Raw genomic sequence first — 72,089 nt, forward strand, 5'->3', positions numbered from 1 at the left:
TAGGATGAGCACTGGATTTGATTAAAAGCGGGTTTTCTCACACATAACCCTACTGGTTCCCTAGCCAGCCAAAGTGCAGATGAGCGCCACGCATGCGGGACGAACGTCGTTGGGAAGGGTGCGCGAGGCTTTGTCCAACCATCCTCTGCTGGGTGAGTGATGCCGTGGCGTGTGCATTTGCGCATGCGCACGTTAACAGATAAGCAGAGTGTGAGGCAGAGGCAGAGAAGGGCCAGTTTCAGTTCCTATCATGGTTTTACGACCTCAGAGTTAATTTCCTCCTCCAGAAAGTCAGGGGAACAGCTGTCACAAGCCATGCACAGCCCCATGGCCTCGGTGTGATGGCTACTAAAGGCCGCTCGGTGAGCACAGATGCAAGGCTTGGATTTCTCAAGCTCGAGAAGGAACCAGTTGCCAGGAGGGGAAAAGGCGTGGCTGAGGGCCCAGAGGGTCTGCCCCTCCTGAAATCCGGCCACCCCTCTACCCGCCTCCTTGGAATTGCAAAATGCGTCCTCCTTGGTTAGGTCTTCTTTGGGCTCCTTGGTCCCCCTGGGTTTTCCACAACGCAGCTTGGTTCAGCTGCATGGGCTCCAGAAAGAACCCTGGGATGATTTGACACCAGAATTCGGGGAAACCAGTGACCTGGTGATTGAGAAAAGTAGTCGAAGGAGCCCCATGGCACCAGCTCTGTGCTGATCAGAGTACACCCTCCCAGGTCGGGCTCTGGGAACCCGGCTTTGTGCAGTGTCCCCACGCTGGGCTGAGGCTGGGAGTCAGAGGTAGCGGGCCGCCCGGCCTCCCTCCCCTCTGACAGCGGTGGAGGACTCTTCGCTCTGCCCACCAGTCTCAGGCCTCATTCGGGCAGGTTCTCAACAACCAGGCAGCAGCGTGCTATGACGGCGGACACCCCAAGGCAAATAAGGATAATGGTCCCTGCGCTGCTTGGGTTCCCCTTGGGATTAATGTCACATGAATAAACAGTCCACACAGCCTATATTCATAGAAACGCTTAGGGCATAGAACTGAAGGCAGATTGGTGCCTGTGGACAGCCTGGGACAGGGGGACACGGAGGATTGGGTGGGGCTCGAGAGGGGCAGAAAGCAGGGGCCTGCCTGCCCAGGGACTGGGAATGGCCTGAGTGGCGCGTAGCCTTGGTAGGCAGGACGTGAGACCAAGCAGGGAGCTCATGTCACAACATCAGTCCCAAGAGCTGAGCCTGGACTAGACGACTAGCCGCTCACTGCCCAGAGACCAGGAAAAATAAACAATACTCATTAACCGAGCTGTCCTGCGGGAATGTGCTGGGCTTCATTTCATGTTGTATTTGTTCCAGTACTCGTGGCCCTGAAAAATCCCTTCAGGGAACTGCCTTGTGCTAGGTTGAGTGATTGTATTTTTTTTTTATTTTTTTATTTTTTTATTTTTTTAAAGTCTGAAGCAAATATGGCAACATGAGTACCTGGGGGCTCAGCTGTATTATTTCTATACTTTTCTGTGTATTCTGATTATTTTGTGATCAAGAAAGCATATATTTAAAAGGAAGGAACTGGGCATTCTTGCTTTTATCCAGCAGACACTGTTCTGAGATATGACAGACTCTCTCCCTTCTCACCTCTTTTGTGAGGATTCCAGGGGACGCCTGGCTGGCTCAGTCAGCTAAGAGTCTGCCTTCGGCTCTGGTCATGATCCCTGGGTCCTGGGATGGAGCCGTGTGGGGCTCCTTGCTCTTGCTCAGCTGGGAGTCTGCTTCTCCCTCTCCCTCTGCCCCTCCCCTCACTCATGCACACACACACTCTCTCTCTCTCTCTCTCCAAAAAAAAAAAAAAAAAAAAAAAAAGATTCCAGGCAGGACCAGGTGTTCTGAACTCACAGGCAGTTGTGTTTTATACCCTGCTCCCCTGCAACTCCCTCCCATCCCCACCTGAGCAGGGCAGGGTCACCGTCCTGGGGCTGGCACACCAGGAAATCCTGGTCCTGGTATCACCACATCCTTTGAGCTCAGCTGATCCCAAGCCATGTGCTGAAGGGAGGCACCATACCGGCTCCATTGGGCTCTGTGGCTGGCTGGAAACACCTATGATGATTTATCGGGAGTCAGTAGTAATCTCCTCTGTTTCGCAAAAAGGGGGGGAATGGCAGCACCCCAGGGTGACCTGTCTGAAGCCACAGAGGGAAGATAAATAACCGGGAGGACAAACTGCAGCTGAAAAGCTCTGGCTGAGATTTAAGGCCTGAGGCTCATGAGTTGTTCTGGGAAGGGCTTGGCTCTCGGAGTGAAGGGCCTGTGTGATGCGACCATGGGTCTCAGTGGAGTCTTGACCATTCAGTGGCTTCTCCGGGCCGTGGCTTCTACCTCTGTCCGGGCATGCAGAGTTGCCCTCTGGCACAGATCCTTGCCAGTTCCCTGCAGGCCAGCTCCTAGGAGAGGGGCCCACAGTCCAGACAGTTAAAGAAGGTGGCTGGCAGCTCAGAAACTGGTAAGACTGGTTTCCCGTGCTGACAGCCACTAGGCAATGCCAGGAGGACAGGGGGAGGAGAAGCACTTGGGGTGGGCAGAGCTGCTGCTAGCAATTTAGAGGAGACTAGAAAAGCTTCTGGAATTTCCAACTCTACTGGCCATCGCCCCTGGGCGTTCTATCCCTAGGACATGATACTGTAATATGCTGACCTCTTTGTTAAACCATCGGGGAATAAATTGTGTTGGAAGTAAATTCCAAGGGCCTGGCCTCCCCTTAGAGAATTACCCGGGGTCTGATTTTACCCTAAACCACTTGCTTTCATCTCAGAAAAAGTTAAGACCACAAAGTATTTTTAAACAGAGAGTGTGGCTTGGATTAAAAGCCTTCCTTTTACAGTGCCCGGCTGACTCAGTTGGTGGAGCATGCGACTCCTGATCTCCGGGTGGCGAGTTCAAGCCCCAGATCAGGCATAGAGCTTACTTACAAAAAAAAAAAAAAAAAAAAAGGGAAGAAAAAAAAAGTTCCTTTTATAGAGGAATTTTGTTTTTGTTTTCGAGTTATTTACTTTTTAAGTCAAGACTTGAAGTGTAGTTAGTCTAGCATCTTACATAAAATGTTTTCTTTGAGTATGCTTGTTTCCGGCCCTTGGAAACCAGTGTCATCACTGAGGGCGTCACGACTGGAACGGTCTCCCGTTCTCTGAGGGTGTTTAAGGAGTTAGCTGTTTGCTACTCCAGAATGACAGGCCTCCCATATTTTTTAGGAGAGGCAAAGCTTCATTAGTCTGGACTATTTATCGGTGGTTTTTAAAGACAGGGACATGTTTATTTTATGAGAACATTTGTCCCACCTTAATTTGCAAGGGATTAAAAAAAAAAAGTCACTGCCACGAAACATAATAGGAAATTATTTGGTTCTTGTGAAACCCATTCGTGTTTGTGATAGAATTCCTTCTACATAAAAACACCCTGGAAATCATCTTCCTATTGTCCCACCTTCCATGTTGTCTTGGCATCGGGGTTTCTCAAGGCCGTCAGAGGGGCGATGTTGCAGGTGTGGAGGGATCCCACAGTCCCCTTCCCTTGCCTCGCGGAGCTCGAACGATCTGCTGCCTCATTGCGTTGTTCTCGGCTTCCTTGCCCAGAGGAAAGTCCCAATGGCCCATTTTCTGGACAGTGCTTTTCCACTCTTTCATAATCTATTATTGTGACCTTGAGATGCAAAGAGGAGGCTTTGGCAGGGTGTGCCTCATGTGGGGCCAGCTCTGCTGGCAGCCAGACCCCGGTCGCCCCAGTCCCACACGCTCGTGGCTGTGGCTGCCTTGTGCTCCCCAGAGGACATGCCTCTGTCTGTCATCCTGTGTCCTGGCACCCCAGTCAGGGCTGCAGGATTCTGGAGGCCAAAAGGACTCATCATGTTCCCTGAGAAGTACTGTGCTCTTGGGGGGCTGGGTCAGCAAAGAACATGGGAGAAGGGGTTTGTGTGTGTGTGTGTGTGTGTGTGTTCAAGAAAGACACACACACACACAGACAGACAAAACAGAGACAGAGAGACAGAACTAAGAGAGAACTCAAAAATCTACTTCAAAGGTAGATTACAAGTTATTTTTTTCCCCTAGGATTGTCCCTGATGGATTTGATTCTTATCTAAATCAGTCATAGCTATAAGTATAAGCAATAGCTTATAAAAGCTATACACTCTATGCAAGATAGTGCATTCTTCATGAAGACACGAGCCTCAGAGAAGAATGCCAGGCAACAGGAGGAAGGCTGGGCATGCTGGAGCCCAGGAAGCAGGACAAGGAGGCACAGTGCAGAGGAAAGTGCTGGAAACCCCAGCTGCCCACAGCGCTGGGCTCCACACTGGGTCCCCCGCTCTCTGCCCACGGCTCCGAGCCTCGTCCTTCTCTTCTCCCTCTTCACCCTGGTCCGAGCTGGCAGATGCTCCTGCCAAATCTGACTTCATCAGATGAAATGAAGGGGAAATCTGATTTGCCACTAATTGGACTTACTGTAGGCAATTAAGGTTAAGCTGACATGAAGGAACTATCAGACAGTGGGATTTTCAGTGTTTTTCTTCATATTCCTGGGAACTTTTTCCAGAATCTAAGTGACTATAAACTGAGATACTGAATTCAGTATCAGGATTTTAAATCCCTTTAAATCCTGGAAATAGCCAGTGTGTGCATCACCATTCTATAAATTAACATTTACTGTGTGTGCATAGGGCTCACATAAAGTATATGGTGTGTGTGTGTGTGTGTGTGTGTGTGTGTGTAGTATGTGATAAATACACGCAGTGTATGTATAAAACATGGGGTATATCTATGTGTAGTAGGGGAGACAGATTGCTCCCCCTCTCTAGGTAAACAAGAGCATTTAATAATAAATGCACAGGCTGCTTCCCTTTTATTTTCTAAAATAACCTAGTCTTTAATTCCTGTCGTGATCAATCATTCACAAAAAAGAGGGCCAGGACACCGTTCCCGGGCATTCCAATTCCTTCCTTCAGATGAATTTACCATTGGCATTAACCTTCCAAATGTTTTCAACCATTACCTCCCTGAACACTTCCAGTGAAATTTTGGCCACACCACTTGTCTAGTCTTAGACCTTGTTCTCAAAAGCGGGTGCATTTGTCCCACTGACTGATCCACTCAGTGATTTAATCCTTCATTAAATGAATTAAATCCTTACTCAACAAACACTGACTGGTGGCCCTCTCTGGGCTGCTCACGAGGTGACACACAGACACACACACACATTCCACTTAAGTGCTGATTTCGACTCCGCAGTTCTTGGGCTACGTAAGTAATTCCTTAGACCATGTCCCCCCAGGTCAGCGCCAGCGACCTCCTCTCATTACACCACCTGCCATTTGTGTTTCCATTTCTGATGCCCAGGGACCCCACAGAGCTGCGAGGAGAAGGGGATGTGGACACCTCGTCCTTGTCGGCTGGCTGAACTCTGCCAGATTGCAGAGAGGGGCGTCTCCAAGGGAGGTGGCAGTGATGGGGGACCGGGAAGCTGCAGGACACACATACTCTCTACCCACCCCCAACACACAAGGTTTCTCCTAAGAGAGGCTGTCTCCTCTGCTCTCTGTGATCCCTTCTGGACACTTCTAGGGGAACGCATATCTTGTAGGGCAAAGCACTGTCTGCATGAGCCTGGTCCCGCACTGGCTGGGGTCTGCGACCCGTCATTCTGCACACGGCAGGTTGGAGTGGGGGGCTGCACCTTATTTTTGGAGCTGCGGTCAGAACTTTGCTCCCGTCATCACTCCCAGGCTGCTATGCAAGACCTTTGAAAGTGGTTCAGGTGTGATCAAGGCATCATGGGGAACATGTGGGATAGAGAGTGTCTGGGACTGAGAGGCTTGGGAACCGCTCATGACCACTTCAGCTCTCTGGGTCCCAGTTTATTCCTCTGACTCAAAGGTTTTGATTAGTGCAGCCCTGGGCCTCCAGCCTTGACCTGTATGGCTCAGCAGAGCACAGTGGCCTTCCTTCTACTCAGTGAAGATGAGGCCTTCCTCTGGGCCCCGGGCAAGCCCGTGGGTTGGTCTGGGGTGGTCCAACCTGGACAGAGGCCTTGTTGGCCCAGATAATCTGTGCAGGAATGTCCTCAGTTTATAACTGCTGAGGAGGACTGTAAGGAAGAAATGGCCTTCACTGAAAAACCAGAAATACTCCCTGAGCCTCTACCAGGAGCAGTGCACGTTGTGGGGGACACAGGGGAGGGCAGGCTTGGCCCTCCAGGGCTTCCAGCCTAATGGAGCAGCTCCTTGTCCAGCCCTTCCTTCCTTGCTCTCTTCCAAGGAGGTGGATCAGCAGAATTTGTCTACACTCATGTTTCTGGCACCAAGAGAAGCATGGAGGCAGACAGGGGCTTTTCAGCCATTAGCTTTGCTGTGCTACACCTCTCGTACCCTGTCCTGTGACAGCCCACCTGCCGCTGTGTGCCAATGGCATCCTTCCTTTCCTTCCCACGGCTCCTGAATTCGGGTCTTCCAGACTCACCATCCAAGTGGCCTCTCTCAGTCTTTCTGTTTTCAACCTACATGACAGCTCTGCCTACACCTTGCTTTTGATAAGACCTAACTTTCTGCTGCCTGTCTCCCGTCTGGGGTCATTCACCCACCACGCCCAAGTTTAGGGTGTTGAGTCATATCACTGCTCATTTTTACCAGATTCTGAATACCATTGGTATGTTTCTTTATTACCCAGTGGTAGCCAATCCAACCAGGGGTAGGAAACAGAATTTAAACCCATGTAAGGAAAGGGATTACAGATTCCAAGCCTTCATATTTAAAATCAGTGTTTTATCATAACTTGTTAGGATTGCCTCCCTTCCTTCCTGCCACCTTGCCTTTCTTTCTTCCTTCCTTCCTTCCTTCCTTTCTTCCTTCCTTCCTCCCTCCTTCCTTAGCACACCAATTAATGGAGCTCCTGATGGTCTTTTAGATTTGCTGGAATATTGCATGTGGGAGCCTGGAGAGATCCTGAACCAGTACTAATGGTTTTAATAACTCCCTTCTCAGAAATGTAGAGGATACAGACATCCTATTAAAAAACAAACAAACTAAAGGCTTCTCTGCTCTCAGTTCAGGAATCTTCCAGGTTCTGTCTTCTACTCTCCACCAAACTTACCTGACTGTTTTGGTAGCTGTAGCTTCTGTCCTTCTGCCTCTTCCCTTGGTGTGTGTTTCCTGCCTGGGTTTCCACTTATCTGTGTGAGGTCTGTTTGTCCATCTGAATGCTGATGTTATCACTAGCCTCTGTCCTCTGCTGGCTCTCGGCTCTGTGCTCTGCACCCTGCAGTCACTCATGCCCCTAGGTGGCCAGATGGGTCTCCCAGACCCTGGTCCATCAGGAACCGAGGCTGCTTCTGGCTGGGGTGGGGAGTTCTGAAGGAGAGCTCAGACTGTGCTTTTTACTTTTCTATCCTCAGAGCTTTACACAGTTATTGGCACATAGTAAGTGCTCAATAAACATTTATACACTAAATCCACAAAATAAGGCATTCATTGTTTTGATCTACATGTGACCTATAGGTGCAGAAAAAATAAGGCATTCATTGTTTTGATCTACATGTGACCTATAGGTGCAGAATGTCTACTTCTTACACACTTTTCCCTTTTTCCCCTGATAAGGAGCGGCTCTCACACAGAGTCACTCCCAGCATGGCTGAGGCATCTGCGCTCAAGATGTCACTTAGAGGGGGTGGTTTTGTCTTTTTTCTGCCCCTTTGTCTGGGATGGGGGACGGTTAGCTTTGTTGTGGTGGGTGAGAATGGGAATCTGTATCTTATCTGTCTGCATAGCCTCGTACCTTGCCTAGCCCTGAAATTTCTAGTTTACCTGGGGCAGGTCCAAGTTGAGGCTGGACCTGGGACCAGATAAGGCTTCAGGGGCCTCTGCCTTCCAGCTCAGACTAGATGAAGGCTGTTTGCATCTTCAGGTGCGTGGGATTCCGTCCTGGTGCCTTACAGGGGTCATGTCTGGCTTTGACCTAACTCTTTGGTGAAGGTGTGGCTGTTCAGCTGATTACCTCGCCCACCAAGGGCAGCCATCCATCTATTAGAGTGACCGAGCTTCCTTATGAATCTTTCCGACCACTCTGGAGGGCAAAGGAACATTAAAGAGGCGAGAAACTCTCCCCAAACCCCCAGCTCAGTCCCGTGCGAAGAAGCAGGCCAGGCCATGGAACATACTTCTATTGTGAACTGGTTTCTTCATGGTGCTTAGGGAGTCTTCTTCACAAATACCCACCTTGTCCAGATTTTGGTGTACTATTTCAGGTTTCTTTCAGAGAACGGGTCTGTTGGTGGATGTTCATTTTCTCTACTCAGAGTTCATAACGGGAGGTCAGGTCGCAACCCCCCTGAGATGGGCACGATGGGGAGGCATTTGGCAATGGTGTGCTGCGTGGATTCCTGTGAGCTGATTTGTAATGATTCAGAAGGGTCGCTAGCTGGTCACCCAGGGTAGAAGCATTTTCACCAGAGGAATGGGCAAATGCTACCCCAGGGCTCTCTCCTCCTTCCCTCGTGGAATCAGTTAACTCATGCTGACTCCGATGAACGGAGCATCCTGTCTTGTGTTAAGTGTTATGGCAGATTATCTCACTTTCTTATTTTGTTTGCTTGTTTGTTTTTTAGCTGTGACTCATCAAGGGACAGGTATTCCTAGTGCAACGAGGGGAGTGGCATATGATGAATGTAGAAAACAGTCCACAGTGAGGGGAAGCCTTGAGCTGTGAAAAGTGTACCAGCCTCATGATGGGAGACCGGTACCCAGGCCCTGCAGGAGGTGGTCTTGGGGCATCCATTGAAATTCTCCCTCCAACTGCACCCATTCCCTGCTGCTGTGAGCCATGAGCTAAGAACTTTCTCCTACAACCTTCTCCAGAGATTTGCCCTTGACTGAAGTGGGCCTGCTGGCAGCCCCTCCTCCTGTTCCTAAGTGGGGCATGAAAGTCTACCTGCTTCCCCCAGGTGAGGTAGCCACATAAGAGTTATTAGCTCCCAGTGTTGAAGACATTAACGTCTTCCAGTTTTTCTTCATTAGAGACAATCAAGAAAAAGCTCGAGGATAAGAGAAGCCATCTAGTTTTCTAGTGAAACCAGACAGTTTGGATGTTTTTCCTTCTGTGTCTTCTGTGGAGCGAACCCAGGAGCACTCATTTCAGGAAGGGAGCTGAAAGCAAAGAAGAGGCATCTCCCCACCTCTTCTGCCAATGCCCAGCAGATAGATCTTGGTATGAGGAAGGGAGAGTTCTTCACACTTTCTTAGCTATTATGATGAGGAGTTATTTAGCTGATGCGAATTCCATGCTCAAGCCAGACTTGCACCGAATGAGGGCTCCCCTGGAAAAGTGATGCAGGGAGTGGGACCTTGGGGAGATGACAATGACTTAGGAAGAAGGTTCCTTAGCTCACAGGAAGCATGGAAGGAAGGCCCAGTGACAGCCCCTGGTGATGGGATGAGGGCCTCTGGGGGACTACCAGAGGAGGCTGGAGACATCTAGGCCCCCACCCCCAGCTCTGTGGACTCTTGCCCCCCAGGGTGAGAAGTTTAGGGTGGTTTTTTAAAAAAGATTTTATTTATTTATTTGACAGATATAGATCACAAGCAGGCAGAGAGAGAGAGGAAGGGAAGCAGGCTCCCCGCTGAGCAGAGAGCCCAATTTGGGGCTCGATCCCAGGACCCTGGGATCACGACCCAAGCCGAAGGCAGAGGCCCAACCCACTGAGCCACCCAGGCACCCCAGGGTGGTTTTAAAAAAAATATTTGAGAAAGAGAGAGAGTGAGCGGAGAGGGAGAGGGAGAAGCAGGCTCCCCGCTGGGCAAGGAACCTGGCATGGGACTCGATCCCAGGAACCTGAGATCACAACCTGAGCCAAAGGCAGATACTTAAGTACCTGGGCCACCCAGGCGCCCCTAGGTTCTTCTTAACTATAAAAACCCTCAGGTCCTTTACCTTGATGAGGCAACCACCAATCTAAGTGATGTTCTGGAGGACCTCCGGGCATCCTGACTCACAAATATTTTTCTTCATGTGAGTGACTAAAACTGGTATTTCCTAACACATATGAGAAATGGATCACTCAGATGAACAGTATGAAATGCCACCTGCATGTTACCTTCCCTTGCACCTGCTCACACATCCAAAAGAGCTCAGGGTATATGCAATTGCAACATTCCAGCAAATCACTGTGGTTGAAGTAAATGTGGCAGGACTCCCTCTCTCAGACCCACCCATCCTTGCATCTCTTAGGCACATCCCTGAAACTGACCCTGAACCTGAAATCTCAGTGTTCCAAGTTCACCATCAGTTCAAAATGGCGCCCAGGTATCAGGTCCATCTGAGGGGAAGCCTAGGGTGGCAGGGACACAGCAAGGAGCAAGGAGCATCACCCTGTCAAGCGGGGTTATTCTCCCCAGCTGGCCAAAGGGAAGATGCAAAACAGAGTTTGTCTTCGAGGCTCCCAGCTTCTGGAAATGGGAGTCTCCCCCAAAAGGTTGGTTTGATCTAGATGAGTTGATTGAGAATGTCTGATGGAATTGTACTCTTCGATTCACTCAGTGGTTGCTGTTGAAGTCAGACAATTTTTGGTAATTTTTTCTATTCATTTTATCCTCTCTTCCATCAAAATTGCTTATCAAATGCCCCCCACACATGCAGTACCATTCCGTGCTGGGGAGATATCGCAAAAGATAAACTTTTCTAGGTCAGAGCCAGTAATGGACTGGTGAGAGTTTATTAGCATGTTGATAAAGGGTCGTACAACTCTCAGGAGTATTACCTAACACTTCAAGGATTATTTCTGGCATAGGGGCCTCCGATATGAAATCACTCTGGCCTGCCGGAGGAGAGAGTCCTTATGTGAGCTCTTGAGAACTGAGGCCAAGAGGCCAGCCCCTAAAGAATCTTGGACACTGTTTTCATGAGATTCACTGTTAGTCTGGAGGTTTTTGAGACCCAGAGAAGAATTTTAAGTCAAAGAATGACATAACACACATTTTGTAAAATATGGCTCTGGCTGTGACTGGGGGAAGTGGGATGAGGGGTTTAGTTATCATTGCTGTACTATGAATTACTTCAAAATATAGTGGCTTAGGACAACAGTACATTTTCTTTTGGGCCAGGATTTCTGGAGGTGCTAAGCTGAGACCTTCTGGCTCAGGGTCTTCCGTGAGTTGCCTTTACGATGCTGGCTGAGGCTATAGGTACTGGACGCCAAGCTGGCTGACTGTCATGGCTGCCAAGTTGGTGCTTGGCATTGGCAGACTGTTGTTTCCTCTCCACGTCAACCTTGCCACAGGCCCTGTCAGTGTCCTTATGACATGGCTGTGGGCTTACCCCAGAACCAGTGATCCAGGGGAGCGAGGCCGATATGGGGTCATGAACTGCCTACTTGTGTTTCCCTCAAGTTTACATGTTGTGACCCAACTCCCCATGTTTTGTTGCCTGGAGATGGGGATTGGAAGGTAATTGAAGTTAAGTGAAGTCATGAGCATGGGACCCTCATCTGACAGGACTGGTGCCTTTATAAGAGGAAGGGACCAGAGCCCTTTCTCTCTCTGCCATGTGAGGACACAGGGAGAAGGCAGCCATCATACAAGCCAGGAAGAGAGCCTTCACTAATAACCGAGTCTACTGGCACCTTGGTCTTGGACTTCCCGGCCTCCAGAACTGTGAGAAATAAAATTTTATTATTTAAGCCACCTGGTCTATGGTATTTTGTGATAGCAGCCTGAGCCGACTAAGCAGTGGCAATGTCTTCCATGACCTGACCTCAAACTATCACTTCAGGCACATTCTATTTTCTGGGAGCAAGCCACTCAGTCTAGCCCACATTCAAGAGTAAAGGAGTTAGACCCTGCCTTTTAAAGGAAGGTATGTTAAAGAACATGGGGACATACTTTTGCTATCCCTTTGTGGAGGTTTTACAATAAGAGGTTATTTTGTGACCCAGATGAGAAAGGACAGTGGATTGTAGTCTAGCTCTAAAGCAGGGAGAACAAGGCGTAGACTCAGAGATGGTACATTAGTAGGACTAACAGAATTTGGAAATGTACTGTAACGAGACTGAGCTAGTACAATGAAGGGACATGATGTGGAGGAGGAAGAGCGGAGTCAGGACATGCTAAATGTGAGATGCTTGGGGGATGGTGAGATGGATGTTTCAAACAGGCAGTTGTGCTTGTGGGTCTGGGGCATTAATCTGGGGATTGTAAGCATGAAGCCTGTGGATATAGATGAGATCACCTAGGCAAAGGGCATAAAATCAAGGAGGCACAGGGCCCAGGGCAGAGCTCAGGGAACTCCTACATGTGGGGTTCTTCTGGCCAAGGGGATGGAGAATGGGGAGATCAGAGAGTGGGGAGAAAATCCAGAAACCATGGCCTCAGGGAGCCAAGAGGAGACAGTGGGTTCCTGCATCAAACACAGCTAAGAGGCCTGGTGGGTGGCTGGAATCAGTGATATGGGGACTGTCAGTGACCTTGGCCTAAATGTCTTAGTGAAGTAAGAGCAGTCAAGTTGGACTGGGTTGGAGAATGAATATTCGGAAGGTGAGAAAGTAGACCAACGGTGCTGATATCTTTCAAGAAGGTTGGCTTAATAGAAGAGGACAGTACGCTACATGGCATTTACACAAAATGTGTGTGTGAACACCTCTGGGAGGGCTGCATTGGAGACAGAGGGGTCAGTGAGGTCCTTGAGAAGTTACCTGCCTTTGATCTTTGGTGGAATACTTTCTTCTTCCTCATAGGAAGATGGGACTGGGTGCCCATGACAGGTACTTATAAAGTTGGGGTTTCCCTTGGATAAGGTACCCAATTAATATTGTTTGTCTGATGACATATAATTCTAGGTTAGGGGTACTCAACTTTGGTCATGCATTAGAATCACCTGGGGGAGCTATTAAGTCTCCTTTATGTGCAGGCTCACCTCTCAGACCTGTGACCTCAGAACCTCTGGTTTGGAGAGTGGCATCAGTAGTTTTTCAAGTTCCCCATGTGAGACCAGAGTGCAGCTCTGGGGGTGCAGGGTCACTGCTGAAGGTGAACTTGGGGGAAATAGGGATGGTGGTGAGTGGTCACAAGATTAAACTGTGGGAGCAGACTATGGGAGGCAACGCCCCAGTCCTGCCAGGCAACATGAGGCCCTTTTGAGGTAGGAGACTGTGCATCTTCATGGTGACTGTCCACCTGGCTATGTGGTTACCTCTAGCATGACTATCTCTAGCATGACTACCTGCTTGGTTTCAGGTTTGCTGACAGGAGGAGGTAGCAGACTTTAACTTTTGTACCTCTGTTTCCTCATCAGAGAAACGGACATAGTAGTACCCACCTTCTAGGATTGATGTAGGATGAAGAGAGATAAGGAGAACTCATAGCATATAGTAAGTGCTCAACAAAAGGCCGCTATTAGCATTAGCAAATAACACTCTTGATTCGAATTTTGCCTGGGAGTGGGAGAGTAGCAAGAGCTATAAAAAGCAAATTTGTAGAGAAGAGTTTGTTTCATAGGCCCTGAGGACTTCACAGGAGCTCTGAGCTGGGGTGGCTTATCGTGTGCTTTGGGAATCTTGGAGATGGTGGATTGGAGACCTGTGAGCAGAACTGGCTGCTTTGGTGATCCTTACGAGGCGACAGTGCTGTGTTCAGCTTAGACTTTGTTTTGCTTGCTTTCTGTCCTGCCCCATTTGGGCCAGCGCCTAGTTTGAGATGATGATTACTGCTCCCATCAATGGATCTGAACAAGCAGAGCCATATGTACCGATTAGAGAGTGGGAGACCCACTGGCTCTGTTCACTGCAGGGGGCCTTTCTTCAAGGGGACCTCTTTCTGGTTGCTCTGATCATCCTCCTGGCATATTACCTTGACTGCTATGGATTGCTCAGGCAAGGAGGGGTGCATTTTTCTTTCTTCTTTTTTTTTTTTTTTTAGGAATTTATTTATTTATTTGACAGACAGAGATCACAAGTAGGCAGAGAGGCAGGCAGACAGAGAGAGGGGGAAGCAGGCTCCCCGCTGAGCAGAGAGCCCAATGTGGGGCTCCATCCCAGGACTTTGGGATCATGACCTGAGCTGAAGGCAGAGGCTTTAACCCACTGAGCCATCCAGGCACCCCAGGGCGGTGCATTTTTCTAAACTGGCTCCAGGATGGCATTCTCCATCAGATGAAAGGAAAGTCCATTGTCATGAGGCAGGGTGCTGCTGGAGTCAGGTTGGACATGAGATAAGCAATGCCCAGAAAGATGCATGCAGCAAATCAGAGTGGCTCCTTATCTTTGGCTTGCATTCTCCCAGTGTGACCTTTGAGCTACCATGGTAATCATTATTTTGGTAGGTCCTTTCCCAGATTATGGTGATAAGTGGTGAAAAGGAGCTTTGTAACCTGTGCCATGACCTGCAGACTACAAGTCCCAGCATGCATTGCACACGAGTCCTGGCTATAGCCCCCTTTCACAGGGAGGCCCCAGAGGCTCTCCCTTGCTTCTCCCAGAAATGTCCCTCCTCATCTTCCTGCTAGCTGGCAGGTTGCCACCGGAGTCTTGATTCCAGCAAATGCTTTCTTTCAATGCAGCGGTGGTGATCTTTTCATTTCTGGTAGTTTCTTTACACCATGATGAGACAGGAAAAGCAAGATGTCTAGCCGAATGCCACCTCACTGCTCATTCATTCAGCCAGCGACCAGAACCCTGGCAAGATCCAGGGTTTTGTCAGATGGGAGCTGTGGTAGTGAATAAAAAAAGTGAAACCAGATGTTCTTTCCCTCCAGTTGCTTCATATCCATGCAGGGGCTTGGAGGAGGAGGCTGTAAAAATGTCACAGTCCTTGATTCCTGGGGCCCAGATTTATGCACCGTGTAACCTTGCACCATAAATCCACCGCCCTTGCTGGAGCATCAGCTTCCGAAGGGGCAGAGCCCAGCTGTGGCGTTGACCAGAGGCAGCCAATGGTGCAGGAGGGACACGGGTGGGGAGCACCGGGCCAGGGAGCCTGGCTGTGGACCAGCCATTGCTTTTCAAGAATTTTAAAGAAGTCAAAAGATTTTTACAAGATTGGCTTGGAGTTTGGCCTTCTTAGGAGATAAGCCAAACCCTCTTTTGCATTTTAGTCTGAAAGGGAATGTGATTTCTCTTTGTAATGTGTTTGCAGATGCAGGAGAATTCAGTAGGAATAAAACACACATAGGCAGAGAGTCCTCTCTGTTTGGCTGAAGGGCTGACAGGAGAGAGGAGAGGAAGGCAGGGCCCCGACCCCACCTGCCCGAGAAGGCCATCTTCCAGAAGCCAGAATGTACCCTGAGTGCTGTAGGAAGCCATACCACTTTGGCTTTAAAATGGTGACTCTGTCTGATGTGTGAAGAATCAGTTAGGGGCTCAGGGCCAAGAATGGAAGCAAGGAGACAACCTAGGAGGCTTTTCTAGAAATCCAGGTGAGAGATGATGGTGGCTTGGAAGCAGTAGAACCATAAACATGGAGAACAACAAATGGGTTCGGGGGTCTAGTAGTGACATAGTGGGAGGAATCAAGGATGCTTGCTAGAGTTTGGTGTGAGAAGCTGAGTGGACTATGGTGGTGCCACTGAAACAGGGAGGGTGGAGGGGGGTCAAGTCTAATTAGGAGATTCAGAGCTCGGTTTTTGATGCATTTGATTGGAAATGCTTGTAGACATCTACGAGGCTGTTTTAAAGAGACAGTTGAATATATGGGGGTGGAGATACAAAGAGAGGCCAGGCCTGGGATAGCCATATGTCATATTATAGACAATAATTAGCTGCCCGTGTTATTAACACTAACTAACATGTGATCGTTTTCTGACCTGTGTGTGGATGCCCACTAGTGCCAGGAGAACTTGGGTCATGGATGCATTGTCCCTTTGTCTGCACCCTGCGTCTGCCATCTGTCTGTCATCCTTCCATCTGAGCCCAGAGCGGCTCCACAGTTTCCCTCAGGCTCCCCTGGTAGCTGCCTGTAGTTGACAGGAGTTCACACATGCTACAAAACCCGCTTACCATCTTGACTCTAGACCAGCAGCAGTCTTCCCAACTTCTCCATTTCCGTCTTTTTCATCATCTGGCTCAAAATTTCTGCTCTCAGAGAACGTTTTCCCGGCTTGTTGACATTTTTACAGTAGGTAGAACCTTATTATCTTATTATTAGTCACTAAACCGGAATGATTTGTTTTTCTATTCGGGGCCCCGTTGCCTCAAGTGTTACATTAGTTTCTAGTACATTCTAAATGATGAAGTTCTGAGAGCTGACTTTACACAATGCTTCTAGGTACATGTCTAGCCAGCGGACGGTCTGGTTGTCACTCAGTGATGCTCGTTTACAAGGATGCAGGTTGCAGAAGACCGTTTTGTTCATGCTTATGGTGTTTCATGAAGTTTCTATTCTACACAGCAACCGTGGTTTTTATTTGTTCTAATTAAAGAGTGACAATGTGCAGTTCAGCGGATGCTTCATATAAAATGCCTCAAATAGTCTCCCCCTTTCCCTGTCCCCAAATAAGCTGAAAACAGATGCATGTTTGCACTGTAGAGTTTAAAACTGTGCTTGGGCGACTGAAGCCAGAACATATGTGCAGAACAGCTGGGGGGGTTTATTATGGTCTGATGTGGAGCCCGTGGGCCAAGCAAGGAAGGCCTGCGGCAACTCGATTTACCATCTGGGAAAGCCCAAAACTAGAACTACGTGGAGCCCAGGATGAACCGTCCTCTGTCCACACCTGTGAGGTCCAAACCCCACTGATTCTGTGAGGCTCACAGAAGTCTCCTGAAGGAAACCAAGGGGGCCCACAGCTCCAGGCCCTGTGCCAGCAGAACTATCCAAAACCCTTCTTATTCCTCCTATTTGGCCTTTGCTGGTACCTAGATCACTCCCTGGACTGGAGCCTCAGATTTCATCCCCTTTTGGGAAACTTGTTGCAGATAACTGGGACAAAATACAGCCTGGGGAGCCATGAGGGTATGTGGGGAATATGAAAGTGTGTTGAAGGTCAGTGTTCACAAGAGTGTGTACAGTGAGACATAGAGACAACCAACAAGGAGCCCTGGGGACAATCCAACAGATAAGACGGTAAATGAGCTCTTGAAGCCGACTGAGAAGGCAAGGTCATTGTTGGGGGGTGGGGAGACAAGAGCCAGGGGTGAGGGGTTATGGAAGTCAGGAGAAGCAAATTCCAAGAAGGAAGAGTGATGAGTCAACACAGAACAGATGGTTATTAAGATGAGAAGAAAAGTGCCCATTGGATTTGGAAATCCAGCACTAACTGGTGACTTTGATTGGAGCTGGATGAGGGAGAGGGGGCAGAAGCCAGCCCACAGGGGCTAGAAAGGGAACAACAGAGACACTAAGTGAAGCTGGTCTGAGAATTTGGCAAAGACAGAGACAGTGGGCGGAAGGAGAGGGAGCCCACGGGGTGGAGGAGGAGTTTGGTCAGCTTTTATCTGTTTGCTTGGTTTTGCTGGAGGTTGGAATGCGGAATTGTCACGGGATTTGCTTTAAGGAGATGACTTGTTTCTCTAGAGGTGTGTCAGGAGGAAGGTCAGGAGTGCCAGGAACAGACCAGGGAGTAACACACCAAAGAGGGCGGACTCTTCAAATCCAGCCTCACCCCTGTGCCCGCATGACTCACCCCCATTGCTCAGTGAAAGTCATCTTGGTGTCATGGCCCCACCTGGGGGACTATTCGTGTGATTCCTACTGTGGCCAGGAGAACATGTTGTTTGTGTTGATTGCCATTTTGGTTTTAATTAGGAAGAATCTAGATGATGAGACCTAGGGAGAAGGAGAGAAAGAATATGAGAAAACAGGGAGGGGGTTCTCTAGGAGGAAGGGCAGGTATGTAGGTATGCAGGTGAGCCCACAGCAGGGCAGGAGAGGTAGGACTCATCCTTTGAGCCTGGGGAGAAGACAAGGGTGGGCGAGCCAACATCCTGGGAATTCATGCCTGGCGAGCCCTACTTTTGCACTTAAATAGGCAGCAAGGCCACCACCTGTTGTAGGGGATGACCAGGGAGGGCTTGATGATAGTATCTGGTCAGCTGTTGGGACTGAGGGAGATGAGCTTGCTGGGCCCAGGTGGATGGTGGACTGAGGTGTTTCTGGCACAGTTGGTCCAGAGTTGTCTTCATTGGTGCCCTCTGGGTGTAGGAAACAGGGATGTGTATGGGGATTCGAAGAGGGGTCAAGATCCTAAAGCATCTGTTCCACCGATGCATTTCTTCATTCTTTTGCCAATACTACACTCTCTTGATTATAGTGCTATTTTTGATTTATCAATTATAGTCCAGGCCTATTGACTTCCTCTTAGGATCAATGAGAAGTCAGTCCTCTTACTCTTTGCAATTCATCTCTTCCCATTCTCCTCATATAGCCATATCACTGTTTTTAATTAAATCAGCCGTCACTGTTTAAACAAACGGAGCTGTTGCTATTGTTCATAGCAAATCTGAGTGGTGTTATAGTTATATTTTTCTGTGGCCTTTTGTCTTCCTTTTAGTTACCTATTTGTCTCATTCATGGTTTACGTGCTCTTTTTATAGACATGTCTGTGGCAGTTTAAAAATACGTCCAAATACCTTTGACCCTCCTCCCTTCAATATGGAGACCACTTGCGGTGTGTGTGGGCTGTACTTAGTGAACTGCTTCTAACTAATGGAATAAGTTGGAAGTGATAGTGTAAAACTTCTCAGACCAGGTCATAAAAAGCATTACAGCCTCCTCCTTGGTCTTTCCCATGGATTGCTCGCTCCAGGGAAAACTAGGAGCCATGTTGTCAGGTCACATGATCAACCTTATGGACAGGTCCATGTGGAAAGAGACTGAAGCCTATTGCCCACAGCCGGAAAGAACTGAGGCCTCCTCCGACAGCTGTGTGAGTGAGCCGTGCTAGAAGCTGAGCCCATAGTCCCAGCCATGCTTGCAGACGGGAGCCCCAGCTGACATCTTGCTTGCAACCTCAGCAGAGAATCGGAGCCAGAATCTCTTAGCTAAGCTGCTCCCAGATTCCTGACCCTCAGAAACTGTGAGATAATAAATGTTTATTATCTGTAAGTCTTGGGGTAATTTGTCATGCAGCAATAAATCATTAATATTATATCTCTAACTTCTTGATTATCGCTTTGTCACTAGGATCTGCCACATTATCTACTCTGTCAAGCCTGATTGTTTTTCTCCTGGATCTCTCCATCTTTCTGCTCCCACTGGACTGGTTATTCTCGAGACCTGCAGCATATTTGGCATCCTTCCCACTCTACTGATTGGGGTCACTGCTTCCTAGATCCCTATCCTGTCTTATTCTTCCTTTTTGTTCCTTTCTTCCCTTGAAACCCATCAACTACTAGTCTTAGGAAAAGGTGCATGGGAGATACTTTTCTTAATCCTTGAATGTCTAAAAATGCTTCTACCTGGTTTCATTCTCGACTAGTCGTTTGGTCGCTTATAGAATTCAAGGTGGAAAATGGTTTTCTTTTAGAATCTTGAAGTCATTGATTATTCTTCTAGCATCCAATGGTAAACTTGCTGTCCAAAACCATTTTCATTCTTATTTTTTTGTGCATTACCTGTCTTTCCCCCTCCTTGGAAGTTCGAAGCTCCTCTTTGTCCCTAGTGTTCTAGAATTTTACAGTGATGTGTCTTGGAGTGTTAGTTGGGATGTTTTGCTGATACTAAAGTAAGCCCAACTAAAAGTGGCTCATATATGAGTGGATTTATTATCTTGCATAATTAGAAGTCCTGGAGTCAGTTTCCTCTGATGACTTATATCATTAGGGGTCCAGGACTTAAACCAACCCTCCTCCCCCCAAAATTCTGCCAGAGTACATGGGGTAACTCCTAGAATCAGTCCCTTTCCTTGGCAGACTTTCCTTCATGGCCCCAAGTCCCAAATTAGGTGTTACACCCCTTCTGAAACAAATCACGCTTCAAGGGGAATAAAATGAATATAATTGCCCTTCACTCATCGAGATCTATGCCCTGGAATTGAAGATGAAGTTGGTCTTCTCTGACAACCTCGCTTTGCAGTAGAATGTGAGGATTTTAAAAACAATTTGAATCCTATTAAAAGGAACAATAAGGCAAGGGCTAATGGTAGACAACCAAAATGTCTGCTGTAGCAATGTGGGTTTTTCCGCAACTCACTGTGATGGAAACCTCATGCTCTGTCTTCTAGAAACTTGTTTAAGTCTCCTACCTGCTGATATCCTTCTCTGCTCTTTGTCCTTGTGGGCTCATGCAATTTTGTTCCTTTAGTACCATTTTCATAGGATCTCCTAAGGGAAAGGTGATCCACTTGTACATTCAGTCTGTTGTCTTGATTTGGAAGCCCCCTAGTCAATGTTTTTCGGGCTGTGAATTGTCACATGTGAGTAAGTTACATCCAGTACTTAAACAATGAAATAGTGGAAAATCCCAGACCCTGTGTCCCTGTATCGTCAGTGAAATAAAATGTTTGTTTCAGCTACGTGCGCACGGGTGTGCATCTGTTCTAGACAAAGATGTAAAACATGGCTTTTTGCTCTGTGTTGCGCACAAAAATATTGAGGGAGTATTGCTCTAAAGAAATGGCTTCTGAACATTTGGTGCTCTGTAATACTCTTACTTTGGTTGGTTTTACAGATCTGTGGGGTGGCTCTAGCAAGCGTATCAAACATCAGTGAGTATGACCTAAGGAGTGGTGCACATACAAGGAAATGGCCTTGCTTTCACAGTGCAACCAAACCTCATGGGAATGAATGTGTTAACATTATCCTCTTATTTATTTCCGTTTTCCAGAGGAAAGCAGACAGACGCGTAATACCCACGCGAGGCAGCAGGCATTTCTGGCCACTGAATGTGGCATGTAGTTAAGATGCCCCCCTGCCCCGATGGTTGGGACTGGTTCACAGATCACGCAGAGCTCTGCTTCCAAATGAACCTGTCTATTCAGTAAGCAACTAGCAAAAAGCTGCATTCCACAAATGTTTGGAGAGCTTCAGACAAGACGAGGTGCAGGGCTTGGGCCGAGTTATACAACGTAGTAGGATCCATGTTTGTTTTCAAGGCTGATTTTCACTCCAGGCCCTCCTTCCCAGGAGGTTGCTTTCAGCGAAGACTGGTGTGTCTCTTTCTTACACCCAGAGACCTCTGAGAAGTGCAAACGTGCAGCTTTGCAACCAGTGTTTAGATCAAAATGCGTCCTGGCTGGGAAGCTTTAGTCTTTGTCTGAAGGTGGTCACCGTCAGCCATGCTGGGAGCAGGAATGGAAAGCCTGTGCTCAATTCCCATTGCTGGGCAGGAGGGCCAGCCTGGAGGACGTTTCGATCTGGCAGCACTGGCCCTATGACAAGCATCATGGTCTGCCTTTTCTGTGGCCCTTCCTCGTCTCTGTCTTGCTGGTCTTGTTACACTGTGTTTCTGCTTGTAATTTTTAAAATTCTTTTTCTAAACAGCTTCAGGGGATATTGCTGATGTACAAAAAGTGTGTATATGTAAGGTATACAAGTTGATGTTTTGATATATGTATATATTGTGAAAAGACCACCGCAGTCAAGCTAATGAATGTATTTATCACCTCTATATAGTTACCATTGTGTGTGTGTGTGTGTGAGCGAGTGTGGAGTGCAAAGATTTCATTCAAGACCTCTCCTCTTCGCCACTTTTAAATACTGTTAACTCTAGTCACCATGCTGTGCATTGGATCTCTAGAACTTATCTCTGGAACATATTCATCATCTTGCATAACTGAAACCCTTTGACCAACATCATCCCATTTCTGTCTTCCCTCTGCCCCTGGCAACCACTGTTCTACTCTCTGCTTCTGTGAATTTGACTATTTTACATTCCATGTAGAAATGAGATCATAGAGACTGTCTCTCTCAATGTCTGGCTTACTTCATGTAGCACAGTCCATCCCCCATGTCCATCCATATTTTCGCAAAAGGCAGGTTCTCATTCTTTGTCTTGTTTTGTTTTTAAGATTTTATTTATTTATTTGAGAGAGAGAGAGCATGAATGGAGTGGAGGGAGAAGCAGGCTCCCCACTGAGCAGGGAGCCTGACACGGGGCTTGATCCCAGCACCCTGGGATCATGACCTGAGCCAAAGGCAGACACTTAACTGACTGAGCCACCCAGGCACCCCTGGATCTCCTTATTTCAAAGGCCTGATCATATTACATCACCCGCATGCATCACCTTTGCTTTATCCACTCATCTGCCAAAGGACACTTAGGTTGTTTCCAAGTCTTGCCTATTATGAATAAATCATGGGAATGCTGATAACTCTTCATGAACCTAATTTATTTCCTTTTGGTATATACCCAGAAGTGGGATTGCTAGGTCACATTTTAGTTCTATTTTTAATTTTTTAAGGAAGCTTCATATTGTTTTCCATAGTGGCTGCACTTAAAATTCTTTGTTAATCTTTCTCTACTTCCTCCAACATTTTCTCCTTCTTCCCTTTTTAACTTAGCCAATTATTTGTCTTAATTTGTTTTTTTTCCTTCTTTATTGTCCCTGCTTTGCTCACTCTTTTTGTTGTTGTTTTTGTTCTACTACACTTGTGTGCTTCAGTTTTTTCTTCTTTTTCTTCCTTCCTCCCATGAATGTTTTCCTACCCCTTCTCCCAAAGGCTTTTGATGTCCTCCTTACCACCCACTTAGAAGTCCTAGAGCAGGCAGAAGGTGGCTCAGAGACAGGAGACAGTGGGTATATTTTCTCCCTGGAGGAGAGAACTACTGGGCAAGGTTCACAATATCATAGCTGACCACCCCCCACCCCAGAAGAGAGGGCTCACCAGCTGCGGCTTGTCCAACCCTTTCATCATATGTCACCCATATGAAGTCATAAAGGTCACTCTACCAAATTTGTTGGCTTCTCAATAAGATCTGAACATGTCTTGGAAGGCTTGCAGATGTGCTGAATCTAAGAAGAAACTATGTCCCTTTTTTCACTTGGGTGAGAAAATAAATGGTCCAAGATCAGGATGTGGAGAAGTGGCTAGAGCAGTGAAGAGGACTTAAAAGGATTTTAGCCAAGAATAGAGTACGAAGGAGCTGCCACTAGGTATGGCCCCTAGAGGTTGCATCAGAGAAACTCAGGGTCTGGGGGGAGCTGTGCTGGTCAGGCATCACACTTAAGAGGGAAACAGCCACCATCCATGTTTGCCAAGAGTAACTGGGATGGTGAGGGACTTGAGACCACACTGTGCTAGAAGGGGTGAAAGAGATAGGGATAGATGGGGAGATGAAAAAAAGATGTGATAACCATATTCAAATATTGAAAAAGAGAGTTTAGAGTTTGGCTCCAACAAGGAGGACTAAGTCCCTAGAGTTGGACTTCACTTTTTCTTTTCTTTTCTTTTTTTTACAAAAGACTGTTTTTTATTTTATTTTATTTTTATTTATTATTAAAAAACAACTATTTGAAAGACTATTTATTTATTTGGGGGCAAGAGGGCAGAGGGAGAGGAAGAGGCAGACTCCCCACTGGGAAGGGAGTCTGACACAGGCTGATTCCAGGACCCTGAGACCATGACCCAAGCCGAAGGCAGATACTCAATCAAGTGAGCCACCCAGGTGTCCTGGACTTCATTTTGAACATATGAGGAAGGAACTTTGGATCAGTCAAGGGTGTCCAAAGATGGACTGGACTGCTTCACGCAGAAGACTGTCCCTCTCACTAGAAAAGTTCAAGTGCTGGGTGGAATGTTTCAGAAGAGATTCAGACATTGGATTTTTGGTTGATGCTGGAGATAACCTTTTCTGGCTGGTACTAACACTAATAACAATAGTAACAATTAACAAAAAATTGGCTGGGTATAAGGTGCCTGATTACTTATCTGCATTATCTTATTTAATTCTTCCAACAGTATGAGGTACTTGCTATGATTACTACCATTTTAGAGGAAACAGGCTCAGGGAGCTGAAGAATGTGTCCCAAATCTAGACAGAGGGTCTAGGATAAGATCTCATTGGTGAGTGGGAATAAAAATGTAACATTTGAAGTCAAAAGAGTATCTACTGAGATTTTGGTACAGATGTGGGCTGGGGGTTGGAGTGGAGTTGAATGGTTTCCTCCATTGGTTGCAAATAAAGGTGGGCGGTTTCTACAGAGGTCTCTGTACAGGAACGGTACAGCAGCGAGGTGGACCAGAAGAGCCTGCGAAGGGTTAGAACAGAGCTGTCTTCTCTAGATTGGTAGACTTAGTCTTAAACAAATAAATGAATCACACCAATACTCAACATAATTTTTATCTGGCTGGTGTTTTCGATAACCTGTAAAAGCAATTTTGTGAAAACTGCAAGGACTGGTTTAATGGTTGACTCACAGCCCCAGTAAGTTTGTTTCTGATGCTGATATTGTCGGAGAGGAATGGTTGACAGTCATCATTCCCAGCACCAATGGCCAGTGTTCTACTTCTCTGTGTTGAAGAAATAAAACAGAAGACTTGGAGTTCGTTCCCATTTTATCCAGCTCTTGACACTGTTTTTAGTGGAAAGTGAGTCTGAATACCTAGCCCAACACTGCTGGAAATTGGAAGCCCTCCCAGCAACGTGAAGTTCCCCATTGAGTTCCAAGTGCATTCTATTCTAGATTGTGAGTGTTACTTCTATTATTAGCATGTCCCCAGTGTAGAGGTTCTCTCGTCCTTTTCACTTGAAACCCCTAGATGGAATGAAGAACGAGGAGGAAGGCCCAGAGGCAGACCCCAATGGCCAAGCATGCAGAACTGGGGGTGCTCAGAGGTCCTGGCACCGTTAGTCGTGCTACCCTGCCGGCTCTGGTCCTGAGCCTGTATTTCCGTGGGCAGGATTCGAGAAAGAACTGTTTGCGAATGATGCTCAATCAACAGTAATCTCTCTGTAGGGAAATGTCAGGCATAGCATCAGGCGGAAGGAACTACAGTGCAGGGACTAGTGAGGACCATGCCTGCTGCATTCTGAGGCCAGGGTGGATGGATCTCAGGAAGGAGAGGAAATGAAAGGGAGTCTGGGGGGTTGGAGGATGGGTGAATGATGGGAGGGGAAGGGAATGAGGACCCTGAGGCCTGTGCACATAGTGAGAGCTCAGTGCCGGGCATCTGGTCACCTGTGACCTTCAGCTCGACCCTCGAATCTGCCCTCCTTTGGAGGCATGGTCCTTCAAAGGTCTCCAAGTCCCAAGGCATCCCAAATCAGTGCTGTCCTGAAGAGCTCGTGGGAAGAAATGAAAAAGACTGCCCAAGCTCCGCGGCTCTCTGTCTCTGGGGACCTAGACGCAGGCTAGGCCTGCCCCACAGCACCAGTTTCTTTCTTTTCAGCATGCCCGAGCTCTCCCCTTGGGTGGGACCCTTGGTGAATCAGAAAGGTGTGCTGTGGGAGGAGGGACAAAGGCCAATCCTCGTTGCCGGGAGCCCTTCGAGATGTAGAGCTGTTCCTACAGGAGGCGTCTGCCCCGCTGCCAGCTCGCCTTTGTCTTGTGGAAGGATGCCACGTTCTTACCTCTCTGGCAAGGCCCGAGGTGTTTGAGCTGGGAGCGTGATACACATCGGTTCAGAGCCAAGCGCTGGTCACAGAACTGGGTCACCTCATAGACAGGCAAAGATGATCTATCCCGATTGGAGAGATCGGATTTCATCCTTCCTTGTAAAACCCAGCCGTGCCCCCCAGTGTCTGCCAGCATCAAGGAGCTCCTTTGTCCTCTGGTTCCAGAAGGCTGAAGAGTGAAGTGACAAGGGGCATCTCGCCCGCGTCCCCCCACACCCTGCTCTGTTCTCAGCTCTGGGCACTCACGCTGGCTTCTCTGCCTGGAGGCCAAGGAGCCCGTCAGATGCTGTCTAGTGGGGCAGCAGGAGTCAGCTTCTCTCAGAAGCCTGTATGTCTGTAGTTTTATATTTCCAGCATGTGCCAAGACACGCCGCCCGGCTCTTTCCAGAGCAGTGTCTCACTGGCACAGCTTTGGGCTCTGAGGGATGTTTCTCTGTCTCCCACCCCGCCCCTCCCCTTCCCTCGTGTCTTTCCAACTTGTTTTTCTGCTGACTCTGGAGCCCTAGTGCTGGTGCTCTGGGAGGCGCCCTGTAATTGCAAAAAGGAGCTGCTGTGAATTATGAGTTAGCACATGCCGCCCCCTAACGGCTCCTGCCTCTGAGTCTTCGGGCTCTGTTGGGAACAGATGCCCCGGGGCCTTCGAGGAGGGTCTCCAGCAGGTCTCCTTCCAAGCAAGCTGGCTCCTTCCCCACAGACAGCTCAGAGAACTGATCTTTGCTCTTGGCCCAGGTGAGGGGAGGTGGGGAATGTCCAAAGTCAGGTAGCTTCGGTATGCCTGGCTGTGAACGAGATTCTCCAACGTTTCACTGCCAGAGATGGAATAACTGGGTTCTTCTAGTCCAGGAATGTTCCTTGGACTGCCCTCACCTAGCAGCTGAGGAAAGGTTCACCCGACCTTTCTACCTGCTCCCTTGAAGTCTCCTTTCTGTGTCGAGAGAGGCGAGCACAGCACCCATGAGCTGTACACACCAAGGGGCTTCCTTCTCCTGGCCTTCTGGTGAGGACAGGGCTGAGTCTGCTGATCTGACCCTCAGAGTCCCCGGTGAGCTTTGAGAGCCAACCCGTAAGCAGAAAGGAAGGTGGGGGAGAGTACACGAGCCTCTTGGAATCCTAGAAATTGGTTGGACGTGGTCCAGTTCTGTTTCAAGGGGAATCTGGGGCTTCATCAAGGAACGGAGTTCGTAGGTGTGGGAGGAGAACCTGGGAAACATTTTGTTTTGGTAGCTGGAAAGCTTGTCTCCCGGAGTGATGGAAAGCAGTTAAAAGAGGAACTCGCTATTTCCTTCCAATAGGCCCCAGTCAGGCCCAAGCCCGTGCTCTGAGTTCTGCTGTTTGGCAGGAAGCAGGGCTCAAGTTAGTGTTCACACGTCTAGAATGTTTGCTACAGTGGAGCTTCTGGGGGATGGGGTGTGGAGGGTTAGTGTAAAAGAGAGGGCAGGCCTGGTCTTCTCCAGCTCTTCTTAAACTGGGGCCAGCAGTCACAGAGATGGTGCACTGAGTCCTGGGGCTGGCTAGTGGGGGCAAGCTGTGGCTCTCCCCTGTCCTGTCCAGGGGTGAGGAGACCAGGAAGCGGGGAAGGTAGGATGGAGTTGTGAGCTAACAGGCTGGGTTTTCATGGGGCATGCAAGCAGGTGGACCATTTTCCCTCCCTTGCAGAAATGGAAAAGAAGCACTTAAAATTTTTTTAAAATTTTACTTGGCTCTCCAGTTGCCCAGGCTTGTCTGTCATTAGGAAACAGATCTTTCCCCTGTTTAACTGTAAAGAGTGGAGGTCCCCCCCACTCCCGGCCTTCTGAAAATCTGGAGCAAATTCTGAAACATGAAAGTAAAGAAAGTGTCCTCTCATTTGAAAGAACGGACCTGAAATTTTGGCCTTATTTCTCTCTGGGCGCCTGATGGTGCTGACTCAGCCCCAGATGTAGGCAGCGGCTGTGTAATGGCCCTCGTGCCGTCCAGCGCAGGCCTGACAGAGACAGCTGGTCCTGCTTCAGAGCCCAGAGCACCTGGCACGTAAAGAGTAAAGCTCGATCTTCCTGCTGGTTTCCTCCGGGGAACAGAGCTGGATTGGAGATATTTTCAAGTTATTCTGTTCTACCTCAAGATTTGGCTCCCCACCCCACCCTTCTTCCCCCAACTCAAAGATGATGTGGCTGGAGAGATGTTTCTCTGCCTTGTTAGCAGTTACTCACTTTCTGCTTTCAGAACACCTTCTATGAGGCCAGGGCCAACTCCGGAGAAGCGTTTCCCCAAAGCCAGGTTCCCGCTGAACTGCACATATCTGCTGTCTGTTTTTTTTTTTTTTTTTTTTTTTTTTGGGCAAAATTGGAAGTCAACAGAGGGCCCTGGGCTTCGAGATGATGTTTGACACAAAAGGGTATGACCAGAAGACCTCAAAGAGGTCTTTAAATCCCTGACGTTCCGTGATCCCCTGTTAATGTTCTAACAGTGGTTGGAGGAAGCCGGCAAGTTCCAAACATTTTGGCATTTCCTGGGGGAAAATGGCGGAAGTACTCAACAGTAGGACCGCAGCTTGTCAGAATGTAGGAGAGACTCCCAGGACAGCCCATATAACAGAGTCGCATGCCAAACCCAGGCAAGCCTGCATTTTGGCTTTGTTGATGTCTTTTGTAGGACCAGAGGCAAAGGACTGCTCTGAGCCTCGGCATCCTCCTTGATGACTGAAGAAGGCATGAGCATTATTTCAAGAGTTTGGTGCTTAGTGTATTGTAAAACATCAATATCATTATTATTATTATTATTATTATTTTAGAGATTGGATTAAAAGGCCCGAAAGGAAATGAACTGTAGAATTGGCTTCTGTGACACCCCCTATGCCTTCTCTGGACTTAGGTTTTGGTAAGTGAAGGGATTTGGGTGAAAAGTAAAATTAAAAGCTTTGGGAGAAAGGCGAGGAAGCAGAGAGTGGCAGTCTGTGCCCTCTTATGGAGAAACCCGTTCAGATCACAACCTGAGACTTGAGAATAGTGTGGGGGAGCAGACCTTGGAGAAAATGTGGAAATACACACACACACACACACACACACACATGCACGCACACAGAGGGAGAAGAAGCCTGAGATGTCAACTCTGCCTGGGGAATCCAGTGGTGAATAGAATCTGACAGAACCCTGGAGTTTATGGTCTGGATACCTGCAGGGAGAAGTTTTGGCTGGAGTGGAAAAGGGGACCTGGCAGGGGAGCCCCAAACTGGGAACCAATCCAAAGCCACCAGCCTGCCAGGCTGAGAGGGGAACTTGGAGCGCCTGCCTGGTAAGCACCTGATTAATGAGTAAGCTGCTGGCTGGTTCAGGTAAGGGTGCACCTGTGATTTGCCTAATCCCTACAAAGCTCACACCACGAGCTCCCCACACACCCTAGTCATTTTTTACCCTGACTGCCTGACTAAGCCTGGGTTTCGCCTGAGCAGCCTTTGTGGGTAGGGGCTCCTGAAAGAAAAGTTAAAAAAAAAAAAAAAAAATCTGCTTAACAGCAGGTGGTCTTGGCCATTAATAGAAGTGGCAATGAAAACAAAAATAGAAGTTGCTTCATGAACTTGGGAGCTCCAGAAGCTATGATTGAACAAAATGTGAGCAAAGGCTCATGGTCCATCCTATGCTACTACAGAATTAAGACTACCTTGGTGTTTTTGTGGCCTTCCTCGTAGAGTTGGGTTTTTATTTTTATTAATGCATTTTTTAACTTTTAATTTAAGGGTAACAAGCTTAAGAAAAGTTAAGAAAAGTTCCAAAAGCCTAAATGTTTAATTTGCTGAAAATCCACAAATTGAAAACACTCATATGATCAGCACTTCGATCAAGAAACAGAGCATGACCGGTGCCCAGGAGCCCACCCTGTGTCCTTTTTTCCATCATGAGCCTGTGTCTTGCACCATGGTTTAGTTTGCCTGACTTCTCTCTCTCTCTCTCTCTTTTTGTAAAAAATACTGTTGATTGTGGTAACGTGCAAAAGACAGAAAATCTATCATCTTAACCATGTTTAAGTGTAGAAGTCAGTGACTTTCCACACTTTCACGTGGCCGTGTAACCATTACTATCATCCAACTGCAGAACTGTCTTCATCTTGCAAAGCTGAAATCTGCACTAACACCCCATTCCTAGTTTCCTGCGCCCCCCTTCCCGGCCATCAGCTGCAGGCAGCTGTCTTTTGACTTCTGCTCTACAATTTGACCACTCTCTGACTTTTGTACGAGTGGAACCATATAGTATTTGCTCTATGGTGACTGGTTTCTATCACTCAGCATAATGTCCTCCAGGTCTATCCATGTTGTCACCTGTGTCAGAGCGTCCTTCCTTTTTAAGGTTGAATAATATTGCATTGTATACATGAACCACATTTTATTTATCACTCATCCATGGATGAACACTGGGGTAACTGCCATCTTTGAGTATGGTGAATGCTGCTTCCATAAGCATTTAGTGTAAAGGACCTCTTCGAGACTCTGCTTTTAATCGTTTGGATATACACCCAAAGCGGAATTGTTGGGTCATGTGATAATTCCATTTTTAATTTTTTGGGGTGGGGAACCTCTGAACTGTTTTCCACAGCTAATTTTGCCTGTTTTTAACTTTATATATGTAGGACTGTTCAATAAGCACTCTTTTGTCTGGCTTTTTTCATTCAAACTTGTGTTTGTGAAACTCAGTTTTTATTGATATAATTTTTAACAGGCACCCGGTGTTGTCAGGAGTGGCCGTGTACTTGATTTTTATTTTCTTGTATTGGATTTTCTCTCAAATTTTAAGCTATATTTTCTATAGGTAGATCCTCAGTTATTTTTACTGGTGTAGCATTTTGTAAGAGTATTCAGTAAAATGTTTCAAAAGAACCCATGTATAGGGTCTGTGGGTCTAGTTCCTTGTGGGGACATAAGCCACCACTCTCCATTTCTGTTGTTGCCTTAATAGACTTCACGGCCTAGAGAGACAGATACCCAAGTGAATATTCCTGTGTGACCCATGAGTTGGGCCTACTCACGTGGTGAACATCTTTTCCAATTTTAAGATTGGTTCTATCATTTTATGATAGAGAACTTTGATCAGTCATTCAATTACCGTGGCTGATTACCACTGCATAAGGTAATAAAGCTCTGAATTTCCACACTTCCCCTAAATTGCCTTTTTCTAATGAATGCTTCCTTCCACAATGACCCAATTAAAAAAACTAACAAACAAAAAATAACCAACTGCAGTTGAAATCACGTATTTGTAGACTCCCTGAAACACCTATGGGTTTCACTGAATACTTTCTTTCTTTCCTTTTTTAACCATTTCTGTAGAGAGCTGGGAGAAACATTTTGAAAATCAGATGATCTAATTAGCTATGTGTTAACCTCAACTTTAAAAAAAAAATCTTCCTTTATTATTTTAAATAAATCTTCCCCACCCCCAAAGTCTGCCTTTATTTATATTAAGTGAACCCAACCCCCAACATGGGGCTTGAACTCATGACCCTGAGATCAAGAGTGGTGTACTTGACCCACTGAGCCAGCCAGGCGCTCCATCTTCTCTTAACCAAGTCTTGCTTAAGTGTTCCAGAGAATCCCGGTTATGCTCAAGAAGTAAGGGAAGTGTGTTCTAACTTGGTCAGCGGGAGTGTGGTAACCGCATAATCGTAAAAATGTCCTTTGAGGACAGTGCTTCCGGGAATAGAGATGGGGACCTTGAGGTCCAGCTGCCCTCCATAGGGTCATCAGCCTGTGGTTACAAAGAGCTGGCAGGTCTGCTTCCATGCTTCCTGGTCCTCTGGGGATAAGGCACGGAGGAGGGAGGGCAGGACATGGTATATTTAGGTGGAGTGAGGGGTCCTGGGTTTGAGTCCCTCCTCTGACACTTACCAGAAATGTGATATGGAACAAGTCACTTGACCCCACTGAATTTTGCTTTCTCCACTTGTGGAAACCGCATAATTTATAGATTTTAATTGTATTGTGTCTGTTGTCTTTTTCTTAAAGCCTCCATTCCCAGAAAAATCAGGTCTTTGAGGTCCTTCTTTTGCTGGGAGGTTTGTGGTGCAGGACTGACAGCAGAGTTTTCCTGAATCCAAACCCACCCTCTGGGCTTTGTTTTGAAAGCTTAAAGTCATTTAGCAGATAATGCTAGCTCGTGCCCAGAAGATGGGGTGTGTGTGCAGGGTGTGGGGCCGGGGGTGGAGGGAATGGAGGCTGCCATTCTTTGTTCTGTTTTTGTTTTGCTTTTCGGTGAGAGGAGAATGCCTCAGAACAGAGAAAATGCTTTCCAGTAGCTAGGAAAGGGTTGGTGGGTTGGGGATTCTAGAAGGAGCCTCAAGAATTTGAGTCCTGTGTTGTCACAGTCCAGCTCTCAGGAAAGTGGCCACACCTGGGAAGGGAATGGCTGCTTGGCTCCCTAGAGGCAGCAGGCAGACTTTCCAAGGTACCTAGTGGGCCATTGCAATGACATGTCAGGGATTATGAGTTGAGGGACAGAAAAGTAGAGGGGTCCCACCTCCAATGTTCTCCTTTGTTTGTGACCCTGGAACCGTCTCTGCCTTTTAAACAACTGTGAGGACTGGAATGAGAAGTGAGAGTAACAAGAAGTTAAGGTTGAATCCATTTAATAGAAATGAAGAAACTAACATTTCTTACGGCCTTAATTTCTGGAGCAAAGTTCCTACTGGCCACCTGTACCTTTAATGGGAACATCCTAATGTTCAGCTAACAGAACTCCCTCGGGAATTAAGAGAGGTAGAGAGGTGGCTTATTGGACAAGTAAGCTCTCTACCAGTTGCTTTAGGACCCAGCTTGCCCGGTTACAGAGAGAGCACACGGACCCCAGTCTCCTCTGTGGGTTGGAGGAAGTGGAAAGTTACCCCTGGGGAGGCAGGCTTCCCTGGGTTTCTGTGTGGGTGTCAGGCTCTGCTGCATCCATCAGCAGCCCAGAGCAGGATGCTGACAGCTGGGGCTGCTTCCTCTGTGGGATGAAGCAGGGCATGGCCTCTCAATGCAGACACTGCAGATTTTGCTTAGTTTTTCGAGGAGAAGAGAGAGACTCAAATGCATCTCAGGCCAAGCATCGGAGATGCTCTGACAGGCTTCTGTGTCCGCCCTCTGACATGCCTCCACCGTCTGGTCCATCGCAATGGCAGATAGTGCTGGAAAATGATTGCTTTGTTCCTGCAGTAGTAAATCATTCGCACGGAATTTGGGCTACTGATCAGAGAGGGTCTTGGTCAGCAGTGTTCAATAGAAATTCTACCTCCAAAAACTGAGCCATTATTTTCAATTTTTTTTGTAGCCACATTATAAAAAGTAAAAAAAGAAAAAGAAAGGAAAAAAAGGTAAAATTCATGCTTATAATTTTTTTTTTAAAGATTTTTAAAAATTTGTTTGAAAGAGAGACAATGAGCAGGGAGGGGAGGGTGGGGGGATGCAGACTCCCCAGTGAGCAGAGAGTCTGATGCAGGGCTCGATTTCAGGATCCTAGGATCATGACCTGAGCCCAAGGCAGAGGCTTAACCCACTGAGCCACCCAGGCATGCCCATGCTTATAATTTTTATCCTCTATCACTCAGTGTATTAAAAATACTACCACAGCAACATGGAATCGATACAAAATATAAAAATATATTACTATAAAAATATTCACGGGATAGTTGACATTCTTTTTTTGTTTTTCATTGGAATGTCTGAATTCCAGTGTACATTTTCTACTTACAGCGCATCTCAGTTGAAACTAGCCACCTTTCATGTGCTCCGTGATCACTTCGGGCTTCTGGCTTAGACAGTGCTGGTCTCTACCCATGGTTTTCAACTGGAGATAATCCTCCCCCCATCGATAACTGCAGATACATTTGACTGTTGCATCTGCAGGGAATCTATTGGCATCTACTGGGGATGTTGTCAGACATCCTACAACGCACAGGACAGCCCCCACAGCAAGGAACGTTCTGTCCCAAGACACAGATAGTGTCAAGGCCAAGAGACCCTAGTCTGAACACATCCCTACTCCCTGCTTTTCTCCCAAGGCAGTGAGAATGAGGCACCAAGAGCCACGGGGTGTCAGGACAGGGTCTGACACCCAGGTCCCCTCAGTCCATCCCCGGGGCAGTCCCCTACCTCACCCACGACCACTTCCAGCTGTGTGGTGGTAGCCGTTGTCCCCAGCCCTTTTTCCAGCGCAGCTCAGCAGATGAATCCAAGTGACAGGTCCCAAGGCCCAGGCAAGAACCACCTCCCCTGCCCCCCACCCGGCCAAGTTCCACGGCACAGGAGTTTCCTTTGTGTTACATGAAAATTTCAGGGAAATTCATACACTTGTCGGAACCTGAAAGACTAGAAGAGACAAAGGAAACGCCGAGGTCAGCAAGAATCCTGCAGCTGATGCTGGGCCACCTCTGGATGAGGCCCTCGGAGCCTGGGTGTCAGAGGGGAACATCTTCCAATCAGATCGAATTTCTTATTTCACAGTAAGAGGACCGTTTTCTGAATGTCCGGGTCAACGTTTATTCTCATCAGGCAAAAGTACTTTTCAGTGACGGGAAGCCACAGCCTAGAAGTAAAATGACCAAGCATGTTTCCCTTCCCTTTGTCTCCTCTGGGGTCCTACCCGCGTGCAGGTGCACAGACAGGGAACTTGCTGGAATGTCCGTGCAAACCCACGGGAGAAGGAGTGAGGGAGGGAGTGAATGAGTTGCATAGAGCAGCTTCGGATAGAAACTAACCTTTCTCCCGGTTTGCTTCAGGGTTAAGTAACCTGTTGAGTAAGTGTCACCTTTTACGGTCCTTCTCTCCTGACCCTTGGCCTCCTTTGGCGGTGCTGCGGCTCCCAGCCTTCTGTGTGCGCCCAGCTCCACCCTGCATTCCCACATTTGTTTGTGGATGGCCCGATTCCACGCTGGGAAGTGACGTGGGAAGGGAGAACCCCCGGACGCCTTCCTCCCCAGCCCTGAGCCTGGCCAAGGGGCTTCCTGTGAGAACCTCCCTTTGCCTCTGCCCCACGCTCCTGGAGACGCTCAGACCTCACTTCCTACCTCAGGGACCTCTGCACCCTCCTGGAGCCTGTCCACCCTCCACAGGGAGAAGGCGCCCTTCCTGCGTGTTTCTGCCAGCCAGGAGCCCTTGAGCCCCTGCCAGAGCACACTCGGATACCCCTGCAGCTTGAGGAGCCCCAAGCATCCATTTGTACCTCCCGTGTGGGTTTCCTTCCAAGACTCTTGCTGGGTTTTGCCCACCTTTCTGCCTTTTGCTGCTCACCAACTTGGTAGAGGATGAGTAAACAGCACTCAGACTGGCTCCTGCCATTTTGTGGTTAGAAAGGAGCTCAGAGCTGTTTGAGAATGAGATTGGCAGAGAAGCATGTGGCTGTCACATGTGGCTCCCTCCCGGAGCCCCAGCATGACCCCCAAAGACACGGATGTCAAGGGGCTGAATCACGTGGGGAATTCCCAGCCCTATGACCCAAGGTCGTGTCCTGGGCCTTTTTCGCCCCTTCCATGGTCCCTGTTTTTCTCATGCCATCAGTAGGAGATTGAGAGGTCTCTAACTCCATGGCATGGGCTGGGTGTCGGGTCATTAGGACGACAGGCCCTGCTCTGGGACTTGGGCTGAGAATGAGAGGCTCGTTTCGGGAAACAGAGGGAGAGAGCGTGTTACCTGGCTATGGATTCGTCGACTTAACCCACTGCAATGGTGGGGACAAATCCCTGGTCACACAGAGCAGCTAGTTTCAAGGGCACGGCCACCGTACCCACTCCTGGTTCTGTGCGGTTGCCCAGTGTGCTCACGTGGTCAGTACCTCCGCAGAGAGGGACTATTCTGTCTGCGGATCAAGTACAAACTAAGCCCTTTCCAGACCCTGAGAGCTGCCCTCTTCAGAGAATTAAACCAGGACTATTTCTCTTTCCTTTTTCTCATCCCACGATTTTATTTATTTTGCACAATATACACAGATGTCTTTCTTAAATGAGATGAAGCCCAGAATCCAGGGATCTGGTAGAAGGACAGTGGGTTTCCCTACATCACTCACAAGAACTGGCCTTCCTCTTGCCTGAGTCCTGGCTCTCATTAGCTGGAACGCCAGCCCTGTGTGGGGAGGGAGGGCGGCCGCTCCGTTGCCCTCAGCACCTCCGGGGCAGCTGGGCTGGGGCCGGAAGTGGCGGACGAAGCATGTTTCCGTGATCCCGCGGAGCTGTCTGCAAACCACCTCCCCAGGCAGGCAGCTTCGGCAGCTGGACCAGGTTGCACGCCTTTGCGCTGCAGACAGATGCCAGGACCCACATCAACGTCGTGATCCAAACACGGAAACGTACCGGAGAAAGTGTTGTTTTGCATCCAGGTCCTGGTTTCATGGTCGTCTTTAATGACCCAGCCCATCACTTTGGCTGAATCTGAATGAAAATATGTTTGGACAGGGATGAGTGCCATAGGTGCTTTAATTAAAGTGATTTCAGAGCACCACTGACCCAGGTTCTCAGTGGGACACGAGGCTTCCTCCTGTGGGTGTGGACTGGCCAGTGTCAAGGGAATGCCGCGTTTCACTTTTTTTGCTCCATCTGCTCACTCTGTTGGCTTTATTTTTATTTTACAAGACAACGCAATGTTTTGGTGGAGGGTGAGTACCCAGGGGAGTCATTTTCAGGGAGAGGATATGAGGACATTGGCACAAGGAAAACTTTATGTTCTAACTGCATTTATTTTTCTGTCCCCCCCCCCCCCATGATGGCTTACAAAGTTGGAATTTCAGAAACCCTTAGAAAGACAGGCAGTTTGATTTAATGGTGCACAAATGAATCCTAATACCATCCGTCCCCAAGCTTGTCTATGTTGGAGAACTATCAGGCCAAACAGAGCTATAAAAACTGTTCTGTGCTGTCCAGTGGCTCAGCCTCAGACGCAGCGGCCAGCCACCCCCACTTTGGAAGGGTGTTTGTTGAATCCTGGCGCTGGCAGAGTTACCGCAAGTCATTCCTGCTCACTCCTGCAGCATCTCCTGAAAGGAAAACACACTCAGAGTCTGGGTCTGGCCTTTCTCTCCCGTGTGGTTTCCAGGCCTCTGCTTGGCTGTCATGTCCATTGTCCCCTAGAGCCTGGGGCAGTGGCGGAAAGCAGGGCATCACCAGTGTGTGGGAAGATGGCTTTGTCATCCTACCCCACTGCCCTCATCCCTCAGGTCTCTCCTGTTGGTACGCATCTCATTTCCCAGCAGATTTCCAAACAAGGGACTACATTTAGATCATCAAAGAGCCCTTGCTTTGCAAAGGAAGGCATATGCTATTGAGGCTGGGACCTGGACCCTGCGGATCTCTTACAGTTGCCCCCTTTCCTGCTGGGCCTGGGCCTTTGAGTCCCTCCCCCTCTCGCCCCTCCCACTTGCTCGCCCATCTGCAGTGCAAGGGGAGAGCAAGCTGCCTGTTTACCTTTCTCTTTCAACACTGCCACTGATCAGAAATCCAGAAGGGTTCAGATGGTCAGAAAGCTTCAGCCTGCTTAGGACACATGTGGAATGGAAGAATTAGAACTTCTGTGGCCCCAAGAGGTGGTACAGATGGAAAGCATAATTAAGTGCCAAAAAAAAAAAAAAAGTTTTCGATTGATTCATAAGTGACCAATTTTTAGAATTTTCAAAGGAATCTGGAGGTTACTTTTATGTTAGCCTCTGCTATGTACAAAAGAGACAGAAGGATGAAGCAAATGTCCTTGCATTCAAAGCCCTCACAGTCTAGAAGGGAGGTGAGCTACCTGCCCACAGAGCAGGTAGGTGGGAGATCCCCACCCACACACAATGAGCGGAGCCTTCCTGGTCCCTCAGCTGCAAGACCTTTCTCAGCATGGGGGTGAACACAAAGGAACACAGATCAGAGTAATGAATGCATTTACTAAAAAGTGCTCGAGGGGACCCTGAATCCCTGAGGAATTGGGTATTACATAGAACATGGTGAAGACTTAATGGGGGAAAAGTCCCCTTACCTTCCCAGGTTCCCAGGTTCCATATCTCATGATGATGGCTGAAAACCTCTTCTCTAGTAGAGTCAGGCCTCCTGCTGTGTGGCTGTCTCATTTCCTCCTCTCCTTTGTCTACCTCACACCACATCGGCCCCCACGGCCAGCCCCATGGACGGATGCTGTTCTCCTTCTCTGCATTCTGTTGGCCGCCCCTCTCCATTTCTATACCCACTTCCGCAACAGCCAATGGAGGCGTTAGGGGGCAGAGCAAAGGAAAGGGGTCCTTTCTGATAGTGCTGAACAGCACTTGAGTCTCGGGCTCCTGAAGAGCAGGGAAGGTTAACCTCCCCAAACTTTGTGACTGAAATCTCCCAATCCTTTTTTGTTCTGGGAAATGACTTACTACAGAGAACCATCCTTCCGCACATGACTTAGATAAGACCCAGTGTTATCAGCTGAATGTATCCATCCCCTCAAAATTCCTAAATGGAAGTCTTGAGTTCCCAATCCCCCATAACTCAGAATGTGACTGCATTTGGAGATAGGGTTTTAAAGAGGTGATTAATTTAAAATGAGGTCATAAGAATGGGACCCTAATCCATTATGACTTGTATCCTTATAAGAACAAAAGGTCAGGACACAGACACAGGTCACAGACAGCAGGACAACTATGTAAGCTGTCCACAGGGAGAAGATGGTCATCTACATGCCAGGAGAGGGGCCTCGGAAGGAACCAACCCTGACAACACCTTGATCTCAGACGTCCAGCCTCCAGAACTGTGAGAAATACATTTCTGTTGTTTTAGCTCCCCAGTCTGTGGTGTTTGTTATGGCAGCCTTAGCGGACTAAGACACCCAATGTCCAATCTTTCTTGGGACCCCCCATGTGACTCACGATGACTCCTGGGACAAGGCCAGACACAGACCCTCTAAATCCCTATCTTCATTTCATAAATGATTAGCTGAACTGTTTGTTCCCCTCAGCTTGCTAGACACAGAGGTAGACCTATCTTATTCAGCTGACAGACCCCTTCTGATTACGAAATCATCCCAACTGTGAAACGACCCACCTGCGGCTTATCTACTCTTCCCTGAAATATCTAGACAAGGCCACTGGTGAGACACTCTGGTCTTTGGATCTGGGGTGCTTCTTCCACTGCACAGCCTGAATAAAATCAATGCCTTTACTTCCTTGTCTTTTGTATTTGACAGTTCAGTGCTGTGACTGTACGGAGCTGGGAGTCCATCTGGACCCCCGCTTCTCCATCCAGATACTGAAGCCCCTCCAGCCTGTTGTGTTCCTTTCTCATCTGGCTTTCCAGGGATCCCATGCGAGTCCCACTCCTGGTCCTCTGCTCTGAACATTTGTCTGTCGTAGCACGGTAAGGACTGAAGTTTGATTCTTGGTTTGGTTGCTCTTTTGTTTTTTGTCCTTTTGCTGGTTTCTGTTCAACCGTGGTACTATGGAAACTCTGAATCTCCTTCTCTGCCCTTTCTGAAAATCTCCTCTGTTTATACGCTTCACCACTATGGCGACAATTCTGTTTCTTATCTCAAAAAATGGCACGATTTTACTGAGAACCACTTAGAATTGCAGTGGTCTCTTTGGGGCCCCTAAACTCTCCCAAAACTGGTCCATATAAGAGGCACCCTCAAATCTCAGGGCTTTAAGATCTCTCCTTCTCCACGGTCAGCTCATTGTGCTTTGCAAGGAGGGGAACAAATGTACTTAAGAATGTCTCTCTCGATGTCTTTCTCATGAGTAGCTCTCTGCTTCCCAGTTCCCTATCATAACCCGTACGATTGGTGCTTCCTACCTGTTATGGAAAGCTTGCGACCGAAATGCCCACCTGAACAAGGACTTACTCAGATTTTCATGCTCTTGGTAAAGAATTTCCAGACAATAAGAGTAGGGGAGAGCTTACAATTAATTCAGACTGGTCCTTCAAGGCATATGCACCCGTGATTGCTGATTTATAACAACTTGTGCAGTGGCTTGTGGGTCCCAAAGCTGCCACTGTATGATTTGAAAAAGCCAAATGGGCTTCATGAGGACCTTCCAAAAAAATCAGAACACCCCCGAGCCTTACAGGCCAAAACCACTGGGGGAGGATTTTTAGAATCCATTCCCACTGTTTTCTCTCAAAAATTGATGGCCAACAACACAAGATTGCAGGTGACAAGAGATGAACCCACCTCTATAGATACAGACTAGAAAATGCTGGCAGGAACTACTTCAGTCTTGCTCCTGACTACTAACTGCTCTTTGTTACTAATTTCATAAATAGCTTACAACCAGAACTTAGAGATATTATCCAAAAGCGTGTTGTTAAAAAATAAAATACTCCTCTCTCTGAAAATGTACACTCACATAGCACCATGGAGACACCACTGCAGGAAAGGTCAAATCAACACAGAGCAAACCGAAGCCTTTACAACTTAACTAATTAGGAGAAGCAAGTCAGGGCCATCTGCTTCCTCCAAAACTCCCCATAGAGACACTTACAGATAACATCAATCAAAAGGATGTTGGACTTGGGATTGTCTGCCTTTAAAATGTAGAAGGGAACAAGAATCCAAATTCCATCTCTCTGATCACTTTCTGAGGGACCCTCCTCCTGTGTCTACACTAACATGCAAAAGGAGTCAGTCATTCATTCCCATGAATGGGGACCCCACTCCCTTCTTGTGGACAACATACAGCACATCCTACCGTTAACACGTCTCATTTCCCACCCCCCTCCCTTGTACAAAAACCATCCTGTGGAGGGACTTGATAACTGTTTATAGGACTGCCTTTCTCTGAACCTCTTCCAGTCTTACTAGGATCCCTCACTACCCAGAATGGCTTTCTGCTTAACTTCTCTACTCAGTGAACCTTCTGGAAATGTTTCCAACTAGAATATCCATCTTCTCGGCTCCTGCAACAACCTCATCATTGAGGTGCTTGGTTCCCTGCTCACAACTTTTCCCTTTCATGACTCTCATTGACCATCAGATTTTTCTTTCTCTTGTCAAAATTCTGAATCCCATTTAAAGCCTCAAGTACCACCTATGTTCTTGCCTTTCTTTGAGCTGCTCACTCCTCTGACATAGACCATATGAACCTGAACCTCTCCAAGTAGAAAAAAGATTTTTCTGTATCACACTTAGTATAGTACCCTCTACCATAATACCCTCCAAAACAAGAATCTTTTAAGGTCTTGAGCCTATAACTCAAGGCCTCCTTAACAAGTGAATCTCAGCCCCCACATCTGGTTCCTGTAATAGCCCAATCTTCCCCTTGAAGAAGTCAAGTGGAATACCACCTAGTCCAAGACTTGAGGCCAATCAACAAAATAATTGCTTTCAGGTTTCTTCTAGTTCTGAAGGACCCCAGCCACTCTCCCCACCCACCCTACTTGCTTCATATTTATCAGCTTATGTTCTGTTTTTTTCAAGTATATTTTTTCAACCCTGATGCATAGTATTTTTTGACTTCATACAGAAAAGTAAACAATACACATGGTCCATTTGTCTCAGGGGTTTACTGAGGTTCCTACTTATTTGGCAAGGGACATAAATACAGACTTGAGAGAGTGAACTCTCCTCTGCAGTTCCGTCTTTATCCAGTATGTAGATGACATTTTTTTCTGCTCACCTGATTTTGACAGCTCATTTATTACCACCCATCACTTATTCCAATCTCTTGCCTGAAAAGGTCATAAGCTTTCCAAAAACAGAATGCAATGATGCAGTCCTCAAGTGCATTATCTTAGGGCATGAGATCTTTAAAAGGAAAATTTTATTCCCTAAATGAATTAAGATTTTTATCAATTTCCTTCTTCCTGAGACCAAAAGATGACTCCAAGTGTTTCCATAATTAGTTGACTATTCCAGAAACTGGACTCCTAATTTTTCCACTATTCTATCTCCTTTATGTGCTGTGGCTAAGGAGATAATCCCCAAACCCTTTAGTTACTCTCCTTCCAAACCTGCATTTCGAAGCCTCACATCATCTCTATCTTCCCTTCCCATGTTTGGATTCCCTGTTTTGGACTCATTGTCCTTTTCCCTTTTTATAAACAAAGGGAAAGAACATGCTTTGGGGTCTTCACCTATGTGCTTATAGTCAATGCGCTTTTGGAGTTGTCCATGATTGTGTCATATCATGGAAATAAAGCGGGTCACCTACCAAAACTGCAGCCCAAGTCACTGGCCAAGTGGAGGCTTTAACCAAGGAATTAAATAGTCTCAATTAAATAGTCTCATAATAGTAGCCGCACCTTCAACATTAAAGGAAACTCCTCATGTGACAAATATGCCATAATAGCTGCTTCCCAAGAAAAATTTCCTTGGTTACCTGCATGTTTCCCATTGCTCAACCTTCTATAGAGATGGAAACTCTACTTAAGAAGCTTAGGGCACATCGACTGCTAACACCGCAGCATAAAAAAACTAATTGGAAATACGTTGGATATTTGATCCACTCTGATGAGCTTTGGAGAGGCCCAGATGGTCACTGGGTTTCTTTTTTGTCCCTTAGATGACCACAGCCTCCATAACATTGCACATCATGGCAAAGGTAATCTTAAAGGTCTCCTCCATATTGATGAGGTGGCTTTTGCAACCTTCACATTGAGCACGTAACATCAAATTGTCCCATGGGTCAGAAACATAATTGTGGTGAAAATGTAAACGTGGGACAAAGATAAGAACCAGGCCCCTCTGTCCCTATCTTCATTGACAAATGGGTCATATCCAGTTCCCAAAGTCTCATGAGCATGAACATGTTCTAACCTTAGTCTTATGTTTTTAAGATAATTAGAAGTGGTTTTTTTAAAAACTATTTTTGTTTCCAAACTACTGAGCTACTGCCACCGTAGTAGCTTCTACAAAGAATATTGGTCACTTGGGGGAATCCCTTTGTTCTTCTCCAGTGATAGAAGAACTCATTTCATTGCTGAGGTTATGTGAGACATTCAATGAATATTCCCTTTCTCACAAAAATTGCGCTGTCCTTATCACCTTCAATCCTCTGGAAAAATGAAATGGGTTGATGGAACTCTAAAACTTGAATTCATCAAGCTCACTGAGGAAGTCAACCTGCTTTGGCCCAAAGTCTTGTCTTGAATACTGATGATTCTTTCCTCCTCCCCCTCCAATCAACATTGATTGTTTCCTTATGAAACAATTACCAGCTCAGTGAAGATCCCTTTGCTCCTCCTGGACCTTAGAAGATCCTAACCTGACATAATCCAATGTCCTTAAATACTGCCAAGGTCTTATTAAATACTCTCATACTTATTACTAACAGGCTACATCTGCTTTTCTCCCAGAGGCTCAATGGCATCCCTTATCTGATCTTCAGATTTGAGACCTAATTTTCTGGAAAGATACCACTGAACACTGATCTTGAACCAGGAGAAACAGACCTTATACTGCTCTCCGAACCACCATATTGCCGCAAAACTACGTGGAGTACAACCTTGGGTTTCTGTTTCATAACTAAAAAAATTAAAAGCCTTGTTCTGAATGGAAATCCATTCTAGTGGGAGGTTTTAAACTGAGGGTCCGTGAAAGCTCCCAGAAACAGATGACACCACAAAGGAGACTGCTTTCAAAGACTCAGAACAGGTAAATGACATCCCCATGTGTTGGGTGTGCATCCTGTCCAGAGTTTCACAGGTAGACCTTGTTTTACTGTACTCTCAAATAATGCAACTTTTTACAGATTGAAGGTTAGTGACAACCTTTCATTGAGCAAGGCTATGGGTACCATTTTTCTAACACATTTGCTTACTTTGTGTCTCTGCATCCTATTTTGGTCATTCTCACGATAGTTCAAACTTTTTCATTGCTATTATATTTGTTATGATGATATGTGGTCAGTGATAAGATTCTTTTTTTTTTTTTAAAGATTTTATTTATTTATTTGTCATAGAGAGAGAAGCGAAAGTGAGCACAGGCAGACAGAGTGGCAGGCAGAGGCAGAGGGAGAAGCAGGCTCCCTGCCAAGCAAGGAGCCCGATGTGGGACTCGATCCCAAGATGCTGGGATCATGACCTGAGCCGAAGGCAGCTGCTTAACCAACTGAGCCACCCAGGCGTCCCCAGTGATAAGATTCTAAAAGCTCAGATGGCATTTAACATTTTTTAGCAATAAGGTATTTTTAAAATTAAGATATGACTTTTTTAAAGACATAATGCTATGCCATACCTAACATAGTATAAACATAACTTTTATATGCACTGGGGAGGAAAATTTCATTTGCCTTGCTTTATCGTGATACTCAGTTTATTGCAGTGGCCTGACCCTGAACTCACCATGTCTCTTAGATTGGTCTGTAAATGTTACTCTGCAGCCATTGACTTAACAAATGATTCACTCGTAGAACGTGATCCAGCAGCCCCAGGAAAAACTGCCTCCAGCTGAATTTGTGCACAGGGTCAAATCTGAGCCAACAACTTTACATGTGAACTAACGGTGGCACAGATCTGGGCATCTCCATTGCCTCATTTCCAGACAGTTTTTCCAGCGCAACCTCATGACGGTGTTGAGTAAGAGGAGGGACTGGCCGCAATGTTGAACTTTACCTGAGTCGTGGTGGTTCCAGAAGACAGTGAAGGTTAATCCCCTAACCTTTTGTTCTCCAAAATCTCCTACCCTATCCTTTTGTGATCTGGGAAACAGCTTATTGCAAAGAACAGCCCTGCCCCATGACTTAGATAAGACCGGCTGTCCACTTGTCTTTATGACCCCACAAGAATCACGGGTGACCACATAATTTACCGGTGACCAGGCCAGACACAGGCCCTCCAAATTCCATCTTTTTCTCATAAATGATTACTGAACTCTTTGTCTTCCAAAACCAGGTGGACACAGAGATAGACCTCTCTTGTTCAGCTGACTGACTGACTTCTGATTACAAAACCATCCTCACTATGAAATGACCCACTTGTGACTTGTCAACTCCTCCCTATAAACATGTGGACAAAACCACTGCTGAGACACTACCCTGGTCTGCAGACCTGGGGTGCTCTCCCTACTGCAATGAGGAACTAACTTTTATTGAGCACTTAGTATGGGTAAGGCACTCTTCTGAGGGGTATATTACCTCATCTAACCCTCACAACAATTCTGTGAGGAAGGTATTGTTTCCCCCCAGTTTTCAGAAGGAGGAAGCCAAGTTACATAACTGGCCTTGTGTCCCATGAAAGAAAATGGCAGATTTGAGGTTCAACGCCAGCATTCTTTCTTTACAGTCTGAGCTACGGCTATGAGTTCTCATACATTAAATACACACTTGTTCTGCCATACTAGTGATAGAAACCGACAGGGCTCTGCAAAGCCAATAATTAAGAGATGGAGGAAGGCTTCTAAGAAGGTGGCATTTGAGCATCATAAGGAAGTCTGGAAAAGCCTTTGTTGAGCAGAGATGGAGAAAGGATGCTGCAGGCCATGAACAGGTTCATGTCCAGCAGACAACAAATCAGGGTTGGGACTCAGGCAAGCTTTTTTGGGACCAAACTGCAGATTTAGGAATCATCCACGTGGGAGTGCTGGGAGCATTGAGACAGGTTTTTCTGAACATCAGTGGGGCTAGCGGTCGCATGGCTGTCTGTTGATGAGGTAGCAGGAAAAGTCAGAAACTATCAAACACTTTTTCAAGAAGTGTGGTGGCGAAAAAAATGGAGAAAATATAAAAACAATTGAAGGGCCAGCAGGGTCAGGCAAGTGCTTAAAACACATAGCATGGTGACGTCTGTAAGCCACAGAAGTAGGTCTCGAGCTTTACTCTTTTCCAGGTACAGGGCTGAGCTCAACATTATTTGACCCCTCCCCGGATCCTGCGAAGTGGATACCGTAGCCATCTCTGTATTATGAATGAGGATAGTGAAGCTCAGAGAGGTTAACAGGAACTCGAGGGACGTGGAGCCCCCGGAACTCTCACCCATATGCTGCCCGTGGGACTACCAACTGGTACCACCGCCTTTGGAAACGGTCGGGCATTTTTTATAAGGGTAAACATGCACTTACCATAAACCCTAGCATTTGCTCTCTGAGGAACTGGTTCTCTCCAAGAGAAGTGAAAACCTGTCCATACAGACCCTTGCCCACTAGCGTTCATAACACTATTATGCAGAGAAGCACCACATTGGCAAATACCCAATCGCCCATGAATAGGTGATGGATGAACAAGCCGGGACATAGCCATACAAAGGTCACTACTCAGCAATGAAAAAGGCATGGCCTACCGATATATGCAGCCACTGGGGATGAATTGCAAAAGCATTATATTAAGAGAAAGAAGCCAGACACAAAGAAGAGCACAGACAGCGTGATTTTGTTTATAACAAACTCTTAAAAAAGACAAATCTAATCTCTAGTGACAGAAATCAGATCAGGAGCTAAGTGTACACACTTGTCACGGATGAGCATTCTGTACTATGTAGATTGTATTTCAATGAAATGGATATAAATGTAGGGGCACCTGGGTGGTGCAGTGAGCCTCCGGCTCTTGGTTTCATCTCAGGCTGTGATCTCAGGGTCCTGAGATCGAGCCCCGTGGCAGGCTCCATGCATAGCATGGACCCTGCTTGAGATTCGCTCTCCTTTCCCCTCTGCCCCTGCCCCACCCAGCGCTCGCTCATGCTCTCTCTCTCTCTCAAATAAATAAATAAATCTTAAAAATACTGATATAGGTTTAAAAACAAAAAAGAAAAAATCATACATGCTGACATGGAATACTTTAAAAATAAGTCACAGAAACATAAGCCTAGAATTAAAAAGTAATACAATGTTATTATTTATTTATTATTATTTATAATGTTACCTATGTAAACACATGGGAAAGGATCTAGAAAAATCACAACAAAATGTTAAGTGAATGCCACTCAAGGGTAAAGGAGCAAGATGAAAGGAGCTTTTCCCTCCCAATAAATATATGTTCACTCTGTATTATTGGGTCTTTATAATAGTATGTATGTATTGTTTTTATACTGGTTTAAAAAAATGAAAAAAAAGAAAAACACAGACATACACACAAACATAGACACAAAGGGGCACTTGTCCCAAATCACATGAATCTGGGCCCCGTTGTGACTATAGGGCCAGCAGCTAAGCACCCCTGGGCACAGAGGCTTGGCTCTGAAGGGGGAAGCCAATGGCCTCTCCATCCGTTCCAGGCACAGGACATTAGGCTGAAGGAACAGATGTTCCAGGGGCCACCTTGCATGCTCTCCTCGGCTCTGGCTGTTGTCGTAGCTCTGTAGATCAGATGAAACCACTAAGCTGGACTGGAGAATGCTTCAGTTTCTCTCACTTTCTCATAATATTTGGCTACGGAGCCAGAGTAATTGTGAGTATTTTTTTTTCTTGATAAGTGTTTTCTAATGACAACCAATAATGAGGTTTCCTCTAGATTTGTGGTTCTTAATAAGGGGTCATTCTGCCTCTTTGAGGACATCTGCTAATGTCAGGAGACCCATTTGGATGCCACAGGTGAGGGGAGAGGGTGCTGCTGGCATCTAGTGGGCAGAGGCCAGGGATGACGTTTGATCCGCGTCCTGCAGAGCCCAGGGCAGTCCCCACAGCCAAGGATAATCCTTCTCAAACTGTCAGCAGTGTTGAGGCTGAGAAGCCCAGATGCAGACCGCACTCCTTCTAGGACGTCCTTCAACCTTATCTAAGAAATAAAAACTTTGCTTCCATGATGGAAGTTGATTCTTAAAGTTGTGTTCTGTCTTTAAATGTTATAGGAACTGCAATGTGGAAATAGAAACAGAATAGTGGTCTTCTTGTTTCTGGACAAAAGCTGGTCTTGGAAAAATACATGAAGGGTGTCTCTGGGAAGTTAGCAAATGTGTTGGAAGAGAACTTGGCAATGATGGTGCCCTGGGCTCTAGCTTTGGCTCCTGCATACACCTGCTCTGTGCTGCTGTCGGGGGTGGCTAGAGCATCTTCAGCTCTCCCTGTGGGTCCAGTCTTTACTCTCCAGCAAGTTGTTGGGAGGGTTGCAGAAGCACAACAACATACAATGGAAGAAGGAAGAAGGAAGAAGGAAGGATTCCCGTGCTGCCCCACCACTCCCAGCATGTGCTTCCCCGGTGACCCTCTTCCTCTCTTGTGCAGAGAAAGGAGGAGGTCAGGCAGGCAGGAAGGCTGGCCAGGGGTGAGTTCCCAGCTTGGAGACTGGTCGTGTGACACTGGGCTGGACAGAGGTAACTCTGGTGCTTGTGTTCACAGCAGGTGCTGGTGGAGAAGTTGCTTGCCAGTATTTTCAAGGAAATTCTCAGAGAAGTGGTGACCAGTCTTGGACATTGCAATGTCACTCGTTGCAAAGAGCTGTGGGGCCCTGGCTGGCACAGTCATTTAAGTGCCTGACTCTTGGTTTCAGCTCAGGTCATGATCTCAGGGTTGTGAGACTGAGCCCAACATCTATTAGGCTCTGAGCTCAGTGGGCAGTCTGCTTGAGATTTTCTGTCCCTCTTTCTTTGTCCCTTCTGCTCATGCTTGCTGTCTCTCTCTCTCTCAAATACCTAAATAAATCTTTGAAAAAAAGAAAAGAGCTGTATTTTTTTCCAGGATGCATTCTATCTCACTTAAGGTATTTCTTATTAGAGTAATTCCAGAAGCTAATATTTTTCTTTAATTTTAATGAAAGGTTTGCTTTTGTGCTTTTGTTTTGTTTTCAGAAGCAAGTAAGAGCAGGTGTTTTTAAAAAATATACATTTTAAATTCTTTTTGTAGGCAATCCATGCACGTGGTAGGACATCTAAATGTTACAAATGGCATACAGTGAAAAATAAGTCTTCCTTCCAGCTTTGGGGCAGATGCTCTTGTTTTTGTCACAAAATGATCTTTGGGGGACAGACAGAGTTGGAGGGCAGTCGCTCTAGCTGTTGTTTTAGGGAAGAAGAAGGACACCAGCCAGCCAGCCAGCCAGTGGCTGGATCGAACTACTTCTAGGAGGAGGGTATTCTATTCCCGACAGACATCTCCAGGGCAATAAACAATTGCACACAACTCAGGTAGTTTCCCTGCTGCTTGTTGATAAAAGAAAGTGGGCTGTGGTCGGGGGAGTCAAGGGATAGGAACAAGGCAAGAAATTGAGGTTTTTGGAGTTACAGGCTAGGGTTTTACTGGGTTTTCTCTGGAATAGTCTGCACAGGTTTATTAGCCAACCACTTCTGTCTTCCTTTCTATGTCATCATTTTCAGAGTAAGTGGTTGACCAGTACAGGGAAGTCACGTGAGTCAGAAAGGATTGCCTAGGGTTCCTTGGCCTTTCGTGTTTTCTTAGAACTCTGCTGTCTTCTTTCTGTGTTCAAAGCAAGTTCTGGTTTGTACAGAAAGCCTGGCCTCCAAGGTGCCCATGGGCTTATCATGTTTACCTGACACTGGTTTTGAGTCTCACTGGACTCCCACGCATGTGGGTCCCCCGGGATTTTCTGCTCACGGACATCACAGATGCCACATGTGAATGGGGTAGCCGGGAGTGGGGACGTGCATACTGTGTCTCCTCTGCCCTTGGGCATGCTCCACTGCCCTACAGGGCTTCACTCACAGAATCTGAGTTCAAAGATGAAATTAATAAGATTTTCAAAATGGCGACAGCAAAGCATAAAGCAAGCATGGGGCCCCTCGGAGCCCAGGTTCCTGGGCAGCAGCACAGACTGATGGCCCTGTGGTGTGATGTGAAACCAGGACTGCTGAAGTGTCTTGAAACCATGAGACGAGCTGCCTGAGGCCAACACCAACACCCCAAAGACAGGAGAACCACGAGCTGGAAGGAACTGGGGTTCCTGATGACATTGCCAAACCACAGCTTTAATCTCCTTGGAGCTTGCCGGGCTTCTTATCATCTGAGATAAAAATATCCTTGTTTTTAAAGCTGGTTTGAACTGAGCAGTTGAAAGTATGCTAACGTATAAGGGGTGCATTCCGTCCATAAAGAGTGAGTGCGGGACTGCCATACCCCCTTCTTTCAGGGCTGTATGTCTCTGCTCCCCACTGTTGACAAAGCTGGATACATGAAACTGGGGGCCCCCCTGTTAGTCCTGATAAAGACTTGGAACTGAAAAGCTGAAGGAGATGAAAGGGAGCAAGCTGGACATCAGATTCCAGATGGAATGCCATTCCAAACAATTACCTCGCCAAGACACGTGCTCTCCTTAAAGACACTGCCTGTACCTTTACTGTCTCCTTTGGGTAAGTGGTCAACTTGTGAGTCTCCTGTGACCTGAAGAAGCCTTGTCCTGTCCCACCCCGGGGTTAAGTGAGGGCACTGAGTTTTCCTGCCTCTATGTGTTGGTTCCTCTTTCTTTCAACTTCACGGTCATTTGGTTTAGGAGGTTAAAAAGAAAGAAAGAAAGAAAAAAAGAAAAAAAGAGAAAAAAAGTAATAGTATAAACATAACAAATCTGAGACCCTCAGAGTGTGACCTCAGAAAACATTAGCCAAGCAACAGAACCATAGCAAATCCTTGGACATAATTAGACAATTCTCCCAGCCTGCATGGGTTTATCCACCTTTCCTGGATGCGGTAAGTGCCCACGTATGCCAAGGTTGCTTGACCCGTAACGCCAAGGCCTCTCGGAGGTGTTGTACAGATGGGTCCTACAGATTCAAAGCCATCCCCTTTTCTTTACATGCAGACCCCAAGCCCTGACGGTGGCCTCAGACGGGTTACTGGTGTCACGGTTGAAGACTAGGGGTATAGAGCACAAGTAGATGGAAAATGTGAACAAGGACAACATTGTTATCAACACTCTTAAGTGCCTGCAATTCTGCGCAGGAGTTTATGGCTGGAAAAGTCCCCTGGAGGTGACCTAGACGGGGTCTAGGTCTAGCCCTACCATGGAGGTAATTGAGACACAGGTGTGACTTGCTCAAGGTCAGTAGTTGATGCCTACCTGGGAGTGGGGGTTTTGATTCCCTGCCTCGTGCTCTTTTCCCCTGCGCCCCACCCCTCTCTTATAGCTTGCTAATTTACTGCCGGCTCTATTTCTCCCCTCTCTTCTAAATGCTTTACGTTCACAGGATGCTCTCTTCAGGATAAGATTACACCTTCACGTTACTTCCCCATGCTCTCTCCTCTCCCCCAGGGCTGTAAAGTCCCCGCTGCGGAGTCTCCAGCTGAAACCAGTTAAGAGGGACTTCCTGCCGAGTGACCGATTCCCGGCGCTTGGGTCTGAGCAGCTGGGTTTGGAGGAGTCTCGGCTGTGTTCCTTCTGATATGTGTTACAGATCAGCCTTGATCTGACTTTGTCAGGCTCAGCAATGTGCCTGAGTTACTCTGGGCACGATCGCAAAACGTCATATTTAGAATATACATGCAATTTATTTAGAACATAAAATGTGATTCTCTAACTGTGCTCCACAGAGCCCTAGGGGTTCCTTGGTGGGGTGGGGGTGGGGTGCCTTCCCTTCAACCTTTGACAGCAGGTAAGCTGGGGAGCTGAGCAGACTCAGGTTTAGGCTTTGTCCCCTCGCCTGAGTTATTTTATTCAGTTAGGTTTCTGTGTAAAGTTTCTTATGAAGAAAGGGGTTTGATGCTACAAAATGGCTTTCAACTCTGGATCTACTTAACGCTCTCCTTTTCAATGTGGAGAATGTGGAGGTTCAGAAGGAAGGAAAAGGAGACTCTAATAGTCCCATGCAAAGCTGCACAACTAGTTAGTGACCAAAGCAGGGCTGCAGCACCGGGTGGAGATGGCCTTGGCCACTCCAACGAGCTGTATTTTCAGCTCAGTAGGAAGACCAAGCTATTGGAACCAGCGCCATGGCAGCCGGTCCTCTGGAAAAGGGGAGGGACAAAATCAACCCTTAACAAGTGACGACTGTTTACCAGACACTGAGAAGACATACATTCGTTCTCTCGGAGCAGCAGGATGGGGCCTCTCTTCTGTGCCCACCACTTGGCCCAGATCCCACCCCTGCCTGCCCCATGGATAGACTCTTTCCTTGAAGCTGCCCAGCAAGGCAGCTGGGGCTGCGGAGAGGGGACGTGACGGACGGGTAGCACGACGAGGAAGTGGCAGCTTTACGTCTGAGCTGACATCTGTTGAACTCCGCATCTGCTGTGCTGGGCCTTAGCGCGTCCTTACACTTGGTGTGAGTGTGTGTTTTTACAAGCTCAGGAAGTCAGCAGCTGCCAGCTGCATGGGAGCCTTCCAGATACTTGAAACTCAGCAAAAAGAAAAGAGAGAGAGAGAGAGAAAGAACAACTTGAGTTTCCCTTTACCTGTATGGAAAGGGGTAGGTCTCCTTCCCAGGCCTGCTCTTGACGGGGCGTGGGGGACACAGCCTTTATTAAGTGGAGTTCCCTTCTAGTCCTAATCCGTCTCCGTTCAGGCTCTCATGATTCACCATGCAGCTTAGCCTGTCTCCTGCCCGCAGTGGAAAACATTGCTCATTTCGCTGCTCAGCTCCAGGGTGGGTCCCGGAGCAGCTGTCCCTCGGGATCTGGGCATGGACGAGGCGGAGTGTGGTGCTTGTGAGCGACGGGGCCATAACAGTCATGAACTTCGGAGCGAGAAAGTGTTTGCCTTCAAGGCAGGGGGGCGGGGGACCTTTGGTGGTGTAAGATGTTCCCAACTGTCCCTGTCTTTCAAAAGACAGTGTGTCTCAATAGAGTGCCAGCAACTTCTGAAGATATTTCAGGCCTTTTTTGTTTGGTTCTTTTTGAGGTTTCTTCCTGCTCTACTCTGTCTGGCCTCTGCAACTCTGAATATTTTTTGGAGAGACCAGGAGTCATTTTGAATACATTGACTGGATGCTGGGAGGGGAGGGGCTGTTGGAAAAAGAATGGGAAGGAAGCATAGAGGTTGTGCTGTCAGTACTGGGAAATGTGATGGCTGTCATCCCTTCGAACGCTGGCCGTTCCAGCCTGGTAACCGGGATCTTATTCCCCTGCTCTTACAGGATGCTGTAAAAAGTTGTTGGCGGTGATGACTTGGTGGGAACTTGGACATGGCCATGTGGCTTGACTTTTAAAGCTTGTGCTTGAGGTTTGCTTTGCAAGCTAGGTAGGTAAATGCATTGTCCCTCAATTTAAAAATTATAAATCTTTATGAAAAAGTTTGAACTTAAATAATAAGCGGAATAAAGTATTCCAAGTGAGCACAAAAGTTTTGAAGAAATGAAAACCACAGCATCTTTTGACACCTTTCTCATTCATGTTTAACTCGTGATTAACTTATGATCATATTCTCTCCCGTGTGAAGAGATCGTTTTCTATACTCCTTATAAAGAAGAATGAAGCACCTTGCTCCCCGAGGCAGCCCCACCAGAATATTCCTTTCTTTTTTAGCAACTCCATAGCAGAGACATGGCAACTCTCAGCAAAATACTTCTGGGTCCACTAATGCCAAAAATGAGATTTAGGGTGGGGGTGGGAATGGTAGTGGTGGCTCAGTGGCCCAGGACATCGGAAGGTGGCTGTGACTGCTAGGGTTTGACCAGCAGAAGTGGCCTCTGCCCACCCCCACGCCATCCCTTCTCACTGGTGAACACTGTTAGCACGACCCTGCAACCCCACCCACCCCCAGGCAGGGCTCGCTGACAATGGGGCACAAATCCTGGGCTGGGGGCCAGCCTATCTTCCTTGCTTTGTGAGTAGTGGAGAAGGAAAACAACATTCTACATTTTTGTGCTGTTTTCTGACCTCTAGAGTGCCCTGTATGAATTTTCCCCACTGGGGGATTCCAGCTAGAATCCCGAGCAGGATAAAACAGGTTGTCCACCCCTAAGGGACGGATGTTACTTGGTAGTGTTGGAATTCACTGACGAACCCTTCAGATATTCTCCTCGTTTGTAATTACAGTGAACACAAGCATTAGGCCAACACTATCACCCAGGGAACAGCTGTGCATTTAGGACATGTCACACATGGAAAGGTTTTCCTTTGTTTTTAAAGCAATTACATCTTTAGTCTCTGCATGCTTCTTCGTCTCCCCTACCATGGATTACTTTTTTCTGGGATGGATGGTTCAGGTCTTGGGACACTCAAGAACATCAGGAATGGGCCAGGGCTGGACCTCTTGGGGCAACATTCCTCACGACTCTCTTAAGAGCTTAGAGATTTGGAACTGGAGGCAACTGGTAAAGTTTTTAATATTTGGTAAACAGCCAGGGTCCTGAGCTCTGGGAACAGCCTTATTTAGCTCTTTAAAATTTGGGTTAGAGGCTCCCAAGAAGCTGGTGTGGGCAGAGAAATGAACAATTGCTTCTCGGTCACACATGACAGCCAATGGACAGCTCTGAAAGACTCAGCCCACAGTGGAGAGAGAGACCAAGGAACAGCCTTGGACCAGCTCTCAGAGAAGAACGTTTTCTTCCCCAACGGATCTGCATCTGCCTGGATGTCGGCCAACATCTGTGGAAACCACAGTGCTGGTATGCTCTGGGCGAGGCTTGTGGCCATAGCAACAGGACGGGAGAGACCCGGTCCTTGAGAATGAGAACAGTGGATAAAGATGAGATATGAATCAGGCAGGAGAGGCTAGGGAGGCGAGGTTAAGGTTGGACTTGCCTGAAGAACGGAGCCATTTTCTTGTTGTGTTTAAAGCCCCCGTGTAGGGTAGTGCTTAAGGTCCGTATGAGACTCCGATTGTAGCTCAGATGCAAACTCCTTCCCTCTAATGAGCAGGTGTAGCTCAAGCTGAGATCTGGGAGATTCAGAGACTCTAATCACCCCAGTGCCTTGTTCTCATCAAATGGAGTAGATTATGTGCTGGTGATATGCCGTTGACCTACTGTGGGCTCACCCTTGTTGAAACCTTTTTGTGAAAGATGCTGTCCAACGACGTGGAGTCCCATAAAAGAATGCACGTTCTTTCCCATTGGGCAATTCCTGAGTTGACTCTCATTCTCACACCAGTGTAAAGGAAGAGGAATAAAACCCACCCCAACCAGAGAGATGGACTGTTTCTGGGAAGCCGGTGATTTAAGCACTAGGCTCAGGTTCAAAGATGTGAGTTCAAATCCTGACAATGCTATGAGCCTTCATCTGACCTCTCTGTGCCTCTTGCTTCCTCGCACACGAGTGAAGGTGGGAGGGGAACCTACAGGACATCTCCAGTTCTGAATTTCTGTGTATCTGTAGACTGTAGAATAAAAGATTATGAGGCTCTTCTTGCAAGTGTCATGGTAGCCTCATGATTTGATGGAAGTTTTGTTAAGGTAGTGGCTGTAGAAACTCATTTATCTCTGTCAGTCTTATCTCTTTACCTCTAAGATAGCCCCAGCACTCCTTAAGGCCTAGATCCCCAGGCTCACTTTTCCTGTCAACCCATTCCCCAGCAGGTCAGCCATCAGAGTTCTAAACTATGGGGCCCCACGCCTTCTTTCGTCCCAGTGACCTTGACCCCAGCCCTGGCATTGTGGCATTTGAAATTGTTCATCTGAGACAGAAATTTCAAACCATCTCTGCATTGGAACCAGCTGAGAAGTTAAAAAAAAAAAAAAAATCGATCCTGGAGATTCTGACTCCATTGATCTTCATTGGTATTTTGTAATGTTTCATAAGTGAGGCTGATATGGAATCACTTTGAAAACTACTACTAAAAGGGAACAGACCTCCTGCTGTCAGATGTCAGTCATCTTTACCATTTGACCTTGGAGGTTTTTTTTTGTGTGTGTTCTGATATGGTTGCCCTGTGAGGCATGCCCTCTAGATGTGAGGTTGGCAACCTCTAAGATTATCCCCAATGGTCCCCACTTCCTTGTATTCACACTCTTGTGTAATCCCTTCCCCTGAAGCCTGGGGCAGACTAGGGACTTGCCTTCCAGCCAGCAGTATAAAGTGGCAAAAGCAATGAAATGTCACTTCCAAGATTTGGTTACGAAAGATGGTGAATAGCCTTGCTTGCCCTGTCTGTCTGTCTGTCTGTCTCTCTCTGCCCCCTGCTTTTCCCCTTACCAAGCTCTTGCTCTGAGGGGAGCAAGCTGATATGTTGTGATTAACCCTATGGAGAGAACCATGTGGCAGGAAGTTAATGGCTCTGGTCAACAGCCAGTGGGGACTGGAGACCTGCTGATGCTCTGATAGGAATGAGCTTGAAAGTAAAAATACCCCCCAGTGGAGCCTTGTGATGACTGCTGACACTTTACAGCAGTGTGAGAGAGACCTTATATGTCATAGTTACGGGGCTAAGCCATGTCTGGATACCTAGTGCACAGAAACCATAAGATAATAAATGCTAATGGCTTTAAACTAACACTGAGGGTCATTCGTTACACAGCCATTGTAGTTAATACACTCCCTGAAAGAAGAAGTGTGGATCCACAAACAGGGGAATGGCTGGGAGTGAAGGGCTCTAGGAGAAGGTTTCTGGCGGTGGGTGTTGAGCAGACAGATCCAGGTTGCCAAGGCGAGGAAGACAGGTGTCCAATAAGTAGAACCTTGCCAACTAGACCACTGCCCCTCAAATAGCCAGTGTGTATTTAAATCACCTGAGGCATCTTGTTAAATGCTGATTCTGATTCAGTAGGTCTGGGTGGGACCAGGGAATCATCTGTGCTCCCAGGTGACATTGATGCTACTGGTCTGGGGGCCACATTTTAGGGGACAGGGAGCTGCACTGTTCAGATTTGTTGGCTCTCTGTGGTTGCTTCCTTCTAAAATGGGCTTCTCTGTTCCAACCCTGACTTGGTGTTTCAGGAAGCCAAGGGAAGAGGCCTTTATCCCTTGGGGCAGACTTTAGAAGGAGGAGCAGTGCCCCCTTGAGGCCACACGGTGGTGAGGGAGAAACACCTACCACGTGAATCTCTGAATTAGGTTGAATCCCATGAAGTAGTCATTCATATAAGCAAAAATTGTCAACGATTAGCAGTTTCTTGAAGTTCCAGAAAGTTTGACTGCCTGTCCCTACTGGGAGATCCTCCTTTCAGGGATGGTCCTGGAGCTTTTAAGTATACAGATTCCTCAGCCGTCTTTCTCAAACGTCTTCCTCGTCCCCTGAACCCAGAGGGGCACCAACCCTGGGCGTGCAGCCCGAGGCAGCCCGAGAAAAGTCTTTGAAGTATTTCTTTTTTTAATCTTACTATTCCATGCACATTAATGGAATGTGTTCATTGTAGTATAAAAATCATTTCCTCCCCCAAATAAACGTGTGAAACTGCTGTATCAGGAAGTTGTACTCAGTCTAATGGGTGAGCTGGGAATATGCCTCTCCCAGGTGAGCAGCTCTGCCTAGACCCAAAGACCCCTTGTCCACTTCTGAAATTCCCATCTCCCCCTCAAACCACTCCCATCTCCTCACCCTCTCTGACCGCCTGAACTTGAGCCCGTTCCCTCCTCTTTTCTCAGGGTATACCAGTTCCCTCTGGCCATCATTCTGGTCTCTGCCAAGTATGGGTTGAAGGTCAAGCATTTCAATTGTGTTCAATAAATCCCCACGCCCTGGACCTCCCACCACACCTACCTGGATAAACCCCACCCCTCTGGATAAACCCCATCCCTCTGGATAAACCTGAACCTTCTGGATGAACCCCATCCTCCTGGATAGACTCACTCACCGGGCAAAACCCCACTCTCAGTTTTATCCCCATGGACTTGGGGGCAGCTGTGTTTTGCTGTGAAAAGGATGCTAAATTGATAACGCCATGTTATCCAGCCTCTCACGCGCTCTCCACGCTGTTCAACAGAGCTTTTATCCATTGTTTCTCCGAACTTCCCTGGTGTTAAGTGTGTAGGCAGGCTGTCCTAACAATGTAGATTTTTGGTCCCATCCCAGGTCCACTGAATCAGCCTCCAGGGGAGGAGCTGGGGAATCTGCCTTTTGACACTCCCTTCCTGAGATTCTTCTCCCAAGGCAAGCTTGAGAACCACTGCTGTTATTCACCCAGGATGCCCTATTCTTGGCCCCTCTGTGGCCACAGGGGAATTATCCAGCCTCCTTGCTCAGCCCTGGCTCCCATCACCACCCCAGCCAAATCCGATGTTGCCTCCTTTCCCACTTAGAAGATTAAGGCCATCTGCTCTGTGCTTCCTGAGTCGCCCTCCCTCCACCTTCCAACAGTCTCCACATTTCCTATCCTTTCCCTTTCTCTCTGGTCTCTTAGGGAAGAGACGCCATCCTGTGGCTACTTCTCTCTCTGGGTCTGGGCACCTCCTTGTCCATGTCCTCTGGCACATGGCCCATCATCATCCCCCTTCCTGTACATTTAGTATGGCCCTCGCCAAAGAGAATTTTTTTGGTTTTGTTTTGTTTTTTTTTGAGTGGGACTTCTTGTCTTCCCCTTAAGACACAAACTATCTCACAGTAACTTCACTTATTCTCAAGCTCATCTCCCAGTTTCCCTCCATGGCTGTTGCCTCACGGCCCATGTGAAATGCCCCGGCTGGTCATTCTTCCCCTTCTCCCCCTTTCTGGCCTCACCAAGTGCCCTGCACTGTGTGCTTAAAGCCAGAGTGGGGGTGGTGCGGCTGTATCTTGTAAGGTGAGATTATGGTGAGAAAATGGAGGAGCCCTGGCTCACCCTTAGACTGAACGGCCACACGGATTTTGCTCTCCCTGATACAGCTGCTCTGATCCAAGTCCACATCTTGGGCGTTTCCGGGCAGATGCATAGGGCCTCTGTGTAGCGCTGGCTGTAGGGCTACTGTGCATTGATCTGGCAGATGGAAAGTTGCTGAGGCCCACAGGTGGGTTTCTTTGCACAGACTGGGGTCCAGAGAGAAGACCTTCAGGAGCTGGGGGGAATCTGGGCCACATGGCACCTCCAGATGGGCTCCAGGTGTGTGGGACTGATTATTTTTACTCCCACCTGCACCTGCCAGCCTGATAGGCAATTTTTTTTTTTTTGGACTTCAAAAAAAATTATTTACAGGCGAAATTCACATAACATAAACTTAACCATTTTAGAGTGAACCATTCTGTAGTATTTAACACGTTCATGGTGTTGTGCACACACTACTCTATCTAGTTCTGAAACATTTTCATCGCTCCAGAAGGAAGCCCATTAATCTGTTTTTTCCTCAACTCCACCTCCCCGAAGCCATGGCAACTACAGATTTATCCATTCCGGATGTTTTATGTACGTGAAATCATACAATGTGTGACCTTTGCGACTGGCTTCTTCCCCTTAGTGGAATGTTTTCAAGGTTCATCCGTGCTATAGCATGTATGAGCCCATGCTTCATCCCCCCCCCCCTTTTTTTTTTTTTTTTGGTCCTCCCAAATGTTTTCACTGAAATGAAATAAACATAAAAATTTACCATCTAAATTACGTTTAAGTGTCCAGTTCAAGGGTATTAAATACATTTGTAATGGCAACCATCCCCATTACCCATCTCCATAAGTCTTACCATTTTGTACAACTGAAATTCTGTTAAAGGCTAACTCCCCAATCCTTTATCCCCAGCTTCTGGCAACCACCCTCTACTTTCTCCATGATTTTGACTATTCTAGGTAACCTCATACAAGTGGGATGCTAGGCAATTCTTAAAGTAAAAATGGGCTCTCGGTGCCCATTTTTGAGCAGTCTTGTGTGTTTCATACAGCCCTGTAGCTCACTATTCCTCAGGTTTTACCTGATGATGAGAATCTGGGGGTTTATATGACCAAGGACAAGACACAGGCTGGAAATCCCATGGTCGTGAAGATGCCCAACTGATTCTGACCAGAAGCTAAAGGGAAAAACCCAGAAGAACCCAGTGTCTTCATCTTTCCCCCTTTGTATCTTCTACTGAAAGAACTCTGTTTCTAGGTGGTATTTCCTCTGTGATCTATGTTGTGTAGCTGGGGAGCATTCTTTCATAGGCTATAATTGTTGCACCCAGATTCTGAAAGTAGAACAAGCATGGAAGATCCCGTTTAGTGTCCAGGTGGCATTTCTTTCTGTTCAGGTCCCAAAACCATCCCTTTGTACGCATGTGGGTGTGTGTTTTAAATCTTGGCTAATTGTATATCTCCCATGCATCGTCATTATTATTCATAATGTCATGGCTCTAGTGGATGTGTTTGGATTGAAGCAATATAGATCTTGTTGCTCTGAAGTTCCCTAACACCATATGTTCATGGTGGTTTCATCATCACTCACTAGGATACCCCTTCTAGTGGCTACGTTGACTCTCTAAAAGTTGTTACTGTGCTTTGTTGGTAATTCTACAGCAGGCAGAAAAATGTGGATGATAATTCATCCTCTGGTCATGAAATGTATCATCCTGGATTTTATAGTATAGGTACAAATCTTCAGTTGAAAACGAATAAATCATGGGGATATTATGTACAGCCTGGTGACTATAGCTAAAAATACAGTATTGCATATTTGAAAGTAGCTAGGAGAATGGATCTTAGAAATTCTCATCAGAAGAAAAACAGTCTTTATAACTCTGTATGGTGAAGAAATATATTTATTACTGGAAAAAAGGTGAATTTTAGAGTATACAGGTAGGAGAACATATCTTCCAACCATGTCTTCTCTGAACTCTTTATATTATAATCCTACATTCTTGGAATGTGTTGTCTTTCTATGTTGACTCCATCCCTGCCTTCCACATACTTCTAACAATGGGAAGGACAGACCAGGGGCCCTGGGTGCCACAACCAGAGTGTCCTGTTCAGCGAGGAATGTCCAGCCCTCCAGTCTGAGCCCCTGGAGAGTATGATATCATCACATTGATTCGAATCAAGAAAGGCCTGGATTGGAACGACCCACTGGTAAGGCAGAATGTCAGCTAGAAAGTCCTCAGAGGCCTTTCTAGAGCCCCCAGGAGACTGCTTGACATGGGGAAGGGGAAGCTATTGTGTGAGCCACCAAGGTTGCTCAAGCCAAGGGTTTGTGATACATGGTTGTTTGCTGAGAGCACTGAACTTCTCTCATATCTGAAATGAGTAAGCCTCATCCAAAGTCAGCATCTGAGCATTACCCTGATGGCTCAATCTCATGCAATCCAGAAGAAATAACATGGAGGCCAGCTGGAGCCTACTCTGGCCATTCCCCTGCTGGAACTGTGGATGAGTTAAGGCCCCCAGAACAACCTCAAAGGCACTCATCTAAGAGGTCTTCAGAGCGTTTGCTTGAACCTGTGCACAGGCTGGGATTGGAGAACATTTCTAAAGGGGAGATGGAGACTGGCATGCACCCAGGTGTCAGTCAGGCCAGAACCCCACCTGAGTGGCATCATCACCCTGGGGCTTTCTGCTTGGCGTGGAGCCTGCTTCCTGCTCTCTCTCTCTGTCTGCCTCTCTGCCTACTTGTGATCTCTGTCTGTCAAATAAATAAATAAAATCTTAAAAAAAAAAGAATTGAGAGATGGGAAGATTATCCTGGATTGGTGGGTTGGGTCCACTGTGATCACAGATCCCATGTTATAAGAGGAAGACAGGAGGGCAGAGTCAGAGAAGGAGTCATGATGACAAAGCAGGGGTCTGAGTGACATGAGGAAGGGGCCAGGAGACAAGGACTATGGGTGGCCTCTCAAAGCTACAGAACACAGAGAGTATAGATTCTGTCCTAGAGCATACAGAATGAATGCAGCCCCGAGGGGCCATTTCAGACTTCTGACCTCCAGGACTGTAAGATAATGAATTTGTGTTGTTTTGAGCCCATAAGCTTATGGCGATTTGCTGCAGCAGCTACAGGAAGTTAAGATCAGTAGGAAGCCCCAGGAGGCTGGGGAGTTTTTGGGAAGCAGGTCTAACCCTTCCAAGAAGAGAGGGGTGGCTGGAGGGGGCTGGGAGGAAACAGTTTTAAGGAAGTTTTGGCAGGAGGATGACAGGTCCTCGAGCTCAAGTTGCTTGAGAGAGGAGCCCTGACTGCTGTCCCTGCGGTGCTGTCCCTGACGGGGAGCAGTAGATTTCAGAGTGTGGGGCTGGCCCATGGCCGCCATACTGTGCGAAGTATTAAATCCACAAACATTCTGGGAGCAGCTCCTCAGTATATCCTGTGGCCTCTTCTCTAAGGAGGAGCGCATCAGGACCATGGTTTCTAGTCATTCTCCCTTTCCTCTACTCTCCATCTGATTGCCTCCTCCCTTTATCTCTCATCTTGGCGGATCATGGTGATTTACCTGGTGGTGTGACCCAGACCTCATTCCTGAAGGGACCTGATCCCCTTTACAATGTGGGGTTGTTGGGAGTGCCTATTCACAGTTACTATGGGGAAGGGGTTGCCCAGAGCCACCCAAGGGGATCCTTGGACTCCACACAAGTTCTCCTGCCACACTGTGTAAAAGGAGCCCTTCCTCTTCCTACGGGTCAGGATCACTAGCTCCTGCCCAGATGGCAGGTCCTTGAAACTCCATAGGGACCTTCTTTACTTCCTATCCTCTCTAGTGCATGCATTTTATCCAGTCAACTATCCACTTACTATTTCTTCTGTTCAGTCACCACGATGTCATTATGTTCTGTAGGATGTTCAGATCATCCACATTATCTGCAGACCGTTTTATGACAGAAGGCAGGAGAATTCATCTAGCCCTGAGGCAAAGTTCTAATGGAATATTTTTTCCATCCTACGTTAGTATGAACTGTTTCTGATCCTCTTTCTTGATTGGAGATGAAAAGAATGCAACTTCCAGGTCAGTGACCGCATGCCATAGACCATGTCCAGCACAGCACCTGTGATCAGGGTTACTATTTGTCTAATTTTTGTAGATTATAGTCATTTCCTAATATCTAGTCAGTTTCCGCAGGGGCCAGACTAAATTAAATGGAGGTATGATTGGTACCATGACTTTGTATCCTTGAGAACTTTAATAGTGGTACAAATTTCCACCATCTTTTTCAGAATGCCATATTGTTTTTGACTTACTACTTTGGCCAGTGGAGGTATTTTCAGATGTGGTGCTGTATAGTGAAAGGTTTTGTCCCAAGGGCCAGTGTTGAAGCTAATTCAACTCCCAAGTAAGCCAATTAGAATTGTGCACTTAGGAAACAAGGAAATGACCACAGACATGTCAGTGGAGCCAGCAGGGCCACTGTGAGCTGGGCATTAATGAGGATTCCACTTACTTATAGGACTTATAGGTCCCTATTCTAAGGAGGGGAGGCATGATGATACTTCAGGTCTCCAGGTATCAATGTCAACTCAGACCCTGTGCCCAGTAATCCTTGAATGGTTTGGGTCTTCCCCTTTCCCCAGTGATTAGTCACCTAGTACGTGACCTCTTGGGGAGAAATATTGTTAAGAGATGAATTGTGTTCCCCCCAAAGAACATATGTTGAAGTCCTATCCCCCATTATCTGTGAATGTGGGCTTACATAACATAGGATCTTTGCAGATTTATCCACATTAAGATGAGTTTAGTTCATTAGGGTGGATCTTAATCCAATGTGACTGAAGTCTTTGAAAAATGGGGAAATTTGAACATAGATACAGGCACAGAAGTGAGGCGATATGAAGACACAGGGAGAAGACAGCTATATAAAGCAAGCATTGGAGTGACACATGTACAAGCCAAGAAATACTAGAGATTGCAACAATCACCAGACAGGAAGAGGAGGCAAAGAAGGATTGACCTCCAGGTTTTGGAGGGAGCCCAGCCCTGCCAACACCTTGCTTTCGGACTTCTGGAATCCAGAACTGTGAGAGACTAAATTTCTGTTGATGTAAGCCACCTCCTCATTACGCTTTGTTACGGCAGCCCCAGGAAATAGAACTATCTTCACAGTACAGCTTGCTATGGCATTGCAGGGTTCTGCCTCTTTGGTGAATGAATTCCAAATCTGAAAGTTGGCTCAGATCTAGAAGCTAAATAATGAGACAGCCCCGCAGCCCTCCCCGCCTCTATCCGTACCTTTGTTGTTGTAGATATTAAGCACCACCCTTCTTGGTTGCTTGTTTATTTTGCCCTTGGGACACCACATTGTGCAAACCAGCTCCCCGACAGGCATGCCTCTTTGGCTGCCTCTCTGACCTTCCCAGTCAGTAGGGTGGTTGTGGCCCCATGGCTTCTGGTGGTTAATCACAGACTCCTGGTTGTGAGTGTTTCCAGGCCTTCCCTCATTCTGACCATGGATCTTCGTAAACCCAGTACTGCATCCACCCCTCCTGTGGTCAGCCCTGGCCTGCAGAGAAGAGTTGGGCATATTGGTGATGCTGGCGTCCCTCACCAGTGCAGCCCCAATGGCTTTGATGAAAGTGTACCATCGGCGCCTTTGGTGGGGCATCTTCTTCTGGTGGGTTTTTTCCTCACCTTACATTCCAACATGCACACTGCTTCTTCACCCCTCCCTTGGCCACCTGGCAGGGCAGCTTGGGTATTTTTACTCCACCCAGCATTTCTGCAACAGAAAATCTGTCCATTCCCTGGGATCCTTGCCAGGATGTTAAATACTGACTCTGTAGAGAAATTGCCCTTGAGTCAATGAATCCTGCTTTTTGTCGAGTCCTACACTCTGATCCCTCTGGTCAAGGCCCCTAGCTCTTGCTAGTAAGTTTGGCTAATTCTTACAGCAACTTTGGTGTGTAATTTCTTTGTTTCCTTATCAGGACCAGCATATTCCCCAACCAGGTTATGCTGGACTTGACTGTAGTTATCACCTAGGAGGGAAGGGGAGAGGAGAGAGTTCCCAAAGGGCATGGATTACCTGCAAGAGAGAGCAGGAGAACCTCTGGATGAGAGGCAGGTGTGACCCAGTGGAAGACAGAAGGAAGGAAATCACATGTGGTGCAGATTTAAGAAAGTTCTGGCAGGCTCTCTGCCTACTTGTGATCTCTCTCTCTATCTGTCAAATAAAAAAAAAAAATCTTAAAAAAAAAAAAAGAAAGTTCTGGCAGGGCCAATGGGGAGTTTCAAGGTCAGAGTCATTCATCTGAAATTAGAGGAATCCATGCCTCCCCCAAAACAAGGCATCCTCCCTCCCCCTGAGTGCAAACCACCCAGATGCCTTGTTTATGCAATGAGACTGACATCTATTGTACAGGAAACTGTGAGGATGGAATAAAAGAATGCCTGAGATGCACCCCATCCAGGATGCCAAACACATGCCCCTCCCCTTTCCATACCCAGTGCAGATGTCACCAATTCTTGCTAGCATTTTCTTCCTCCAGGGGGCCTGGTTCAGCTCCTTAAGCATTCACTCTCAATACAATGTAGCAAATGGTCTCTTATGAAATTTTGTTCCCAGACAAGACCTAGACACTGACCTGACTGCTCTGTCCCCATTGAAGAGAAAACTCTTGAATGGGAGTCCTAAGACATTTCTAGGGCTTATTAACTGGTAGTTGTGTTTAAAGAGCATGCTCTGTAACTTCCAGGTATTCTGTTAGAATACTATTATCCAAATAGTGCATAGCAAAACTCTGGCTCATTAGGAGGACATTCATTTCCTTGGGTTCTTTGCCAGTTTTCAGTTTAGGGAAGTTGAGGGTGGAGGCTCCTGTAACCATGGTGAAGAGAAGAGGGAAGAGAGCTGGATGGGTGTGTGTGCAGAAATAGAGTGGGTGGGGCTTGAGGCATGTGTTGTAAAGGGCGAACTTCTCTATGGGGTGTGGGTGAAGGCGTGGGCTTCTCCGAGGGCCCCCATGGGGTCACAGGTCTGTGTCAACTGAATGACAGGAAGTACTGTATCACATGTTCAACTCCAAAGTCTCCAGTATTTAGGAGCAGAGGGAAGAGTGACAATGGGTCTGCTTCTTTCTCTTTCACTCTTCCAACTAATCAGACTTCCCTTGGGCAGCTCCAGGTGGAATGGAAATGGATTCTCCTCAAAGCCACTGTGTTGGGTTCTACTGAGACATATGTTCACACACATGCTCACCACTGATGCCTTCAATGGCGTTCACACGAGAGGCTCAGCTACAAGGAGCCTGTACATATTTCCGTGGTCAGCAAAGCTCCAGGCTGCGCTGTGTGCTAATAGCTTACCAGCCATAGACACACTCAGCATCTGGTGATGACCCCATCTTCTCAGTGTTCTATTTAATTTTTTTCTTTTTGACTGAGGGAGAATGGGCCATACTCCCTTCCCTTCTTCTTCCCTCTAATTGCTGTCTGCAAGTACATTTTTTTCAGTTGAACTCTTTGGTGTCAAGAAAGAGAACCTTCATACATTTAAAGCATATACACTTCTGTCTCTAGGCCTGTTGCCCTTGAAGAAGAATCTTCCTTGCCTTTGGATAGCCTCATGAAAGTCTCTTGCTGGCCCAGATGCATCCCTTTGATGGAGAATTTGTTACGGATACCTCTGTTAGTGTAGACTGTAAGAGGTCAGGATGGTTATTGGTTCAACCTTGGGATTTCCACATTTTCCTTACATTTCTTTTTTATCCCCCTTGTGCTCCCAGTACAACATGTGCATTATCCTTGATTTTTGATGATTATTTCAGATAAGTGCCCTTCTGTATTTAAAGATGTAATTGTGGGGCGCCTGGGTGGCTCAGTGGGTTAAGCCGCTGCCTTCGGCTCAGGTCATGATCCCAGGTCCTGGGTTCGAGCCCCACATCGGGCTTTCTGCTCAGCAGGGAGCCTGCTTCCTCCTCTCTCTCTGCCTGCCTCTCTGCTTACTTGTGATTTCTCTCTGTCAAATAAATAAATAAAATTAAAAAAAAATAAAGATGTAATTGTTTTGCATGTGCGTGTGACACATGTGTTTGTGTGTATGTGTTGGGAAGGGAAGGGTTTGGAAGAAAGGAAAGAAAGGAAAGCAAATATAGGGCAAGAAATATTGCACAATCCCTGCTGGGCTGGTAACTTCTGATGCTTTTTATGAATGAAGCAACCTGGGCAGGATTTTCTAAGGCAGAACTTTGTTGGAATAGGCAGGTATGGCCATTTGGCTATGTGGAGAGTAGAGTTGTCCAATTATAGAGGACTCTGAATGGCAGGATAAAAGGTTTGCTTTTAATGGATAGTGAAGAGCAATTGAAGCTTTGTGTGCCAGAGAGTGCCATGTGCAGACTGGACTGGAGCAGAAGGAGCCTGGGTGTGGGAGGTTCATGGGTGGCTGTTGGAATTCCTCACTCAAAGGCAGATAGGCTTGTACTGTGGGTGGGGGGACAGCAGGAATGGTGCAGATCAGCTAGAGGGGAAGGAGATTCAGAGGTCTGTGCACAGCCACTGATTGGATCAGGAGTCAAGGAATAGGAAGGAGACAGAGATGGACCCTCTGGAGTCAAGAGAGTGAGGTCTGGAAGGTGGCAGGACCTTGGGGAAGGAGGAAGGTCATGGGGAGGAAGAGATTTTGTGCAGATGGGGATGAGTTTTATTTTGGACACACAGAGTTGAAAGTGTCTGCAGAATGCCTTAGAGGAAACATCCAGTCTGTCATGGCAAATGCGGGTCAGACCTTCAGCAGAGGGATGTAGATTTAAGATGCATATACATGGGACATCGGCCTAGAGGTGATGACGATGATTATAAGAGGAAAAGAGACCCTTGAGGGATCATGATTAATTACAAAATTTGGATCTCTGAAATCCGTCTTGACATTTTCATTCATGGGACATAGATCAGTGTCTTAAGCTACAGATTTCATTTGTTGGATATCTATCCATCTATCTAACCTGTTTTGAGCTGAATTGTGTCCCCCATCAAATTCATATGTTGGACTCCTGACCCCTATAGATTCAGAATGTGACCATATTTAGAGTTGGGGTCCTAAAAACATACTTAAATTAATGGGAAGCTGTTAGAGTGGGCCCCAATCTAGATTACTTGTGTCCTTATAAGAAAGGAAACTTTGGATGAGCAAAGAGACACCAGGAGCATGCTGCCCAGAGGGAAGATTGCATGAAGACACAGGAAGAAGGAGGAATCTGCAAACCAAGGAGAGAGGCCTCAGAAGATACCAACCTTGCCCACGCCTTGATCTTGGACTCCCAGCCCCCAGAACTCTAAGGAGATCAGTGTCTGTTTTCAGGCCACTCATTTCGTGGTGTTTGTTATGACCTCCTGAGAAAGTGAATGTCATATACACCCATATCCATATGTGTGTGCATGTATGTATGTATCTAGAAAATCTTTTTTGCCTACAACAAAACAAAAACCACCTAGTAGTATAGTTGGAAAGGACACCAAATAGCACAGTCTGGAGGGACTGCTGGGAGGCAAGTGATTGAACAAGGACACATCATATTAGCACTGATTATTTTCTTTTTCTAAGACTTTATTTATTTATTTATTTAGAGCTCAAATGGGGGAAGTGGCAGAGGAAAAGGCAGGGAGAATCTCAAGCCGACTCCTTGCAGAGTGTAGAGCCTGACATGGGGCTTGATCTCATGACCGTGAGATCATGACCTGAGTCGAAATCAAGAGTCAGACATTTAACAATGAAAACGCAGTGGTTGCCATCTTCCCTCCTCATCCTGATGGGGGCTGCTGTGGTGAGTGCCCATCCAAACTGCCCTGACTTGTGCCTCCCATCCTCCTGGGGGCATTCTGTGGGGGCCTCTAAATATGGAAAGGAAATATGGGTGCTGAGCTACTGGCCAGGCCTATCTTGACACATGAACATGTGCGGACACTGAGCTCAAAAGGGTGACATCTTCATTGTCCCTGAAGGCCTCACTGCTCCTCCTTCTCCTTTGAACCATCAAAGCTCATCCTAGGTCCTTGGAAATTTCTTCCAGTGCCGAGGTTAGTAGGAGGCACAGTAAGAAAGGGACTTAGGGCAGTGCCCAGCACTCAATGCATTGCTCAATGATTAGAGCAATCAATGCATGTTAGCATTAACCATTATCGTCATACTCTTCCTACCTTTCTTACTCAGCTTTAAGCTATGCAAGGGAAGGCTTTGTGTCACCTTGATATTTGGATCTCTTACACGACTCAGTAATGGTAGGATCTGTAATGTTTTTCAAATGATGAAGAATAGGGCCACATGAATTTTCTTCTTAACATCAGAACTTTACATATAGTCTTTGCTTTGCCCAGTACTGTGGGACTCTAGGAATGACCAAGCTAGCTGAAACCATGTGAAGCAATCTCAGTAATCAATGAGAATAATCCATCATCAATCATCAGTGAGATATTTTCATGATCTGCAATATTTTTGTCAAAACGTTAAGGTCTTTCTTATTGTTGGCCATAAATGTAAAAGAAAAATTTTAATCATAGCAAAACTACATACGGAAGCACTGTACATTAATTATGAGATGAATTCTGAGTTTAGAAAAGTGGAAAAGTTGGTAAAAGTGAGCGTTAGAATCAAGGAAATGTGTATACAGTATTTGTCAAATTTATTCGACACTGGCACACTTCTTATATCAATCATCTCATTGAGCTTGTGTTCTATTAATCACACTTAATACAAGTTGTCAAAGTTGGCTGGTAAAGAGACACTAGCAAACAACTCATGCATTTTTGTTTGATCTAGAGAAAGGTATCTACTAAAAGATTTTGTTTTGGGTTTCCTGACTGTCTAAATATGTATATAGAAAATTTATCACAATCATCAGAGATTTAAACTCTTGGCCTCCAAGTGCAAGTTTAAGAGGGGCTCCTTAGTTGCTGTCAGTTGCAAAATGGTTCTTTCCAATGGGGGGGTGAACCCTACCTCTTGTGACGTTCCTTACTCTGCCAGGTTCCTTGCTAAATCTATACCCTCCAACAGTCAGGATTCTTCGGGTGGCACGTGTGTCTCATGTCAACTTTGGATGCCTCTAGCTTCCCATCAGAGTTCTAAAGACTGGTGAGGGACATCTGTAGGACCTCCCCCAATACTCACATCTGCTCAACCTGGAAATAGAGGTCAATGTTGTTGGGGGCAGAGGTCATAGGATAAATGCTTTTGTCTCTCATCCCTCAGGTAGATGATTCTGAGATGTACTGCATAGGTTTCTCCAAAAACCCTAGCAAGATCTTTGTCCAGGCATCCATCTTTGGGGTTAACTTGATAATACATCCTTACACTGACATTTCCTTCTTCCCTCATTCCTGCTCTTGGGACCTCTTTGCATGTAATTGCATATAATGCTCTGCTTTTGGGAAAATCCAGGTTAACACAGATGGGGTCTTCTAACTAACCAGACTCGAGTTCTCGGTCTCTGCTTGGAACCCCAAATAGCACTGGGATGGGATGGGATGGGATGGGATGTGGTACAGAGGTGGGGAAACTGCAGATGCCCAATGGAAAGGAGTGTTGTTTCCAAAAGCAGGGAGGAAATAAGTTGCAGAGACCAAAAACAGGTAAAAGAAAGCACGAAAGAGAGGATTACCCACTATCTATATTATGGCCTTGAGTAGCAATAGAAACTAGACTTTCAGAAATACAGTTTACTAAATGGTTAGCTGGAAGTTTATTCACAAGTATGCCCTAGTGGTAGCATTCCTTCTATGTTCCCCCCAACAGAAGAGACAAAACAGCCATGTTTCTCAAATTCTTAGTTATCAGAACATATCTGTAAAGGAGGTAAGACTATTATTTTCATTATACAGATGGGAAACCAAGGCAAAGCGATTAATCATCTCCCAAAGCCATAAAAGAAAGTTGCTGCTGAGTTTGGGATTCCATTTTGGGTTTCCTCCCCATTACAGCTGAGCCCTACCTTTTACAGGAACCAACCCCAGGGAAGAAGGTTTGTTGGGTTTCCTGGAAGGCAGAGGTTTGCGTTTGCATGCCCTGTGCTGGGGCTTTTGCCTGGACGCAGCCAGGAGAATGTAGAAGTTGGTATGCCTGAGGAAAGGGTGGGGAGAGAAAGCATTCTGTGCAAGCCAGCCTTGGGATTGGGCTGGGTCATCACCAACCATATGCACTTGACTGGACTTGCCAGTGACCGAGAAGAGTCTCTCTGACTCCATCCATGAACACCAAAGGCCAGAACAGAACTCATTTCTCTACAGGCTTGAGTCATGCCAACAGATAGTCTTTGAAAGATCACCATTTGTAGTTGAATGCAAAAAAAAAAAAAAATTGTCTCCAATATTTTACTGTTGTTTTCATGTGCTGGTGAACAAATATGAGTTTCAGGAGAAATTATTTCCACTGTATTTCTCAGTTGAAATACAGACAAAAATATGTTTCAACTTTTTTTTTTTTTTAAATAGTGGTTCTCATTTATTTTGAGATATAAGGGAGGGATATTTTGAGAGATTTTGAGATGTTAAGGGAGAGATAAATGAAGGGGACCAAAACATAATTGGCATTTATTAACGGAATTTACAAATTACTCCTTATGACAGCCCTGTGAGACATGGACTATAATTGTCCTCTTTGCAGAAGAGCAACCCGGAGCTTAGAGAGGTCCCAAGCCATGAGAATGACTGACCAGGTTAGATGAGAAAACCAGCCTCCAAGCCTGGCTGTGCCCGACTCCAAAGCCTGTGCTGTTTCTACCACACACAGCCTCCCTCCCTGCACAGCTCATTCACAGTGTGGACGAGCTAGAGGCATTCTGGATAGCCCACTGCCACAGTAAGCCCAAATCCTGGGTTTGTTGTGTTTTTTTCAGTTGTGGATTTTCCCGTTTTTTTTTTAATTTTTTTATTATGGATGTCAGATTTTCCTCCTTCCCTAAAAGTTATCTTCACACACACACACCCACCCAACGCGCACGCACACACACACACACACACACACACACACACACACACGAGTATCTGGGAAGGGGGAAGTGGAGATGGGAGACAGCAAAAGTACACGTTAAATATGAGTATGTCTTAGGGTTTCCAGAAAAACATACCACAGACCGGGTGACTTATAAACAACAGACATTTATTTCTCATGGTTCAGAAGCCCACGATCAAGGGACTGAACACCGACAGATCTGATGTCTGGTGAGAGTCCAGTTCCTGACCAGGCTGAGCCAGCAGCTTCTCGCTGAATGGTCACCCAATGGAAGGGGTGAGGGAGCTCCCCGGGGTCCCTGTTATAGGGGCACTAACCCCATTCAAGAGGGCTCCACCCTCAAGAACTAGTCACCTCCCGAAGACCCACCTCCTAATGCCAGCCCCTTGGGGGTTAGATTTCACACATGAGCCGCAGGCGGACATCGGCACCCCATTTCATTGATTCTAAAATGAGCACTTTTTCATGCGTTAGCCGTCTGAAAGCCCCGTGCCTAATGCTCACTGTTGGCCAAGCAGCGTACGAGCTTGGCCCAGCGTACGAGCATCAAAGCTCAGACGGCAGGTGTCCAAGGCTTAGAGGAAAATCCCAGACAATCGTGGAGCACTTTTAGAAGGAAGACAGCCCTACTCAGAACTCTCCAGAAAGCTCTGGATGGCTCATAGGACAATTGCGGGTGGGGAAATAGGGATTTCCAAGGTTCTGCATCAAAGAGTGATTCCAAAGAAGTAGATGCTGTCTGTGGAAAAAGTTTTAGGCATGACTTAAACCAACGTATTTAGCTTATAGTTCCCTTTTTGTGTATGAAGAATAGTGATATAAGATTTTAAAAAATTCTGTGTCCAAAGAGCTCTAGAAGGACTTTTAAAAATTTCTTTAAAAACTCAAACTCCTAAGAAAGCCTTGTGACATGTACAGTTAGATCTGAGTGTTTTTCCTCTCTTGGTGCTTCCCTAAGTGTATGTGCTGTCAACCGTTTCAGATTCCACGGTATACGGTAGTATTTATGTTTTATATTTTAATACTCATCAATCTGTTTGTAATGTATTCGTGGAAAAATATGTGAGCCATCTTGCCATTAAACTATTTTCAAAATCTCATGGAAAACTGCCAATATTTTTGCTATCTAGCTAAGAAACTCTTTTGCTTTTGGAAGGGGGAAGTTCCAATACTGTAGGGCTATGTTTCTAGATATAATTTTGGTTGGGTTTTTGTTAATCCTGGCATTTTTCTAAAGCAAAA

General features: G+C 46.8%; 1 long non-coding RNA gene across 1 annotated transcript; it reads left to right on the top strand.

Annotated features, from left to right (window-relative positions):
* Positions 1–28,277: 28,277 nt before the first annotated feature.
* LOC125102612 (uncharacterized) lies at positions 28,278–43,279 on the top strand. The gene is made up of 4 exons (XR_007128162.1): positions 28,278–28,347; positions 38,096–38,187; positions 38,621–38,790; positions 42,727–43,279. It is a non-coding gene; the product is annotated as an uncharacterized LOC125102612 (long non-coding RNA).
* Positions 43,280–72,089: the final 28,810 nt, after the last annotated feature.

Source organism: Lutra lutra, chromosome 6, assembly GCF_902655055.1.
Source record: "Lutra lutra chromosome 6, mLutLut1.2, whole genome shotgun sequence".
Lineage (NCBI taxonomy): Eukaryota > Metazoa > Chordata > Mammalia > Carnivora > Mustelidae > Lutra > Lutra lutra.